This window comes from Mugil cephalus, chromosome 15 (assembly GCF_022458985.1).
Source record: "Mugil cephalus isolate CIBA_MC_2020 chromosome 15, CIBA_Mcephalus_1.1, whole genome shotgun sequence".
In the NCBI taxonomy this organism is placed as follows: Eukaryota; Metazoa; Chordata; class Actinopteri; order Mugiliformes; family Mugilidae; genus Mugil; species Mugil cephalus.
Genome location: NC_061784.1, coordinates 12,830,965 through 12,902,856, shown reverse-complemented (window position 1 = coordinate 12,902,856; position 71,892 = coordinate 12,830,965). Strand labels below are relative to the sequence as shown.

Sequence of the window (71,892 nt, the reverse complement as noted above, 5' to 3'; positions counted from 1 at the left end):
ATCAACTTGCACCGTAGCAGACTGATGGGAAGTAAAGATGTGAATGTTCTCAAATGAAAGCTGAAAGTCTGGCTGCACTTTTACAAAAATGTGTCAATGGACAATTTCATCCTTGTTTTTGAGGAGACGAACTCGCACTAGCATGTGAAGGATATAAGAGATTCTTCTAAATTCTAAATTACAGTATATCACTCAAAATATGCACCTGTGCCCTTTGCTTGCAAGAACGTGATTGGTATTAACGTGTGAAATCTAAGGAATTAATATTTGCCCTACAGTGAGAGATTGAGGTCAGACTTCTTTCTCACGAGCTGATTCTATGCTGTGCTGACAGCGTCTTCTTAGAAATTGACTGGCATGCCTGTGGTCTTAATTAGCGAATAGATCGGACACACCTGCACAGCTTGTTAGGAAATAACCTGTTCTCCTGGTCAGAGGCCAATCGACCAGTCAGCTGTGTTCATCCGTAGTCCCGCATAAATCAAAAGCCAGAACACAACTAGAGGTTGCTTTTGAACCCACATGATATTTTGGGCTTAGAACCCAGACAGACGTCCACAAGGTCGGCACATCATTTCCCATGGTTTGTGATTACACTGCAGAGGAGTTAAAAAAAAAAAAAAAAATGTGATTACACCAGTATTACAGGGCGTACATCAATACCTGAAAGACCTGACTGATCTAATTTTACAGTGTGTGAGCTTTGGATGTCTGAAGTAAGTCATATAATATGATGAAATGGCAAATGCGCACAATTCCCTGAGAGTGTGTTTAAAATCAAACGCTGACCCCGGACAAAGGCGGTGTGACTCCTGGGAGTCTTTCTAATGAGCTCCATTTGTGACGCCATTGCCCCAGAATGCCAGTTAATGACCTAGCCTGTGACAAACAAACCCTTTTACTGCTCAAATTAAAGCTTAATTAAGCTCATAAGAACCTGTTAGCCTGCGCTCTGACAATTAAAACCGGAGGGAAGTATTTTGGGGGTGTCCACTAATGATGTGTCATTACTGTTGTGCCGGAAAGCTGCCATTTGATTTCAAGTAGATGGTGTCAAATGCCCAACCCTTCACTGACACGTATTCAGGGTTTTAGCAGTGACTGAACGAGCCCCACCGGCTTCTCTCTGCTGTCCTACCTGAGGGAATCACCATCACTTTCTTACTGTGGTTTTTAAAACGATTAAATCAGACCTGGCGAATATTAAACTATTTCCCCCGTATCGTGGAATAGCAAGTGATTAACATACAGTGAAGCTAGAAGAAATAAAATATATGAAGTTTTGTCCTGATACCTGACAGTGAGCAATTCAGTCTTCATTAATGTTTAATTTTAAGGGCCTTGTCTGAAAGAAATCCATTTTAAATGAGCACAGTTATGATTTAATTAGGAATATTTAAATGTGATAGCTGACATTTTGGCCAATTGTTTTACTATTAATTCGGACTGTATAATTTGGCCCATTACTGTACTATATGTGGCATATAGTACGGTAATGAGAGAGGAATTCTCTCTTTGTTTGCTGTAACACAGATATTGATAGAATATCAAGTGGTATCGATTGGTTCAGCTATACAGTGGGTAAAATAAGTATTGAACACAACACTATTTTTCATAGTAAACATATTTCTAAAGGTGCTATTGACATGACAGGTGTTGGTACCAACCCAAGTAACCCATACATAGAAAGAAACCAAAACAAATAAGTTCAGTTATGAAGTTAATTAAGTTATGTATAATAATATAAAATAACAGAGGGAAAAAGTATTGAACACACAGATGAAGGGAGGTGGAAAAAGGCATGGAAAGCCAAGACACCAGCTGAAATCCATTTGTGATCAGAAAGCCATCCTGCTCCTTCTCAGTGCAAATGAATATCAGCTGGTTCAGTCCAAACTGAAGGCCTATAAAAAGGTGTCATTACTAAGGTGTCCCACAAGGAACATCTCATGATGAGTAAAAGCAAAGAACGCTCTCAAGACCTTTGCAACCTTATTAAAACATTCTGATGGCATTGGTTACAGAAGGATTTCTAAACTTCTGAACGTTCCAGTGAAAACCACCGTAATCCGGAAGTGGAAAGAACATCATTCGACCATAAACCGGTGACGACCGGGTGCTCCTCGCAAGATTTCTGACAGAGGAGTGAAAAATAATTATCAGAGGAGTTGTCCAAGAGCCAAGGACCACTTAGTGGAGAGCTTCAGACAGACCTGGAATTAGCAGGTACAATTGTTTCAAAGAAAACAATAAACAATGCACTCAACGGCCATGGCCTGTATGCACACTCACCATGCAAGACTCCATTTCTGAAGAAAAAGGATGTTGAAGCTCGTTTAAAGTTTGCTGCACAACATTTGGACAAGCCTGGGAGTAAAATACTGGGAGAACATAGTCTGGTCAGAAGACAGAGTTCAAAATTGAACTCTTTGGATGCCATAACACACACCATGTCTGGAGGACAAAATGAACTGCACATCACCCCCAAAACACCAGTGAACAGCATACAACAGTGAAGTTCGGAGGTGGAACATCATGGTGTGGGTTTTTCTGCATATGGTATAATTGATGGGAGGCTGAATGGAAAAATGTACCGAGACATTCTTGAGCTTGATTTGCTGCCATCTACCAGAATGATGAAGATGAAACGAGGGTGGACATTTCAGCAAGACAATGATCCCAAACACAGAGCCAAGGAAACTCTCAGCTGGCTTTAGAGAAAGAAAATAAAGCTGCTAGAGTGGCCCAGCCGCTCACCTGACTTGAATCCAATTGAAAATCTATGGAAAGAACTAAAGATCATAGAAGTTCATAGAAGAGGCCCACAGAACCTTCAAGATTAAAAGACTGTTCGTGTGGAAGAATGGGCCAAAATCACACCTGAACAATGCATCCGACTTTTACATTATTACACATAACTTAATTTCTTGAATTTATTTTATTTTTTTCTATGTATAGATTACTTGGGTTGTTACCAGTGCCTGGTGAATATTTCATGTCAATAGCACCTTTAGAAATATGTTCACTATGAAAAATTGTGACTTGACTATGATCTGAACTCAACAACTGTTGGAGTTTGATTTCAAACACAAAGTCTAAGAAAACAAGTTATTTTATTAGAGGGATTATATATGAAAACAAGATGCCTGCAAAAAGTTTTTTTTACAACAGTAATTAGTTCAAGTCATTCTTAAAAAAAGTCACCACCTGGATTTAACTAAGCAAGTAGCCTCCTGTTGAATAATTACTGCATGGGTGATTATCTTTCAGCTGACAACAAGTTATTTAACCCCAACTGATGCAATGAGTAGCTTCTCATTTCTTAAACAACCATGTGGAGAGATGTGGAAGTCGTGGAAAAATAGAAAAGATCTTAGTCTGTTTGAGAAGGGTCAAATCATTGGCAGAGAAAACATCTAAGGATATTAAAATCGGTTTAAGCACTGTCCAGTGCGTAAAAACTGCAACGATAGTGGGGAACCATCGTCTTTGAGGAAGAAATGTGGCAGGAAAATAATCCTGATTGATTGTGATCACATTGATCATTTAAACGTCCAGTGAAATCAATAGATTTAGATTTTAGAATATTTTAGAATAGAAGAAAAACAACAGTAGAATTCAGGGTTATGTTTAATAGTGAAAATAAGAGCATTTCCACACATATCAAAACAATGCCACAGAGAATGCTGCTAATCAAAGCTAAAGGCCGTCAAATGAAATATTGGAGCGTGACCTATTTTTTTTTTTTTTTTTTTTTGGGTGGTGACTTTTGTTTTGGCCACACGAGTCCCGACAGTAGACAACCCAATCAAACATGAAACAGAAACATTATCCTTTTCTATTTGTTCATCATTTGTTCAAAATGAATCATTTGGACCGTGGCCCAGTCCTCAGTCCAGAACCGTTGGTGTGTTTCTTTACATGATCTGTTTGGTTCTATTCCTTTGACCACTCTTTTGTAGACAGACTTGTGTGCTTCTGTTTGTTGTCCTCTTCCCGTCGTCGACACTTGAGTCTCATCACACTCTGAACAGATGGGCTCTAATTTGGCCTTGAAATTAACTGTAATTCTTGAGGTTTACTTACTTTTGCCTCTCTCGGGTGTGTAATATTGGCTCCTGAATAAACAAATATCTCATACCCATACACACTGCCTCATAGCTCTGTAAGCTACAGTCTGGACTGTACCACCCGGTGTAAAGGAGATTCAGGCTTCTTAATCCATTTTTCCTCTACTGAGCCATTCTTCCATTTACATTAACAGCTGCCGTCTCTCAAACAACAAACCAGTAATTAGTTCATAATTGCTGTCACCGTGTGCAGCTGATTAATGCTTTAAACCGAAGAGCTGCAGAAAGTTTGAGATGCAGAGGAATTTTCTGCTTGATGAGTTTGTGTAGGACATTAACAGCAGAAATAATAGAGAGGTGAAAGAAAACAGAAAGAGCATTAGAGTGCGTGTAATGTAATTGATTTGACTTTGGTTTCTGAACCGAAGCTGTTTCAAAGCAGGAAGATTTGATTCTCAACGTCTCCCCGCCCCGAGCTCCACTGCTCCTTCTCTTATCTCTAGACAGCAGCCGAGACACATCCAGCAATCAATAACCAGTAATCAGCAGACCAGCCTTCTCAACTTTCAGCATCCCGGCTCACTATTTATTGATTTTTTTCCCCCCTGGATGGGCAGAAAACATTACATTACTTACATTTGGTTATGTGTCGCTGTGACTTCAGTCCACAGCACCTACAGCTTTTCAATAGCAAAGAGAAATAGCGAGGAGGAAGTGTTCTTATGAAATGAATGATGGAGGTATGCTATTATTATCTATAGAGGTGATGTCCTCCTGTTCATTTCGGTCATCTCCACCAAGATGCAGACAGGTTTTGGCCTCCAGGACATTCGTATGCTGAGCAAGACGATGAGTCATCGCTTTGCATGAGGCAAGGACATTTGGCGTGTGGACTAAAAGAACTCCTAATGAATCCCTTCTCTACTCTTTTCTTTATCTTTCCTCTTCTCTTCCGCCCGCGTGCTGGGCTCAGCTTAAAGCCCCGTCCCCGCGTCCTTACAAAGTCACTCAACTGGATAAAGTCATTTACCTGGATGAAGAGGAGCGAGGGTGGAGGGCGGTGGGGTGAGGAGGGGAGGGGGAGGTGTAGGGGCGCAGAGGAAGCCTTGACAAATGCTGTGTTTGTAAGGAGAGTGTGGAAAAAAATGGGAGAACAAAGAAATGGAGCAATGACAAGTAAAGAACAGCCAGAGTGCAGAGTGGAAGCCTGAACGCTTTGACAAATTAAGTGTTTTTTGCCGACAGCAGAACGTTTTGTCGCTTCTGCCTCTTTTATTATTATATTATTATAATTTTATGTCACATTAATAAAAAGAAAGGGCTCGTGGTTGAAGAGACAAAGACAGGCCAGAGAAAATATAAAGGAGATTAAATCAAAGTTGGACAGATAAGAAGATGATTACATATCATTAGTGTTCAGTTAGTTGAACGTAAGCTGCTCAGGAGATGCCGTATTCTTTGAAAGAAGGAGAAAGATGTGATCCCATCCCAACATTTATTCTGTCAAGAACGCTCGATCAGACCAAGCTAAAACTAGACATTATGAATTATTTATCAAAAGTGAAGTGAATATCTAACATATTTCTACTATAAGCTTATCCTAAAACCTAACAGCAACACAACGGCTTTTGACACAGCAGGTTTCTCTTTATGGACTTTTATCGGTAGTTGTATATCAACTGTGTCAAACTTATAGACCTAATCCTCGGGCACAGCAGTGACGCGGCTCTTTGAATGGAAAAGGTTGGTCAGCCGGTCAGTCCATCACTTCACGCCAGACTGAAATATTGGACAGCTATTAGATGGATTACCATAAAACATTCATGGTTGTGATCCTAAGTCTTGGATATCGTGAAATAATATCTACCCTCAATGTTCCTTCAGCTTTTCCTGGCAACGCCAAGTGAGTGAAAAACGCTTTCCAGTCCTCACTTTTCTCGCCAAACACCTGCAAAAGTAATCACATATCCATCTACCTCTGTGTAAACTGGCGATGAGCAAACATCCTTACATGAACACAGCAAAAGTGTACCTCCTAAACATCATCCTGCCGGTGTGAGTGTGGTAGCATACTGCCGTTATCTCAAAGTACAGCCTTGCAAAGCTGCTTGTGTGACTGTAGACTCTTGTTACCTGGGACATGCGTATGCAGCGCACAAATGCTTTTATCCTTGAACACTGCTGTCCGGATGATTAGCTTAGCTTTAGCTCGGCCTGCATATACATGACAGTGTAGTGCATGGCAGGCTGGCATGTCAACAAGTGGCAGCGTGCCACATTTATCTATTGTTATGTAAAGGTTCCTCCTGCTCTGCTGAAATAATAAAATGAGATTTACATCGGGTCCTCTGTAGATGATGGATTACTTCTCACCTCACTGTCTTAAATCTGCTGCATATGATTTATTGGAGAGGGAAATCAGGTCTAAAAATCACACTGATTGCAGATACTTCTGTCAGCTACTTGTTTCAAAGTGTAATTTGTTCAAGCATTCGTTCTCCAGCCGCCGTTGTCAGCGGAGGTTGTAACTTGTTTATGATATAAAAGTCTGTGAACTTTTTATGCACAAAACTTAAATAAGCTCTTTCTGTCAGACACTCAGTGTCTTTTTCCGTGTTTGACCTTGCATCCGAAACCCTTGTAATCTCCATATAGACCTTTAGTTAAGGGAACTGATGAGCGGCGAGCCAGAGAGATACCGACTTCACAGGTCGATCCTCGTTCTCTGTGGTTTATTAGTCACGCCGCTGATGACATTAACACTGCTGCTGCGCCTTCCTGTCGTATCTCCCCATGCAGACCTCACACTCCCTGGGGCTTTGTAAAGAGGCAGATGAGGTGGCCTTGACCTTTTTTTTCCCCTTTGGTTCACCTTGACGGTGACGTGGCATGTTACAGTAGATCAGGGCATGAGTGGATGAACTCTACGCCCCTAAATCAAGCGGATTTCCAAACATCTCCTATAGTTAATGTACAGCACAGTTTGCATGAAGTCATCACTTCCTGACAGTGGCGATAACTCATGCTGACATGAAGAACACTGCTAGCTCGCTGTTTTTATTTGAACTTTTATTAAGGTTCTGGTTGTTTTTCTAGGTGTACTACTGTACAGTCACATGCATGGTAACAATCTGTCTCTTCCCCTGTCGCCCATTAACTGACCTGGAGTCAAGTGATGCGTATTATTTTCAGTGATTAAAGTCTATTCTCGGAGATGAGGTTGGGAACTGATGTTGAAATACAGCCGTTTACTTCAGCAGCGCTTGCTCCACGCTCCAACAGACACATCATCCCTCTTCCTCTGCCACTTTCCTGTCGATATTTGCAATATGCAGTAGATTGCGATATTACAGTAGATTAAAAGATGAATTTTGTTCTTGCTGCGTGTTCTTTGCTGAATGAAAAACCATTAAACAGTTTTCATGGACTGCACTTTCCAGCAATAACACAGATTTCCTGTCATCTTTTCAGCTTGGAGATTCTATATAAATACTGTATATTTGTCACTTGGTTAATAAGATAAATAATACTAAGTGAGTCTGACAAGCAGCGGACTGTGTAATAATATGCATGAAAGCCATTCCTGTCTAGAGGAGATACAATATGTACAATAGTGTCTTCAGTTGTACAAAATGAACACTTAATAGAGTCTTATTGTCATTTAACTGGCTTTGGCTCCCAGAGTGAGGGACTTGGCCAATTGCTGAAAATGGATGTGGTTTTAAAAGCCACAACTTTTTCTTCCGTGTCCTCTAAATATTGTGTTTCTCTGGGTCAAACGGCCACGTTGGCCAGTCTCGGATCGGAGTCCTGCTCGTATCGATAATGGTAGACCTCCATCTGGTCTCGGCACGCCTCTCTGATATTGTTCAGCCACCGCTTGATGCCTCCCCGGTTGAGGTACAGCACCATCAGGAACACCACACCGATCAGAGCCAGCACTAAACCGAGGAACACGTACGAAACCGCCTCCAGGTTCTCGTTCATACAATCCACGTCCTCCCCCCGGAGCTTCTCCACGGGGATTCCCCTCCTGGCCTCCGGCTCACGACACAGGAGACTACCTGCATCCGGGCACTGGGACGAGTTCTTCAACCAATAGTAAAACGCCTCCAGTTCACAGGTGCACCGAAACGGATTTAAAGACAAATACACGCGCATGCGCCTTTGCTGGTACAGGTTGGTTACGTTTTCCCAGCCGATGCTCTCTATTGAGTTATTTATCAGCACTAACACGTGGAGGTTATAGATATCAAATCGCGACAGGGGTATAGACTTCAGCTTGTTTCCCGCCAACTCCAGTCTATGGAGGTTACGCAAACTTTGTGCGCTGAGCGCATTGGAGAGCTGCGCCGCGGCGCAAGGTAAAACCGAGTGATTCAAGAAGAGGGAGCGCAGCTCCGGTAATCCATGGAAAGCCCTGGCCGAGATAGACTCCAACTGGTTATGGCTCAGATCCAGTAAATGCAGCCGGGGAAGTCCCAGAAAGGCGTACGGTTCAATAGCCTGAATCCCGTTAAAGGGCAGCGACAGTGTTGTCATTTCCAACTCCGTGCCGTTCGTCGTGAACGCACCGCGCTGTAAAGTTGAAATGTTTCCCCCCTTAAGTATAAAGGTGGACGTCCACTCGGGTATGTCTCCGGGTACCTCTGTGTCCTCCCCATCACCGCAGGTCACCGTCCCCGAGTCTCTGGCACAGGTGCAGGAATACGGGCACGCATCTTCCGCCCTGATCGGCGACAATAACAAACACACCACCGCTGCGTAATACAAACACCACTGATTCCAAATAGACAAAACATACTTTGAGTGGTCGGCACTGGAAAATATCCACATCTTCCCCCTCATTTGTGTCCTAAAACGGAAAAAAAAAGAAAAACTGCCGATGGCTGTTGCAAAGAAGGTGCCGAGTACAATCCTCTGACAGGCATTAAAGTCGAACCAGTCTGACGTGGCTCACTTTAAACAGTCAGAATAGGACAAAGCCTGCATCCATTGTCAGCTCGGTCTGTGTGTCTCTGTTTGGAGAAAAGACGAGTTTTCTCTGGGATATTTACGCATCGGAGCGGTGGACAACAGCCGAGTGTAGCTGAGTGGAAAGCTGCTGCTCCCTTGGTGGTATTTTTGACGCCTGTCACAGAGAGAGAGAGGGAGAGAGAGAGAGAGAGAGAGAGAGAGAGAGCGATGCATGGGACACTTGGAGTATTTCCAAGTCTTAATTTATAATTCATTGGGGAACTTGCATAAGAATGTAACATGGCTATATGAGTCATTGAAAGTCATAAGTGATTTTAGTGATAGTAAAAGTTAGAATACCATGAACTAAATAATGATGCCATTTCCAGTAGTCACATTTGTTCACAACCGTGTCCAGATCTGGATGACTAACCAGTAGTAATTATCATTACTGCGCAGCTGTACGATCATTTAACTCCAAGACAGTTTTTTTTTCTTTGCTCTTCATGTATGTTTACATCATTACAGCCTTAATTTATGCTCCGTATGTCCCTTGCAAATTACGAGCTGCAATTACACGTGGCACCTCTTTAATAGGGCCCTGCTCATCTTTGCCAAAGGAAGAAGCCGCGCTTTGGGCGATTTGGTCACGCTCTCCACGTCTACAGTTGGAGCTGGCAAACAAATCAATGAGCCTGAATAAATAAGCCGCCTCCAAATCGGGGTTTAGCTCTGGCATGCAATGCTGGACACTAATGTGAGGCTGTCATTTTGTCTCATTACTTACCCCGAAACAAGGAGATGAAACGACCGAGTTTCACATTTAAGCCCGGGACTAATGAGGGCGAAGTGAATTATGCTCTACTTAAGCAATAAGGTTCTCGAATCTTTGGTACGTGGGCGCCTCATTGCTGAACTTCCATACATCTCCTATAACGAATGGAAAAAAACAAGCAATTTAATAAACTGGAAGAACTGAAAACATCAGTTTACTTTAATATGTTTGTGGTCAGCGAGAAGGAAGGATCGCAGTGGTGTCTGGAGCCTATCCAAGCTGTCATTGAGGCAAGAGGCACGGTACACCCTGGAGAGGTTGCCAGTTTACCACAGGGCTAACACAGAGAGACACAGACAACCATTCACACTCACAGCCAATTAACCTGATGAGCAGGAAGCTGGAATACCCAGAGAGACCCGGAGTACCCGGAGAGACTATGCAAGACTCCGCACAGAGGGGGCTCAGTCAGCCAGAGGATGTGAACCCAAAACTTTGTTGCTGCCAGTGTTGGTGGTAACCGCTACCCCACTGTGCCATGTGAGACGGGGACAGTGCTTGCTCATGAGATGAGATTCAGCACCATGGACAGCTCCGCGCAGCATTAGTACCTCTAAAGGACCTTTTATTGTTCTGCGTTCAAAGGAAGAAAAGAGAGGCGCCCAAAAAGGAAAGCATCAGAAGAAGAAATAAGAAAAGAGGAAGAAGATTTAGTTTGTTTCAACTGTCAAGAAATACGGCCTGAGCTGTGGAGAAAACGAGATCTAAAGGTTGGGACAGGGAAACAGTAAGTCCAAGGGTCAGAACTGTGGATATGTCCAGATTGGCAGAGCGGTGCAGTTAAGAGTGCAGAGAGAGGGATGGAAAGAAAAGTCAGGAAAATAAATTGGAGAAGGACAAACAACACCGCAGAGTAAAGAAACAAAGGCTGCTTAACAGAATCCACACGTACCACATATGTTCCGGTTTCTAACCTTCAGAATGACCCGACTACAATGGCCTGTCAACAAATCTCCTCATTTGAAATGTTCTTCTTTTTCCGGCTTTCTCTGCGTACGTGTGTGTGCGTGCGTTTGTGTTTTCTACACACACGCCCTGAGATGAAGAGCACCAGACCGTGTTGTGTGTGTATGTCCCAACCTTGGAAAGAAAAGCGTGTATCTGCAATCTGCTTCGCATTTAAGCCTCAGCCTTTTCAGCTTTCTGCACAAACTGTGGAAAGTGGCTATAGGGATTTGTGGCATCAGCAGCACTGATGAGTTTGGGAGCTGATGTTGCCCAGTAACCTCTATAGGTCCTAAACCATCCTAAAAACACTGGATGAGGTTGCATACGAGGCTTTATCCAGGCCAGACAGGGACCTGAGTTTGTGCACTTTCCCAGAAATGTCACATTGAGATAACAGAGTGTGCTGTGACAGGGTGAGCATCTTAAACTGTAAACCATGAAAATAAAATGCATACCTGGTGCTGGTACATTATGTTAAGAAGGCGGCCGAGTACAATCCTCTGACAGGCCAAAAGAATCACAAACATTTTCTTTAAAGGACAGCAGGAACGCAGTAGACAGAATTAATGTGCACCGCTGGGTCTGGGGCTGATTGCAGTCCCGCTCAAAAGCACTCTATCAGGAACCAATGGACATATAAATGGTAGGCATGTACTGTAAATATAGACACTGGGAGAGGCAGAGAACCAGAAAGGATGAGATAGCGAGTGATGGAAAGCGGCCTTACCGCTGGTGCCCGTGATAAGCCCAAAGGGCCATATTAATGTCAGGTTGTTTTGCCTATTAGGTGTACCGCGTAGTATTTCTTCCCGCAAACAAACAAGGACATCTGCTCAGTCCTCCTCTCCTCCTCTCAGGACTCCTTTGCCCTGCTCCACGGGTGTCCGCTCTATCTGCCGGTGCAGAGAGCTGATTTAGTGGCGGCTGCCGTAATGGTGCCCTCCGCCCGGCCTTCAATTTGACACTGAACCTCGTAATTGATTTACCTAAGGCCGCCCATCCCTATCTCCTGACTACAGCGGGAGTGTTCGTGTGCGTAAACTTGAAGTTGAGTGACCGGTTTGCCAGTGACCTTGGCGGCGGAGTTTTCCTCCTCTCCTCAGGTCCGTCGTCGTTTCCAACAGATGCGGCCCGCGCGCTAAACTAGACGCTGATGAATATGCCGTGATTACATGTGATTATACGCGGGTGATTGCGTTTTGTATGCGGAGCGTGTAAAACTACACATCCACTGCTCTTTTAGTCTTCACTCACATCTAGCTTTTTTTTTTTCTTTCGTCCCTGCTGCGTCATTCGTCCTGCATTAACCTTGTTCTAGCGGCCAACCTGGTCTTTCCTTCATCCTCCCTCCAGCTGGCTCATGACTGACACATGCTGACAAAATATCCAATACAACACACGGCGTACACGCACCGCGCAAGGTTTTTTATAAATACGCCTTCCAGGCCTGAGGGGGATCAGCGTTAGCAGGTGTTAGGAGCTCAGGTCTCTTATAATGACTCAACACGGTGCATTAGATTAGGTTTGTGGTGAAAAGCGATATTTATTTTATTATTGGCAGGGGAAGTTTAGGCAGAGGGTGTTGATGGCTGTTTTTTTTTTGCACGCAGGGAAGGCAGGTAGAAAGCTGGCTCTAAATGGCAGGCTGGGAGTAAGAACTGGCACTAGAGGTGTCCTAGAACACGGAGAGAAAACATGAAACATGAAAACAAAACCTTAGACGACGGGAGCACGTAGACACAACGAACCAGTTGGACGAGAGACCAGGGTAGAAATACAGCCGGCTTGATGGATGGAAAGGCTTCGGGTCTGATGTTTGCAGAGCGGGAGCTAAATGCGCTGTTAGATGCAGAGACTGGAAAATAAGAAATCAGAACACCCTGGTCCTTCCGCGTGTTTAATCCGACACCTGCAGATGGGCTCACATGGCAGAGAGAGGCAAATGAGCAACGAACACACAGTGTGGATCTGTTTTATGCTTCTTATCTACTGGGCCTGAAAGAACACAAGAATATTTTCAAAAAAAATCCAAAAAACTCAGCAGGACCTTCAACGCCAGCATCTGTGTTTTAACTCAGATTATCAGTCTCTTGAATTGAATCCATACTCACCTTCAGTACCTCTTCCTCTCATCCAGACACAAAACTCACCCACCCAGCTGGACCACCATACACCATAAACCTTCCCCTCTGAGAGCTGTACAGCTGGTCTGTGACAAGGAAAGCCTGATCACAAAAGACCAGCATCTAAACCATGTGAATTGATTGTGTGAAAAAAAATCCTTTACAACACACTCACACACACAAAGACGAGAGACACGAGTTAGGGAGAACACCTGAAACACAAAAAAAAAAAAAAAAAAATTCTGTAAAATAATTTGTACAGTTTTCATCAATGGACTTTGGGAGAAAAGTACAAGGCTTTAGTACCCGCTGGAAGAGAGTGTCTGGTGGCAAAGTAAAGTGGACATAATATTCTAAATATATCATGCACTTAAACTGATTTTGATATATTGTATGTTTGGCTCCGGACCCCGAACACTGAAGGTCACTGGTCGTCTCCTTTGCATAAATACCTCGCATGAACCCAGCTTCAAACGAAACCCAACTGTCTCTGTCAAACGTCTTTGTCCTTGACGCAGTTTGCATTTTAATGGATTCCGCCTATATTCTTACCTTTGGCAGATTAGCAGCGCTCCTTTAAGTTTGGCATGAAAAGGACTAACTTTAATAAGTTAGAAAGTTTCTGTCATCCTCTGTAGAGATTTTATGGGAATAACTCTTTGAGCTATGAAAGTGATTCAAGGAGCTTTGTGCACTGACACACACACGCGCTCACACCGATGCTAAGGTTTGTGCCAGGGCCGCTCATGAGTAACAGCGGTTTCCTCTACAATCTTCCTTAATCTTTCTCTTTGCTCTGCGGCGTGGATGTCTGAGAGCGTCCGTCATTTTAAAGAGCAGCTGAGGTAGGAAGTTGAAGGACTCGCACACATGGAGCGGCCTTATGCGATCCGTCTGGGGCCGACATAAAACTCTACAGAAAAGAGTGTGTGTGTGTGTGTGTTTTGGCTGCAATCAGATGGGGATCATGGTTATTCCGTCTTCCATCCGGTAAAGTGGTAGCACACCCCCCTCCCCACTCGTTTTGCCCCCCCCTCCTCTCATCCCAAATGCAGGCTGCACCTCGACTTGTCTGCTCCACCTGTCTCTCAATCTGTCCATCTGTCTATCCACAGACCTGCTCCTTAAACAGTACTCCGCCGCCAAATGAATAAGCAATGAGGGGAGAGGGGGAGGAGAGGAGAGGACGGAGGGGAGGGAGATGTGAAGAAGTGCGGCGGAGTCCAATCGGAGTCCTCTGGGGATGGGGGTGGGGGGGTGTAAATGGATCTCGAGGAGCCGGTGTCACCTGTCCAGGGACCATTAATTAGTCATTTAGACTTGTAATGGAGTGAGCTGTAGCCAGACAGACACAACTGGCTAAACAAAGCCGAATCACTCAGTCACAGGAGTTAGTTGTGGCTGCTGATCACTCTGTGTGCCCAAAACTATTGTCATCACTAAGTTTGTAACCTAAGATATGATCAAACATCAGAGGGCAGGAGCACAACTACCTAATGTCTGAGGGTTATGCAGACACAGTACAACACACATGTGTGTGTGTATATGATTAACCATATAGTTTAAACCTTTAAGACCTAAACATATCTGCCCGCAGGGAAATAAACCTTGCTGTATTTGAATTATCGTCACACACCAATGGACAAAATTCAAAGTGTGGCTGAGCACTGGGAAGTTGTGCTTTCTGAACTTTGGAGCAAAACCAGGAATTTGTTGGTAAAAACAAAGTTAGTTACACCTTTGAGATGCCACGAAGGTCTCCCAGACAAAAACACAATTTCCGGGCAACAGTTTGAATTTTGTCAGTGACGCAAACCATTGTGAGTTACGGTAATTCAGAAAACACAAACTTTAACAGATCACCGAAGATCGAAGTTAAAAAAGGTAGAACGCGGCACGATTCGGAGTCTAATCATCAGTGGCGTGCCTCTGTTGTTGACGTCATGTACACGTGCACAGACAGCCGCTCAATAAAGAAAATGCCAATTCCAAATAACTCCAAAGCAGGTATTCAGGTACATCAACGATTACATGTGGATTCATTTACATAGCAAAGATGATATTTTATTTAAAAATGTGATTGCTTTTTTCATTAGTATTAGTAAAAAATTCTATACATCCAGTACAGGTCTGAAACATAAAAGCATTAGTAGTAGTAGTAGAAAAACTTATATAAAAGGAGATTAACAAACCATATCTGATGATAACATGGCAGATGTTTATATATTTATTGTCAGTTTTCTTCTTTTTTTTATGTAGCAGATCACATATATACTATAAATGTACTATAAATGTAATATCTCAGTTCAAAGTTGCAGTTGAAGGATGTTTTACCTTCATTTACCAGAGTCCTCAAACTCTTTACGATTCGTAGTATGGTTTGTGGTGAGATCTAGAAAATAATAGTTCAGGAAGTGTTGAAGATCAGGCGCAGTAACACTGATTTTGTTGATCGATGAAGATATCTGACCTTCCAAGACGCTATTAAGATTAAATTACAGTGTTTCATTTTAAATCCCCAAAAGTCTTAAAGGCTCCAAACGGTTAGTGTTACACAATAACGGCTGCTCCGGCAGGGTTTAGCTTACATCTCTTCGCGGCCCGTAATGAACGTGAAGTTTCTAACGATCGCATGACAAACGGATGACATGGATACTTGGCTCGCGCCGCCTGTATTTCGATTGAATTACAAAACGTTTGATATCTGATGTGCCGGTGACCGCTGTTTGTCCTTCCTGCTGTCACTGACCGAGGCCCCCACGGCGGATGAAACACTCCTGCTGATAGCCTCAAATGTATCGGTGACACCTTGGAAAGTGAATCAACTGTCAGGGCGCTGGACTGCAGCCAGTCCTGTTAGAAGGGGTTAATCAGACAGAGTGCGCCTTGATCCTCTATCAGACTGAGCCCGGACCAGGCTGTTGTATTTTTGTCTCCATTCGGTTTACATGTATTAGGATAAAACACAGATACACATCCTGCAACCTCATGTTTATTAATCGTCGGGTTTTTCTCTGAGATGGCACAACAAGAGTTGGACAGGTGTCCGAGGTCAGGATTAACACCGGGTCAGGGTCAGAGGCTGGTTTAAGACGCGAGTTTGAGTTTCCGGAGGTCATCAGATAACAAATGCGTTCAAACTTGGAAGACTAATCTTTCCATGTAAATACTGGAATCTCTAAAAAGAGAGAATGTACCTGAACAGTACTGTTTTCAGAATAAGTGAGTCATACACTTTCTGGTGGATCGTGACCCAGCCCGCCTGGCATCGCTCCCTCAGCCTCTCCAAGTGAACCCTCCCTCCTTCATCAGGCTGTCAAGGAAGGGGCATAGTAAGAGACAATATTTATGCTTGGCAGGTCTGGCCGAGCAGACTCATACTCATCCATCAGCAGGCAGACCGCTCATCACCTCTACCCACAGTCAGGGTGAACTTTCCACAGTAAACTGTTGCTGTTTGTCTCTGGGCGGTGGGACTCGGTGAGATGGACACGGAGAGTACGGAGTCCTCGCTTCTCATTTACTCAATAATTGATGTTGCTGTAGCTGCTGCGACGGGGCGATCTGTGCAGCAAAAGACTCCGGTCTGCAAAAGTTTGTAGACACCAAACAATGGAAATCAGTACTGTACTTACACCGATCAGGCGTAACATTATGACCCCCTTCCTCCAGAACAGTCGTGACTCATCAGAGAATGGACATGGACCTTCTGAGGGTGTCCTGTGGTGTCTGGTGACACAATGGTGACAGTGGGGGCCTTTGAGTCCTATGGGTTGAGGGGAGGGGCCTCTGTGGATCATCCCACAAGATACTTGATCAGTTTGGGATCTGGTCAATTTGGAGGCCAGGTCAACACCTTGTGATGTTTTTATTTTATTTTATTTTTTTTAATCTGAGTTGTTCCTAAACCTTTTTTGTCTGTGAATCCTGCTGGGGATGGCAGCTGACATCATGAGCATCATTGCTATGGGGTGGGGGTGCCTGGTCTGGGTCTAGGTTGGGGGTACAAGTCTAGAGCAGGGCTTTTCTGGCATTTGATCGTGATTAAAAAAAAAAAAAAAAAAACTTGTTGATGTGGGGTATTGTCAGGTTGGAGCAGTTAGTTGAGTTCGCCTACCAACGGAATTAAATTTACATCACCAGCCACCATCAGAAGTGAGGGTGGGGCTGGGCCTTGGGAAGCATGCTTGAGATCCAGCTGCAGCTTATGCTGCATTCAAGACACTTTGGGGTTGTCAAATTCGGAAATTACTGCTTCCAAAATAAAAATAAATAGCTGCTGCACATATTTTTAATGTTCAGCAGATGGTGACAGTATGCCAAACTTATTTTTTCTCCTCTGTGGTATCGGAAAGTCTGAAATTTACGATTTTATGAAGTCACTGTTGTCCAAGAGTTGGAGAGTAAATTTATGGAGCTTATAGCTTAGCTTATTTATGAAGGGTAGGCTTTGGGCCTGCTAGAGTGAGGCAAAACATAACATAACATCCAGAGGAACATGACCCAGAGCATCACACTACCTCTGCTGACTTCCATTGATCCTTGGTGCAGTTCTGATGCTCAAATGCCCATTGTAGGCACATTCAGCAGCGAGCAGTGGTCAGCACGAATACGCCGAAGCCTGAAGCAACACAGCCGCGTAAAACAAGCAAACTGTGATGCACTGTGTTCTGACAACTTTCTGTCAGAATACGCAGTCTGCTGGATCAGACCACACCGGTCGGCCTTCGCTCCCTCCGTGCATCCGTCTTGGCTGACCATGGCTCCGTCACCGCTTCACAGCTTTTCTTTTCTTGGATCACGTCTGATAGGCACCGTCTCCCTGCAGGAGATGCTGAGGCGGCGGCGTGAGCTATCTTTTAACACCCTATGTAATCAGAATAAACACATTTTTATCACTTTGAAACTTTGGGTGCATTTTTTGGCAACACTGTTGGTGTTTCAGTAAAAGATCTGAGGCCCTTCTCCATCACTGCCACCATTAATATTCATGCCGCTCTTGCAGAAATGGCCGCATGTGTACTTCTTTAAAAGACAACAGGACTCACAAACCTGAAGCAATCATCGCTGTCGGTCTTTAGTGTCAACACGAAAGGTTTATAGGAATAATTATCCCTCCCGAAGTTAAGTGCCCTTGAACTTGACACCAAATCCCTTCCTCCTCTGCAGCTGCTCCTCTCGCGTAGAGAGAAAGTGAAAAGGAAATTTCCCCGCGAGAAGCGGCAAAGGATCGCATTACATTCCAGGGAGGGGGGAGACTGATGACGGAGAAGCATGAGCAGCCATTGGGGTAAATGGATTCATCATCCGTCCACGTTCCTCCGCGGCGCTGGAAATACAGCCGCGAGGAGAAGCAGAAGAGATGGACAAGGGGGGGAGAGGAGGGCGGAGGGGGTTATTTTACATTTATTATAGCAGAGCAAATTAAAAAGGAGAGTCATTATTTTTATCTGGTGAGCAGAGAGAGAGGGGGGGGGGGCTATTCTTAGCTCTTACCCCTACGACAAGATGGATCTCCAGTGAGAAAGTTTTAAAACCCCCAGACTGACTTGTGCACACAAACCTCGTATTATCACTAGTTTGTCAGATAAATGCGGTTTCCTGGCAGTTCTTAAAAAAAAAAAGAAAGGAAAGGAAAGTTGAGGGCCCTTTATTTTTTCAGTCAACATATTTAGCACCGCAGGAGGCCGAGGGCTGTGCTGACACCGCAGAATACAAATTAAGCAAATAAATAAACTCCCCCCGCCCCAAGGCCCGGCCCTCTCCTCAATATTTTTTATTTTGTTTTTGAGCTTGGAAGTGTGTCGCCTGGGTTATTGTTCTCCGGTGCTGGATGAATAGTGTCAGCAATATTCGGCTTTCATTTCGGGGGAACGTCGTAACAGGAGAGAGAGGAGACAGCGCGCAAGCATTCCTCCGTGGAGTTAGTCAGCGTCAGCTCCTCTCATCTGAATAATGTGATGATAAAATTATGATAAATAACCCCCCCCACAAACAAACACACACACACACACACACACACACACACACACACACACACACACACACACACACTCGTGGAAATAGGAGATCACTGAGGATTTAGTTGACAACAGTCGGCTGGGAGGCGAAATTTCACTTCGCCAGACTCAAGTTCTGAGCCGACGCTTCGATCGTATCGCAATAACGGCGCTAACGTGCTGATGCCAAGGCAGCGCTGCCATCCCCAGAGTCACACCTCCTGCAGATTGAAGTGCCAATCAAAGCCTAACCTTGTGTGTCACTCGTGTGTGTGTGTGTGTGTGTGTGTGTGTGTGTGTGTGTGCCCGTGTTCCGGCAAGGTGAACGGCCTGTTTGGGAGAGTGATTGCCGATGGGTTCGTTTCCCAGCCTCAGCCTCACCTTGTCCGGCAGCACCTCTCATGCACATGTGCCAAATTTAGCCCCACTCTCCACAGGCCTCAAACACACAGATCGTGATTCTCAAATAACCCAGAAGCACCCCCCTCCCCCTCCTTTTTCTAACAATGATTTGGAAACTGTAGCCCGTAAATGCGAAACACACACACACACACACACACACACACAAAAAACTATTAGATGTTTCTATTTTCTGCTCCAACAGAAACTCTTTTAAATACATCACCGTCATCATCGTATTTAACATTCAGTCGTGATTCAGCCCATGATTTACCGTCGCCCATTTTCATAATAGTTGGTAATAACCTTGCCTGTGAGAGAGAGTGAGGGAGGGAGAGAGAGGGAGAGAGAGGGAGAGAGAGGGAGAGGGATGGGGGTTTTATTTTTACATGAGCCCAGCCACATTACCGTCGTCTGCATCATGTATCAGATTTCCTCCGCTGCGGAGAAAGAGGGGCTGAAAGATGGAAGAGCCAGGAGACTGACTGGAGGGGCTGATCTGCTTAAAGGAGGCGCGTGGGGACAATGGCGAGTTAGAGGGGGCCGGGGCTCTCGGAGGGAGGGGCTCGCGTAACCGTCAGGACGGGACGAGGGCTGCAAACGTGAGACCATCCGAAGGGGCCTCCAAAGTGCAGGCTGATGAGTGAGCGGCGAAACGTCGCGAAGCTTCGCTGCTTTTCTTTTGGCTTTAAGTTTCTGAATTTTGTCTCTCAGTTTGTTTCTTGTTTTTTTGGGTAGTGACCCGTAAGTGCGACCGCTGACTGAACGAGGCCCGTGAGCCCAACGCCACAAAACTCAGATTAGAAACACGGTGGTCATAATGTTTTGCCTGACTGATGTATACATGCATCATACGAGCCTAAAGTGAGAAAAGTTAAATGCCCTTAACATTTAGCCAATGCTTCACTCCATTAAGGTCAGTCTCAGCAAATAAAGGCAGTGGTTACAAAGTTGTGATAAGGTTTTTCTGGAGGTTTGGAGCTGCCACTGCCCCGTCCCAGAGGGAGATGTTCTCTAAAAGTGTAAAGTTTTGCTGTGCTCCTACTCTGACCTGGCAACATACAGCATAAACTGATTCTAACATGCCTGCAGTAAACTACAAATAAACCCTTCAGTTGCTACGATATTCTCCATCCACTTTGGGAAAGTCATGTTCCAGGAGGAGACTGAGGCTCTTGGTTGTGATGAAACTGGCGCTGTGTATGTTTGTCTTATTGTTGGCCAAATGCCACACGAAGACTTCCCACTCTGTCTTTTCTTCCACTTCATCATTCCATCATTGTTATGGCTACACCCGGCCGCATAAATCATGCAGGGTCGGTTGTAATATTGATAACCAGCGGCTCATGGTGAACCGGTCGAGTCACGCCAACTCGGCTGTTATCGACTCGGCCCCGGCCCCGTGTTACAGATATCGACGCGGGCCTTGTTACAGAATCCACGCATGTTTGCCATCCGGCCATTTTTTTGATTGCATTATGTATAGCGAGACATCTGATAAGAGCGAGATGGCAGACAGTGGAAATGGCCTCAAATGGCACCGGGCGGTCGAATCAGGACTCCGTGATCTGATACCGAGGCGGGGAGGGGATGTCTGGCGGCCGAGCCGTGCTGGTCGCGTTTCCCCTTCTTCCTCCCCGCCTCGCAAAATGTTTGGTTTGCTCTCGTGATTCCCGTTGAACGGCGCTCCTCCCGCCGCTCCCGACCGATATAGGAGCGCACATGGCAAACAAACAAACAGGCAAACAGAAATAACCGGGGAGACTCTGCGCAGGTTTGAGACTCGGGGAGAGTCAACACAATTACAACAGTTGGAAGCTGATGACACAGCTTGATGTGGGGAGATGAGGAACGTGACTCTATAGATAACAACTCTGTTGTCAGTAGCTGTGTGTAGGGGATGTCAAGCTGCATCAGTGTTGACCTCCTATTGTGAATCAGTCCCTTTCTATATAAGTTACGTAATCTTTGACTCTACGTCTGTGCACAGTAAGCACAAATCAGTGTTGAAACATTATGACCACTGTCCTAATAGTGTGTAGTTCTCCATTGTGCCCCCAAAACATCTGACCCCCCACCCCCCAAACAACACACACATACACACACACACACACGCACACACACACACACACACACACACACGCACACACACAAATGTTTCCCAGCAGAACTGAATGGTCACAAGACACTCAACGGTATTCACGTCACCTGTCAGTGGTTTTAATGTTGTGGCTGATCGATGTGGTAGCTCCTGACAGGACAAAATGTACCAAACTGATATCTAATTATTTCTTTCTTTACAACTTTAAATAAATGAATATGAGGTCACAGAAAGGTGAAACATTTTTGAATGATACGCTGAGCATGTAAAAGTTTCAGGCTGATCTTATGCTGCAGTAAAACTGAATATTTGAAGGTTTTTGACGGCCGGTCTGATAAAACGAGACAACATTAACGTCCCATCGGGCTCTGTTACGTTCTGTCGGACTTGTTTTTATGACCGAATATTGAGTTTTGAGCTTTTCCTAATGACTCATCGACCAAACATTTAATTAAGAAATGATGTTCAGAGCGGTACGTCTCGGCCTTCTCTGGGTGCTCTGGGTTAATGTCCCACTTGAATAACTCCTGCGATAGTGTCTATTTTTAACTCGGGGGTTGACCTCGGCTTAATTCGAGCGGCTCATTCGCTTTATTTGCTCGTCCGACGACCGCGTCGTCACGATAATCGGGAGGAATCAGGCGCGTGGGCCCCCGGGAGGTCGCGGCTCGACCGCCCTTCAGCTAATTCCACCAGCCACCTCTCGGAGAGACGGAAACGTTTCATCTTGACCTTGACTCGCACTCGCATCCGCATCTGTCTGATTGGCTGCCCTCCAGATACTGCCGGTGTTTAACTCGCAGAGGCCTCAGGACTTCCAGCTGCGATCGACGTTTTATCGTTTTCCGCGTGCGGCGCCGTTATTGAGTGATTACGAGTCAGGAGGTAAAAAAAAAAAAAAAAAAACATAAATAAAAAGCCTTAACGTGAAGCCTTAAAAAGACTTTTAAGTTGAAGGTCTTGGAGGACATGTGCGTTCTTTGGTCCAAGAGTCAAAGCTACATCTTGATTGTCAGCCACTGGAGCGTGAAATTGAATTAGTCAGTGGATAACTGCTGCCATCTAAAGGTTGGATGGTTACCTAAGTGAAGCAGCTGAGCGTGTTTGCAGATTTTATAGATTGAATAAACTTGCTACAGTATAAATCTTTTCTTTTTTCCTCTTTTCTTTTTTTTTTTTTTTCGGAAAAGTACACATTTACTTCTGTTTCATTTAGAGACGAACATCTAACCTGGAAGCACCTGGAGGATAAGTCGCCTCACACTGCGGGGCCACCGCTGAAGCATGAAATTGAAATTATTGATGGATACATTCTGACACAGAGAGGTCTGAGAGCCTCAGTGAACTGCATCCATACCTGTCGCCGTTCTGTGGGCTCGCTTCTAAAAAAAAATAAAAATAAAATAAAAATATTCAAGTAAACACACAGGGCCCGCAATCAGAACATTTTAATTAGCTTCGACGAGCACAAAAAGCTCCGACCGCTGCTGACGGCTACCCCCTTAGACAGTCCTCCATGGCCTCCAGCTCCTGTAGCTCGTGGCAGCCAGGGCCGCAGTGGAGGCGGAGGAGCCGTCTGACCTTGGGGAGGACGGCGAGGGCCGCGCCTCTGGCACCGCTGGGGAGAAGAAAAAAGATAAATAAAAGACGGAGAGCAGTTAATTCTGACGACGTCGGTCAAAATGATAAAACGGCCGAAAGTTACGAGACTGTAAAGGTTCGGGCTCGGACGTGACTTTTCATCTCACTGAGACGCGGTGCCCCCCCCCCCGAGGTTTACGTGGTTATTTCCTAATAAATACACTCGCCTCGCGTCCCCGCAGCCTACCCACCCGTTGAAATGTAGCTGAGTTAATTTGAAGAGCTGCCGGCCCAGCTCGATGCTGTCTTCGCCGTACTGGGAGCCGACGGCCGCGGCGCTGCGCTCCAGGTGGGACGCCGCGTTTGTCCAGTCACCTAGAACAAGGGGGTGCAAACTCTCGTTATGTGCGGAGCTGAGGCTCGTTAGGATGCATCCGTCTCCCTGGGGTGTCTGAGAACTCTTGTATTATTGGTTTCGGCTTTAGCTACAGATCTATTACCACAACAACAAGCAGGTGATCATGAGTTCTATTGAAGTAGCAGCTTTTGGTTGTTATATGTATTTATCTACAATAACATATAAGAAAATTGCCATTATTTTGAATGTTTTAATGTATACTGATCAGTTTTTGTTCATTTTTATTTGAAGAAAATGTGTAATATTAAGATGTCTTGTGCGTATATGGGTAAATATGCATTTCTATTCTCACCCATTGTAGCATATGCTCTGGCCGTGGCATCGGCCAGTTCCCCCTGTAGTGGGTGCGTCTCCGTTAGAATGAGTCTAGACTGACACTGAGTCCTTTGCAGCAGGTTCAGAGCCTCATCTGAGGGAGTCAGAGTAGAAGAATAACACAAAGATGATGATATATACTGTATGTAAGAGCTGGTAACTCTTAACAGTTCAGACTCTACTTACTACTTAATGTAACCAGCCTCTGCAAATACTTGCAATATTTCGATTTTATGCATAACATTTTTTAAAAAATATATTTTCATATTTTTGCTTTATTCCTTTTTTATTTCACCATCCTTGCATCTGTCGCTTCACGGGAGCAACTGCATCTGCAACAATATCCTTGAAGGATTTATTGCGCGTTCTCATCCCGGCCGATGATTTATACATTTGTTTACTGTATCAGCATTTTGATGCAGCTTTCATGAAGCACCTGGCCTTCCTCTCTCCATGAGCTCCACCGCCGTCTCCAGGTCGACCCTGATCTCCTGCAGCCTGCGGCTCAGCTCGGATGAAGACGTCCGGCGGCCGCAGGGTGGACATACGAATCCCGTCTCCCCGTTCTCGCTGCTTTTCTGAGAAATCACGCAGAATGTCTCGATTTATTTGCATTGAAATCTCAAAAGAGGAGCTCACGATTAAACAGGTCAGTTAATGACTATGAAACAATGACGGTCGCATACCTCCAGGGGTCCTTTGCACTGGCAACACCTCAGTCTAGTATCACCGGGGCCCGGCTGCCGCTCTGTGCCCTCTCCCTCTCCCTTCACCTCGTCCTGCTGATGAACGCACGCCTCGCACTGACAGAGGAAATAGTATTGTTCATGCAGGAGACGCTGGCGCTCTTGGGTCGCCATCCTGCTGCTGTGAGGACCTGTGGGGACGGTGCAAATGTTTGGCGAAAGCAGAGAAAGTTATATGTAAATCAAGTTTTCTCCCCTCCCCTCCCTCCTTTCCTCCCTGTGCACAACCCCCCTGGGTTGTGCTCAAGGTTTCTCCCTGTTAAAAGTTTTTTTTTTTTTCCTCACCACTGTTTCGTAACGAGCTGATTTTTAACGACCCCATATGAATAAAATTTAACTGGATTGAACCGAAGAGAGCCGCACTCTGAATAAAACTATTTTGTTTTACAACGATACACCAGAAACTCAAATATATAGTCAATAATAGCTTCAGGTAGCTGTTAGCTTTAAGCTCAATTAAGTTATATTTATAAAACATTGATGAATAATATTTGGTCTAGTCTTTATATTTAGTGTTTCGTTTTCGTCCTGCATTCTGCACCTTTGCCGTCCATTTCTGCTCCGCACAAATGTTCACAACGCTCGTCTAATATCCTACCGTAGCAGTGCAGGATCTCCTGCCCAGGACCGATAACTCTGGCTGCTCGGACTGTTACGGTGACTCCAGGGGCCCCGTGTTTGCGCTCAGCTTCACGCTCACTGAGCCCTGCGGACGGATCCGAGGGACGAGGCTCGGTGTGAGCGCCGGTGCTGAACGCCAGGCTGGTGTTGGGGCGGCAGGAGTGATTGAGGAGGCTGAGAGTTGGGAATATCGCCGTGGCGATCCGAACTTCCCTGCTGGACTGCACTGGTGAGTTTGCTGCGCCTGTAAGATGCAGAAAGAAAAGAAAATATGCAAACATCAAGTGCAATAATTAAAGTGGGAGAAATGAAAATACTTATTTAGTTGTTGACCTCAGTTACAGAAGTAAATACCTCTTTTATCTTCATACTCACTCATTCTACAAGCACATGTTTCGTTCTATAATTATGGTCTTATGATTTAGTAAACACATATTTTCAAGACTGACTGAGATGCAAACAGGGAACAACCAAGTCTGAGACGTGGCGACAATCACCTGCATCCTGCAGCGTGACGATTGCCTGGGCGTTACACCTGAGCTGCAGCATGTGCCTCAGAACCGCACTTCCCAGCAGCCACAGCTCTGAGCTCCAGTCTGCGCCATCTCCCTCCTCCTCGTTTGGTCCGTCCTGCGATTGGCCCGTCGCTGCTGAGGGCCTGCTCATGCTCCAAGATGCAGGTGGAGGTCCAGCCTCGCTGAGCCTTAGGTAGAGTGTTGCTACGGTAACGGCGCACAGGAAACGCAGAGCGAGGCTTTGGCGATTTATGTGGTGCAGCAAGTGAAACACGCTCAGGTAAGAGTCACCGTAGTACGAGGTCGAGGGGAGATTCGAGTGACGTGGATGGGAATCACTGGAGTCACAGCTTGGCTCTGGCTTCCTGTGTTTGTCTCCGATTGGCTCCTTTGCCATCTGGACGTTCCTTAACCCCGCCTTCAGTGTCACCCTCAGAGCGAGCTGGGACATGACACCCATCACCGTCAGATCTGCCCCCAGCGGACACTCCCAGCGGTGATGATCTTCCCAGGCCTCCCGCCGACAGCCGTTGGAGCAGTATCGGCCGTAGCTGCAGCCGTCACACGGCACAGCGCGCAACGTTTCAGCCAAACACCAGTGACAGCGCCTGCGCTCCGTTCCAAATTCTTCTTCCTCCTTGTCCCGCCTTCTTCCTTTCACTCTCACCTCCTCAACCCCTGGTATGAGGACACAGCTGTACGGCCTGTCGGTGAGGATCACGTCCCCGGCTGCTATCCTCTCCGCGGCCACCAGGTGTCGACCTTTCTCCACACTAGAGCCAACAGCAGCTTGAGGACAAATCCCAAACATGAAAGGTCCAACAGATGGAGCCTTTACTCTTCCTCGACCTTTCTGATCCTGTGAGGCAGGACCATGATCCTCCTCTTGTTCCTTTTCCTTTACAAAGACGTGCTTGAGGCACAGTGCGCGGCGATCCTGTAGTTTGTGTGAAAGATGAGAGGGATAACCACTCTTCAAGGCGCTGTCGATATCATCAAGGCACTCCTGAGGAAAACAAGGAAACCGGAGCGTGAACTAAAGAAAAATACAAGATTGCGAACAAATCTCTGTTTTAGCTATTTGTTTCGTAGTGACAGATGACCTTGCAGTATTTTGTAATGTAACTTTGTGCGAGGGAATCGTATTTAAAGTCCTGGACTGAGGAGAAGTTGTGGTCAATTTTTTAATCTGCGTTCTCGGCAGATCGATGCCAAACCCTAATCATTCAGGCTTCTCATGTCTTCGGTAACAAAGTAAGAAGAACTGTTACTCAGGACTCTGAGAAACCAAAATCCATGCCTGAATTTAAGACACAAGTGAAGAAGAAGATGCTTAATCACGGCTCTATTTAAACTTCCGAGGGGCCACTCGATAACTGATTATCCAGCAGGTTCAATCCGTACAGCCATTGTGCCCGGCTCACATGGCACAAAAAGCACAGAAAATTAACTAAACTTGGCGGAGTCAGTTAGGCAGTCGTAATAAAAAAACACACAATATTCAGGTAAATGGTCAATTACAGAAGAAGAGCCCCTGGTAATCTACAGTAATCTCTAAATGGTACTTCATCGGTTTCTGGAAATGTTCCTGAGGTGGAAACGGACTAATCGGGAGGAGTGCGATCACATGACTCCAGACAGACTGAAGTGAGAGCTAAATGTCCTGAATTAAGAATGCTCTCTAGGGAATAAATGTTCATGAGAGGGCTTTAGTGCAAACCACATATTAAGCATGCGAGGGTGCTGGTCACAGGCCTGTTCATCACACAGCTACAGACCCAGGTTCAATCATCAACTAAAAAATGTGTTCAAAACAGGTGTTTCATCAAGTGCATTATTTAGCTGATTTAAGTGGAAGTGGCCCAGTCTCACCTGGTAACGCTGCAGATGGTAGAGCGCAGCTGACCGGTTGGCGAAGCACAGAGAGAGCTGCTCTGAACTTTGTGGAGCGAAGCAAACGCCCTGTCAGGACGGGAGACAGAGAAGCTGGATGTTGATGTACGTTGATTAGATGTGAGAAGCACACGGTTATGAAACCAAAACATAACTGTTCTTCAGGTATAACTGATTCACATTTACAGTTCATCTGGTTGTGAACCATTATAACAACTTACTAACCTTTGTGTTGCATCATAAACTAATTTTCCAGATCTTTAGGTCCACTTGTGAGAACACAAATCTGTTTAAGAGTCTACCGTTGAACTGTATTGCAATTAAATTCATTATAGTTTGACAGCGTCCTCCAGACTGCGTTCAGCCATCCTGGTGAACTTTTACCACTGCGCGACTGAGAGCAACCTAACCAACTGTGTCGCAGTCTGTCGCAGAGCACAAAGGAGAGGACGCCCGGAAGAAGAGGCGTTGTCCCTCTTGCCCTCAAGGCAGGTGCTTCAGAAACCTCTGGACAAGGACCAGCAGACTGAGGAACAGCTTTTCCCCCAGAGCTGTGGCCTTACTGAACCCGTCCCCCCACTGACCACTACACACCCCCCACTGACCAAAGGACACTGGACACTTTAAACAATCTGTTTGCACAGAACTGTAACAAATATAGCACTAGTTAAGTTACACCATATTATTTAAGCATTGTTTCATTTCTATTTCCTCTAGTGCAAATTATGTTAGAGTTCCTGGTTATAGTCTAGTTACACTTAACTCATAAATCTATCTGTATAATATGTTCATAGTGCCCCAATCATTCATCATATTCTGCTCACTCACCTGTAAATATTGTCTGTAAGCTTATATACCACACTATTTATGCTACATGAACTTACTGCTTATTGCACTTCTGGTTAGATGACAATAAAGTTGAATCTAATATAATAAAACCTAATGAACTGGCAAGTGCGAATATTAAAGAACACAATATAGATTATATAGAATACAATATTATTATTACTCTTCACCTGTGAATAATGCAGAGCAGCTGCAGTGTAGTTCCTAGTCTTGAAGCTGGAGTTGCCCCTCTCCCTGCACCTGGCTGCTTCCTCCGTGTCCTTCTGGACTGAGTGTCCTGCAGAGACCGACTCCACGAAGTCCACATCGTCCTGACTGGAAACACAAGAAACACTTCGACTGTGATCCAAAACTAAACCACAGCCTTGTCTCTACTGCCTCGTTTTAGCTGGCTACTCACGTTGTCAGACTCAAAGCACATTTAAACACATCATCTATTTCGAGCAGGGATGAGAATTTGTCTTTGAGCTCCGGGTCAAGAGCGGCCCATTTCTGTGCAACGTGGTCTTGCCACTGGACGCAGGGGAAATCCATCATGAGCTAAAAAGTTAACCGCATGGCTTTTCCTGAAATCGTCCGGAACAACAGCGGTGGGTTTGTTTTGAAACAACTCGCAGCAGAAATGCGCCACTTTCAAGCTGCCCAAGAAAAACACGAACGTTTCCGGAAATAACTGTTTAAAAGTCAAAAGTACTTACACTGAACAGCCCCTATCCGAGCTACTGTATATTATTATTTTTGCACTTTTCTTGTTTTTAATTATAACAAACCTTTATTGTGCTACGTGTTGTAGCTTGTAGATATGCAACCAAGTGTAATTTCTCCATATGCTCTCTACTCTAATTATTAATAATGTGCCATATTTTACAAATTCGCCCTTCAACATGCAGAAAGGTACCTAAGTACAGTAACAGTGATTAAGTTGTGTAATGCAAAGTACCTAAAAAAATCTCTAATAATCTTCCTAACTGCAGCGAAATTTTTATTATTAGTTATTTTAGCTGAAGTACGGCTCGTTTATTTTGTAGGAACAAACGAGCCACTTCCGACAATAGCTCGCGTTGCCTTGTTGCAGCTTTTCTCATTCATTCCGAAAGTATCGTTTATCTCGCTTCTCTCGCGATAACTCGCCTCCGGTCCCTTTACCAGGAACGAGAGAAAAGCCAGTCTGCTAAATTTCCGACAACGTAACACGGGAAACATGAGTCTAACTCTCACAAAGGGGGCAGTTGGTGTAAGCATAAATATCAGCATGACTAATATACATGTTTTATCTTTGACCAAGTGTCTCTCAGGTTGTTATTTAGCTGTGTAGTGCTAACTTGATCGTAAACTGCTAGCACTTTGAGCTATTGAGCTTCATAGTGTTACAGCTGTAAACAGTAGCATTAACTAAAGCAGTTGTTAAACTTTGCCAGTGTGTGAACTGTTAAAAATAAACACAGGCTTTGTTCACTACGGACGCAGAACAAAATATTTATGAGGTCAGAGTAATGTCTAACACACTGGTATTACAAAACAGCAGGTCTGGTGTAGTCATATAACTTACCTGCAGGAGCTCTGCAAAAACGCCACTTCATTCATTTACAGTTCACGTTAGACTGTAACTTTGTATCAGCAGCGTGGTAATGTGATGGGACAGGATGGTGTCATGCCTTATTACAGTGCTAACAAATCCATGTGTGTTATTTTTAGGACCTGTACAAAGGCTTACCGGTGAACTGTCCCGTGCTCCAGCTGCTGGTGAGTAACCAATGTGAGATGTCACCATGAAACGTGTACAACATGATGAATGGGGTCTACTACAGCTTTTCCACCTTCATATTGGGTTGTGCCCTAATCCCATTAATATTTATCTATAGATTTTAGCTGAGATACTGGTTATGGATGAACTAAAGAGATGTGAATTTATCTTTGTGGTCCTTGTGCCTTTATTGTAAATACAAAACAATGGTAGATAAATATTCTCACTGCTCAGTTTATGTTATTTAAAAATAATATTTTGTCAAATGGTAATCCCACATTGGGTAAAGTAGTTTTGACTAGAGAATGCATGGCGTATCTCCCCCCAAAAAACAGAGCAAAAACCCTAAACAAACCAAACTTGACACCACAGACACAAACAAATTTGTTAACCAAGCTAACCTTAATGGACGAGTCCCCATTCCTCACGACCACAACAACAGGGAGAGACACAACACCCCATAAAATGTGACACCAGGGGACACCACACAGGATATCCAAAGTAACAAATAATATGTAATTGATCTTCTCTGCCTTCTTTATCTCCACTGCCACTTTGAAGTTAATAAAAGGCAAATTGGCAAAGGAAGAAGCGTATTATTTGTCTCAGAATTTAAATAAATGTGTCTGGTCTGTACACGGAGGAATTGAATTCATGACACTGGTGCGTCTTGCATCGAGTAGGATGATCTGTTTGCTTATGAAATCCTTCCTTCCCTCTGTGTTTGTCAGAACATCCGTCAGATCAGTAATGCCTCGGGCCCTCCCAGGTTCCGGCTCATGATGAGCGATGGTCAGCACTCGTTGTCTTGTGAGTATCACACGGTAGCAAAACAAAAACTTTCTGACAGTGGGTGCACTTTGTAAAATCACTGAGGCTGTACTAGATAATGTTTCCTGCAGACCTCACAATAATTATATGTACCATAAATTATAATGTGTAATTTTAAGAGAATTACCAGCTTAAAAGATAGATAATTAAATGAATATATGTATTTGTGTATGCAGCGTTCCTGCTGGCCACGCAGTTAAACAACCTGCCAGAAGATAACCTCCTGGTACCGAACTGTGTGTGTGTGCTGAAGAAGACCATCACCAACACATTGTCGGACGGCAGGTATGTGTTCCTACCTTCTTTTTTTCTGTGTTTGCTTCTTGTAGTCTCTTCAGACATTGCTCTTCTTGTGCTCCAGGCACGTGGTGATTGTGATGGACTTAGACATATTGCAGTCAGCTGAGGAAACCGGAGGGAAGATTGGAAACCCCATTCCATATAACGCAGATGGTACGGTTCTTTAAAAAATGTGCATAGATGGAGACAGTAAACGTTAACAACCAGCTTCTGCAGGTGCCTTACTTAGTTTGTTGACCTTGCAGGTAAGACTTTGTCTCCACAGAAGACGTCATCGGGCGCCTCTGAACCGGCGTCGCCTCCGTCTCCTCCAGCGCCTGGGCCGTCTTATAAGAGCAGCAGCGGTGAGTGTCACGTCACGGGCTTCGTACACAAGGTTCTGATGCTTCTATAGACACTTATGCTTTGTCACGTAATTGCTGGACAGCGGCAGACGGAGAGAAGGTCTAAAAGTGATGCAATAAAGATGCTTTGGTTTAGTTTTTGTTGACAGGGACAGATCAAGCAAATCTCCTGAAATATTGTAGATTTTTCTTTTGAGCCATTCTCGCACATTTTCATTTCTTTGCATGTTGTTGACAACAGCATACGAGCCTTTAGTGTCAGTGGATTTCCCAGTTTCTTTGAAGTTTGCCTACATGAGTGTTACCTGCTCCAGTTGGTTTGGAGAAGCAGACAGGAGTACCGACATGGAAGTCAAGTAAACATCATATTTAGAATATCATTACAGTTTATTTTTCCCCTTACATGACACTGTTCCCAAACTGAGAAATGAAACATTTGTGTCTTTCTGCTCAAAACCGTCAGACTCCAATGACAAAAAAAAGGCCATTTTATCTCGCAAGACACAGGAGCTGCTGGTCTAACACTGAGTTTTTTAACTCATTAATTCTGACCCAAATTCCTGACACAATAACACAAAGCCTGAAGAAGTATTCAACATTCAAAGGTGCTTTTTAAAAACGCTTCATACTGCATTAAATTGCAGTTCAGTTGTTCTAAATTTCAGATTATTTAAACTATTATTTATTATTTATTATTATATTATTTTTATATATGGCCTTGACGTTCTTTCAAATCATTTGGTTAAAGAAAATAAATAATTCTCCGTCTCAAATATATATTTCAGCACTTTCCACTGCCTTCAAGTCAAAGGTGCTCTAATTTTCAAACATAACAAAACAATTCACTCTCTGCTCATGGATATTACCTCTCGTCTTGATTACTTCAACTTATTTGCTCGGCAGACTACAGTAATTAAATACTTAATATAATTAATATATAAAAAAAAACTCCTTAAATAGCAATTACATGTTGGCTGATCACGAGGTCTTAACTCAGCCTGAATTCTTTGTTGTTGAATGGAAATCACACAACCTGTAAACAAGTACAATCAGTCAGAAGGAATGAAATGTACATGACTTCAGTCACAATGTCAGTGGAGCAAGTGAAGAGTTGTTGTGTCCTCAGCTGTCCTGGTAAAAAAAAAAAAAAAAGTGATCACAGGGACTTTGATGAGTCTTGATTATTCTTACACTCCCCCACCTCACCAATAGAGGGAGCCATGTACTCTTTGAGCGAAGAGTGCTGACAAATGACCTGCTGGTCCTGTCTCAGCGCTTTCACTAATGTTTCACTATGTTGTTCTGGGGCCATAATTTGGTACCAGCAGAGACGCTGGTTGTTCCTCTCTCAGTCTCATTTGCGACACCACTCTTCAACAGTCACTATGTAACAAAAAGTAAATCCGTGTTTTCATTCCTCTGATACTCAAAGCACTTTTGTGTTCGGCTGCTGTAGTCTGAGCGTGGGTTAAGAACTCAGTGGAGCAGGATCACTGCGTGAAATGCTGAATGAATGGGGGACTGCAGTTCCGTCGGCTCAACTACCTTTTTTTCATAACACTTAGATTGTATTTACAGCTCAGCTAACGGCGCGGGAAAACTTCACGTTGCCCGCTGGCCACAGCAGGAGTCCATTACTCTCCCCTTCCACTATTTCACCACCAGACGGTCCTTTTATTTATTTATTTTTTTTAAGAGAACAGGACTTCCAAATGTTGGTTGGTATCGCACTGGCTGCTGCCGTATATCATGCCCAAAGTAGCCTGTGTTTTATTGGATCTTCTTTTATTAGCTTAGCCTTTGTTTCACTCACTCGTTTTATACCACCAACAGCTCTCAGCATCGACATTGATTTTGTTATATGGCAGGAACATACCCGATAGTCCTCCTCAGTGGAGGATGTAGGCATGTGGGTGGGTAATGAGTGCTTGGTATACTGTGTGTTTGTGGGTGTGTAGGTGTGTGTCTGTGTGTGTTGTGACTGAGGGAGCTTGTGTGGGCCGATGGCTCCTCCAGTTCATGGCTTTATGAATATTGTGTTGTGGACTGAATCCCCTAGAAGCGATGCACAGATGGAGGCAGCCAGCGAAAGTCAACTAATTTGACTCAGCAAAGAGGAGGCTGAGCATTAAGCAGTTCATCAGACTCTTTCCTCGTTACGTCCTCTGATCCATTTTCCCTCAGAGATCCCACCAGATATAGAAAACCTGCTGCTCTGTTGAATTGTTCGGTTGATGAAACGGTCCCGCATTCCTCCTTTGAACCAAAAACAAGCCTCGCACATGAAATGTTTTCTCGCTCCGAATGCAGCTTAGTGTGTGATTGCTTTCCAATATTTTTGCAAATTGCATTTTCGGTAAGTCAATACATTTGTGTTCTTTAACAAGATTGCTAAATGCCACACATTTTACTGAGCTGTGGGCGATGTGACTACGGGAGGCAGCGATTTTATTTCAGGGTCTGGGTTCAAGCCTCTGCGAAGACTTCACAGTCCTGGAGCGTCTCGGCGAGTCCCCGGCTGCTTCCGTTTCGCCAACTTGGCCCGTTTCTGTCTGTTTCTCGTAGCTCAGCTCCTCCCAGCGAACACATAAACATCCGTCAACACATACCGTAGCTCGTCCCCTGACGCCACTTTATAGATCTATTAATACACGGGAGCCTGACACAATCAATAAACGAATAGATTTGTTTATTACTGGAATAATATAACAGACAAGAGGAAGCAATAAAATGAAAGTGCTGCAGGCGGCAGGTGCACAGACACTAACCCGCTATAACATGACTGCCTGTCAATTTTGGAAATCCAGACTCATCGTTGCATCTACTGCTCAAGACCTCTTAATGTGTGCTCGGGTATCGGCACCAAGACGGAAGCACTTCAAGATACTTCAAGTCTTCCAAATTGTGAGATGAAGTTGCCATGAATTAGACCAAAGATCTTCAACAAAATCATTGGCTGATTAGAGATTTTATAAATATATTTTTTTAACGCACGCTGCAGAAGAGAAGCTAACAGTGCAGCTCGCTCCCATCAGCCAACTCAGACCAAAATGTTTTGGTGATTCACCGTCTCTGCTACATTTACAGTAGCTACGTCTAAAGGTAAAGTTATGTGTGTTTATGGCAGTTGCACGGCCACCCTACTGTTGCACACGTTTGAAATTTGAACGTGTGTTATTTAAATGGCTTAACATTGAATGCAAAATAATTTGCATGGGGGGCGGGTCCTTGGTCTGAAAAAGGTTGAAGGCCCCTGGATTAGACTTGTTTGTTCAGCACATCCTGCAGATGCTTTATTGGTATTTCACTCTGGAGACTTCAGAGGCCTAGTCAACAACTTGAATATGTTTTTGCGTTCATCGAAACATTCCTGAACCTGAACCATCAGAGAATATCATGCCACAGAAAGGAGGCAGTTTTGGAGATGTTTTAGTCAACATTATTTGGTCCTTCATATAGTTGCTCAGAGCCTGCGTCTGTTCACTTTCTGGTCATTATATTTTACCTATTGACGACGTTGTTCGCATGTCAGTGGCTGTAATGTTATTATGTGGGTTTGTCCTCTGCAGGTCAGGATGAATATTATAGACCGAATAATAACCGTGTTGTCCAGCAGGTTCCTTCTGGACATTTTCCCTGAATGAGTCCAGATAAACTGAAAGGAAATACACACGCGTGTATTTAGCGGTTGGAACATCCTTGACGATGGCAAAACCAGTAAAAAATCGGTTTCAATATCACAGGTCAGAAGAGAGCGCAGCGTACTTTAATTAGCTGAATGGAAAGCACCCTCATCGGCTGTAGGCACAGAGAAAACCCTGACCTCTGATATGGAGTGGGAGGATGCGGTCAGAAGCGTTTTCCTTTTTTTTTTTAACAAATTCTTACAAATGTTTTGAGCTTTGAAAGCCGTTGAAGCCCGTCCTCTGAACTCCGTCAGTCACAGGTGGGAAAAATGTGGGAATATACGAGCCACAGCATTAACATGCCGAAAGGTCTTCAGGAAAGAAAAACCCGTCTTTCGGCAGTAGGTGCAAAGTCAGAGGTCATGACACGGACTGTTCTGTGTTCCCATTTAAATATTCATCAGCAGCCATCACTTGAAATAGACTTCCTTCAAACTGCTCCGCACACAATATTTAAATTCCTGAAAGAGATCCGCAGTTGCTGAAGTGCGGTTAAAAAAAAAAAATATTCATTATTCATCACTAACTATTCTCTGCAGGTTTCCTTTGTCCTCACAAGTCTCTCTTCTCCCACAAAAAACACACACACTTACCCTCTTTACCATTCACTTCCTCTGTTTATTGCTTCCTTTCTGTCTATATATTTCCATCGTCCTTCAGGACCCAGTGACAGGAGCCGCTCAGTACATTATTGGCATAGATATTAGAAGCTGATCTTAATCACAAAAAATGAGGACTGGACCTGGATGGGGCTCTGCGTCCCTCTCTTGGCTCTGCTCTTCATCCCCCTAACCTCATATCATCTCCCCCAACTCTCCCACCACCGGCTCCCTCCCTTTAACGCTGCATCCGGATCGCGTCGGTATGAATATTGATGTTAATTACCCCTCGCCTCAAAATAGCGGTTCAATCTGTGATTTCCCCACGGAGTTTGCTCATGACACACACACACACACACAAGTACACACCCACAAAGCGGGGTATCATGGAGGTGAGTATTTGTTCTGCTCTGGAACAGGAGCTTAAATCAGGAGAGCGGTCTCTGTGGGACTCATTCGTTTTATCCCTAAAAATTCCTCCCTCCCAAAGTTCTGTTGCACAATATGGTGAATATTTCATGCCAAGCCGTTGCATAAAAGCTATTTTGACAACAGCTAGCTTTTTATCCTGAATCATACTGATGGGGCTGATGCGACTTTACTGTGGGAGGTGAGATTGCACCTCATGAGTCTGTGGGCTGATCCAAACTGGCCGCGTTGTCTGGTATTGTCATTTGTTAAATAAGAGCAGTAAAGCCGAACAGGTGTTTGAGAGATGTCTTAACTTTTTTTTTTTTTTTTTGCTGATTTTGAAATATTTAAATTAGGCCTCGACTAAAGTACGTAACATTTAAAATGATGTTAACAGTTTAGGCCTTCTACGGACGGCATCTTTAATTTAACAGTGGAAATACATGTGTTTCTTTTTCTGTTTTACAATTAAATATGTTAATAATTGACTATTAGGAACCTTCAGTCATTCACATTACTTTATACTGTTCTGCCTGTTTAATTTAACGGTCATGCTGCATGGATGTAATTAAAACTACTATGTTTGGTGCCTTGGCCACAAGACGGATATTCTGATTACTAATCCTAATTATTCTTCTTGCCTACAACTAAAAAGCACAAGTAGAGTAATTATGAAATTAATAATTAATTGGCAGACTCGCCCGAAGAAGAAGAAAAACTGTTTTTATATTTGGCACAAACTGATGTTAACAGGGGAACGAGTAGCTCAACGGAGAGACTCGGACTGAGAGTTTTAACTTTCTCAGGCAGTTTATCATTGTTCATGTGATCAGATAATAGCAGTGTGACGGATATTTTACCACTGCTGAAATATTTTGTTGGAGTGTTTAAGATTGGGTTTAATCATGGCTAACTGATAGGGAAAGGCACTGACACTCAGTATTATCGTTATCAAGTAATCTGTTTTTAATAGAATTGTTTTAAACGGTTCCTCTTGAAAATTACCTTATTTCCTGATGCCTGAGGCTTGTTTTGCTCCATCATCGGCCCAAAACCCAAAGAGAATCCATTTACAATACAATAAAACCAAGAAAATCAAGGATTTTTTCAGTTATCAAAATTGTTGTTGATTGCACTCAATGAATTAGTAAATGTGCTAATCTTCCAAAACTAGTAAATTGCAACCTTATCATTCCTTCACGTATCTCGCTTTGTCTCCCAGCAGCCGTTTCTTCTCCCAGAGGCCGCGGAAGAGGGTTTGTACCACCCACAACAGCGTCGCCCATGAGGGCTTCACCCTCAACGTTTTCACCCAACAAATTTTCACCCATGAAGGCTTCACCCTCAACATCTTCACCGAGCAAATATTCGCCCATGAAGGCCTCACCCTCAACGTCTTCACCATCAAAATATTCGCCCATGAAGGCCTCACCGTCAACGTCTTCACCGAACAAATTTTCACCCATGAAGGCTTCACCCTCAACGTCTTCACCGAGCAAATATTCGCCAATGAAGACTTCACCATCAAAATTCTCGCCCATGAAGGCCGCGGGTGCTTCTCCAGGTTCTTCAACGAAAGTGATGCCTATTGCTCTCCTCAACCCCTACCAAAGCAAGTACGTTAATGTGTGTGTGACGTCCACGCACACGTTTAAGATTCGGTTAAATGAATCGCGCTCTGGCTCTGCTTCCTGGTTTGCCGCTCCTGTTTTTTTGGGTAGCTCTTTGGGGCATGTTTGAAAATCTGTGTTGGTGCAGCCTTGTGCGAGAATTATTATTTTTTATTTTTTTCCTGCGCGAATGTGTGCGACTCGGTGAATTTGAGTGTGTGCTTGTCAGTCAGCCCGATTTGCATGGAAATGAAATGACCGATCTCGCCTCGGTAACTGACACTTTTGCAGCAGCCACTGCTGGGTCTTTATGGTCTGCTGCTGAGGTTTTGATTCTGTTATTTGGCCCTTTGGGAATTTGTCCAAACTCGTTTTTACCTTCCCTCCTTTCCTCTTACAATTTCTCCTTCAGGGTTTCATTTTACTCATGTTTCCACCCCCCCTCCCTCTCATTTCTTATCGTTGCGTTAAGCTTAAGTTTCTGTCTCTGACCTTAAAGCTGGCTACAAAAAGACAAGCGCACGTTATGGCAAGATGTAGGTGTCCAGATTGGAGTAAAGGTACCTTATCAAAACTCTCCGTGTTTTAGGTCTGATAACGTAGCCCCCTTTTTGAAATTGTAAGCTGTAAAGATAACTGTGCCTCTAGGTGTTGTAACAAACTGATGACTGTTCTAACTTTGAAGTTGGGGGAGTGTCGACCCTGAGTAAAACAGATGACTTCAGCAGCTATGCCTCCTCTACGAGCATTTGAGTGAAATGAAAAACGTAGGTGTGTGTCCGCGTGTGACACAAAGTGTTACATGCAGTCATATTTAAAGGGATCCCGCGTATGTGCACAAGGTCTTTAATGGCCGTTTGCATGGCTTTCTCGCTCCATTCTGCCAGTGTTAAGTAAAAGCATCTAGAGCAGACTATAATTGGCTTTTGACTGCAATAAACCTCGGTGTAGCAGTCTTATCCATACTGAGCAGGAAATGGGGTTCACTGAGGGCCAGCAGCTGCTCTCATGATAGGGGATTTAATTGCAGGCAAAGTTATGGTATGAATATCCTCCACTGCACAATTATCAACGCAGTCAAAAGGCTCACTGCTGCATAAAGTGCCGAGCTTGGCTGGCTGTTGTTAAAAACAGAACAAGAAGCAGATTTAAATGTGCCCAGACGTTGGCAGATGTACAACACCTAGTTCATTCTTTGAAAAGAAAGTTGCTGGATTTTTTTTTTCTTTTTTTTTTTTTTCTTTCATGAAACTTTCCAAAGCCTGAAAAGACACTCGTACAATTTCCCTGGGAATTGTTCCGTTTGCGCAGTTTGTTTTTCCATTGGCAGCTGATGTGAGCTGAGTTTGGATGCTCATTAACAAAGAGGATTCTTTCACTGTTTGTGTTGACCTTTTGACTGCGCCTTTAGTTTCACTGTGTTGGTCAAAGAAAAGTTAAGGTAATTATTCCTATGAATGCGCACATCCTGTCTCCATTCACGTGTTGAAGTAGGTTGAGGGTGATGAATGAAAGCGCGGTGGAAGGCATTCATGTATTTGCGAAGCTTTGATTTCATTCAGTTTGGATGTTTTCTGCATCAGCGGTTTAGTTTTTTAACAGGTCTGTTTTAATTAAGGTCTTATAAGCATTGGGATATTTATTTTCAACTAAAAGCTAGTTTTATCCGCACATACATAATAATAGTCTGTTATATTCCCAGGTGGACTGTCAGAGCCAGAGTCACCAACAAGTCCAGTATCCGCACCTGGAGTAACTCCAGAGGAGAGGGAAAGCTCTTCTCCTTCGAGATATTAGATGACAGCGTGAGTACAGAGTTCTCGATGTCTGTTTTTTGCACGTCAGCGTATGTCACACACGTCGGCAAACTGTTGCACGTAAATACAAATTTTCTGGTCAACAGGGAGAAATCAAGATCACCGCCTTCAACAAGGAAGCGGACAAGTTTTTCTCTCTAGTGGAGCAAGGCAAGGTGAGCAGATCCCCCTCAGCCGCATCCTTCCACATTGGAAGTGACAAGAGCTTCATGATTAGTTTTGTAGGTTTTGCACCCTGCTCAGGAAGGTTAAATATTTTCACATTCTGATGGTACACAGAGGCTTTCAAAATACTCTTAACTACTTGCAAACCAAACTTAAGGCTAGGTATCTGTTTGGTATGCACACGGCTCCTCAAACATAGGTATTATTGGTAAAATAGTAACAAAAATCCTCCTGCGAGATCCTCCTGTGCCTGCAGGACGCCGAGCTAATGAATGAGCCGGGGGCAAGTATTAGAAGATTCTGTCAGAGAAATTTATTAAGCCATTTTTTTTTTCCACTAAAATCTAAATGTCTGAGGCGTATTAAATATTTGGTGGACATATGAGGCTGACTGAAGTTAAAGAAAACTTTTAAAAGCGTGACATTGTTATACTGAACAGTGCTAGACTCGCTTTGTAATTTCTCTATTTTTTAATAATTAAGTAGGTTGTACAGTACTGTAAGTTATAAGGGAACGATTTTATTTCTCTGTCTTTCAGAGAAACTTCAGCTGTTTCTGTTTCTACGAAACTTAAGTTCCCATGTGTATATTCAGAGTTATTAGTCGCTCTAATCGTTTTTTTGCTAATCAATTTTTCTAAACCCTCTACAGAACCCAGAGCTAGAAACCTGCAGAGCAAAAATTTAATTCAGATAAATTCCTACGTCTGAGTGAAGCGTACATGCAGCATATAAAGGAATAAAAGGAGATGCAGGGAGCCAGCGTTCAAAGTGTTTGCAGAGTAAATGTTAAAGGAGCACTGAGCCTCAAGACTGTGTCAGTGGTGACAGTTGTTACATTACAGGTACGCAGGCTGCTATACTGTATGAACGTATGAGGTATCATAGGCAGATGGGAGAATTATGCACATCATTGCATAATTCTCTGCTACTGGCAGTGAATGCTGGGTAGGCTAGTGGGGGCCAAGGCAACAGATGAGAAACACGCAGCTCCGAGTAAGAGACCTGCACAGAAAGGTAAGGGGGACGGAGATGCAGAGAGACTCAGAGTTAATGGCAGGATAAATACGCCGGCCTCCTCTAAGCGGGTCCTGTTGTCGAGAGATTATACTGCAAGAAGTAGGAGGCACAAAGCCTGCAGTCTTTGCTCTGTGCAAAAAGGATTTTGTTTAGACAAAGCTAATGTGAGACTTCAGCTGTATTAGTTTGTCTAATTAACTCGGTATCTTTGTTTGGTTATTGCACGGTGCATAATTGTTAGTTTTGTTTCCTCAAGAGTGGAGTTCTTATATTATAAGTAGTGCTGGGCCTTATGACCAAAATGTATTTCTCAGTATTTTTGCAAAATCCTGACGCTGTAACGTTATATCACTGCATTTTTGTTTATTTATTTATTTATTTTCATGCACAATCAGGTGTGCACAACATCTTCTACTGGTTGAGAGAGGAATTAATGGATTCATTCATTAATTATTTACTTACTGATGACGCATAAATATTGTAGAATAACTTTTTTATTGGTCGTCGTCTCTTTTTTTTTTAAAATCAACAACTGACACATCCCAAGTTCTTCCGTGTCTTCATGGTCTTCTCATTCTGCCTCTTAATTTTCGGACCTTTCCACCTTCACCACACCTCACAGTGACGCAGTCGCACCACGCGTGTTAGGAAGCCCTACAAAGAAAATGGTCCGGTTTGAAACGGTGCCTCATGGCACAGCATACTGAACGCTTTTTAATCCCTTTTTAATCAAATACACCACCCAGTGTACCACCCAGCCCTAATTATCAGAATTTGTTTCCATAAAGACTAAAAGTTTGGAGGATACCCTCTATTTTGGGTACTTATACTGAAGTCTTGTATTAACTTTGGCTGAACTTCAGAATGTATTTTGCTCAGAACAAGGACGAAATGCTGCTTCCAGGCTTTTTGTCTGTATGTCGTAGAGCAGATAACACATAGAGAGAACAGACAGACGGAGTGAAACTCCTCCTCACAACCAAAATGTGTCTTAATTTAGCAAAACACTGTGGTAATCAATTAGATTTATAGAAGCTGCTTTGTCTTAATTTCAGTTTCATTCCAGGTCTTAAAGATAAATTGCTGGAAGAAAGCAATTTCCTTTCATCTCCTGGCTCTGTTTGCCCGTGTCTAGTCTTTTCTCTTGTATGTCCATGCTTGTAAAAAGCTGATCAAACGATGGAGTTAGAAATAAAGTCTGCCACTATGGCGAATGTTGTTGCACAACAAGTTTAAAGAAGGGCAATGATTACAGTGACCTGACACCCTGTGAACTCGCATATGGGCATGTACCTACTAGAATTCAAGGCAAGCACTAATACTTGGTCTTAAACTGGTTGGGCTTAAAAAAAAAAAAAAAAAAAAAAAAAAAAAAAAATCCTGAAAGCAGGATTATCTTTAACCACGGGGCGCTGGTTCAAGACCTTGTGTCAGCAAACATCTGCTTTAGTAAGAAATTTAATGCCTTCCAGCTTCAGCTCATGTTACATAACAGACACTGGCCCCTGAACTTACCACAGGGCTGCAAATAAAACTTAATTTTATGCAACAGTTTAAAAACATATACTAGTAGTCTTACAAAAATGGTAAATAACAGACTTTGTATTTAAGAATCCCCTATTAATGTTATAATATACTACCCTCAGATGGAGCCGGTGTGTTCTACACTGACTACTCTTTTTATTTTGTGTTTAATAATAAAAACAACAAGTAACAGACACACAGAATCCCCATGACCTTCCATTTGCATGTTCCTGGTTTGTTATCAGTGTGACTAAAGACAGGTAGAACATGTTAAACCTACTTAACATAGTCCGGCCCTCACAGCTTAATAACTCAATTAACCCTGACTGTCATTTTGCCAGTCACACACACAGACTCTGGTATCAGCCACTGGCAGTGACTCCCAACACGGGCCCAGATCCAATTTGTGCCCTCTGCCCTCCAAAGAAAACTAAAGGAATGAATCCGTCTTCCCTTCGTGATCTGAGTATTGACAGAACGGTGTGTCGGGGGGGTGGGTGGGGTGGGAGGGACGGGGGGGTGACTGCCTCTGAGCAGCCAGAATGCTTATCACATTAGTTTCATGGTCAAATCTGTGTGGGGCAAATCAGACGGGGAGGAAAGCAGGAGAGGAAAGGAAGTCACCGTGGCAGAGAGGGAGAGTGAGCGTGGGGTGGGGGGAGGTGTTGGATGCTTGGGAGAGTAAATGAAGAAGTGTGTCTTGCAGATTGAGTTTAAATTATGCTGTTTAACAGACTCGCTCTCAGCTGCTTCTTATTTTCTGGTGAATTAGACGAGTGATGGGGCTGATATGACACCACGTCTTACTTGGTCCTGGAGGTCTCTCCAATTCTTCCTAAGAGGTTTTGGTTTAACGGGCACTGTATTAATGATAATAATTTCCTGTGCAGGATCAATAAAGTGGTCTCCAATTCACTGAGTCATAGCTGCTTTAAAATTCACATGAAAGAAGAAGTTGGATGAGGTCTCGTTCTGTAACGGCTTTTGTTCACCCGTTCTCTGCAGGTGTACTACATCTCCAAGGCTACTCTGAAGGTGGCCAACAAGCAGTACACAACGCTGAAGAACGACTACGAGATGACCCTCCACGCTCACTCATCCATTGTGCCGTGCGATGACAGCCTCGGCATCCCCGCGGTGCACTGTGACTTCGTGCCCATCGGCGAGTTGGAAAACAGAGACAAAGACGCGATAGTTGGTAAGACGCAGCAATAAGACTTTATTTGTACTAACGAACTCATAAAAGAACAACTCAACAGTGAGTGAGCAGGTAAGTGCCAGGGACAGCTGGGGAACAGGCACGAGATGTGACTGCTCACACACTTTTTTTTTAACCTCACACACCAAAACCACATCTGTCAAGCTCTGAAACACTGATAATGAACTCATCCAGATGGGTGCACATGTGTCAGACCGATCAGTAATGTGTTTAGTGCGTTCTGATGATGGCATGAGTCACTGCCTCGCTAAACTTGGTGGAAAAAAAAGGTGTTAAAGACTGAACAATGAAGCGCTATTTGGCAACTGTGTGGCACTTTTGTTTGTGTAAGAACATTGCCAGTCAAAAGTTTTAGAACATTCACAGAAATGTGTCCAGTTTAATGTCTCATTTAACTCTGAAATGAAAACACAGACCAAATAAACAACTAAAGTAAAAAAAAAAATAAAAATCATGGAATCGATACAACATATTGATTTTGACTCATCAAAGTAACCATCTTTGGCTGATTTGACATGTGAACACATTTTGTTGCAGAAGTTCCCAGAAATGTGTGTCACTTGTAACATGCTTTGCTCTCACTCTTCTGTCCAGTTCATCACAGACCAGCTCCATTAAAGTTAAAGACTAGAGACTGGGCCATGGTCCACTCTGTGTTTTGAAGCTTTTAAGCTGTGGAGTGAGTCAGGCCATCAGTGCATGACTCATACGGCTGAAACTCCAATTAATTTCTCATTTTCAGGACATAAAAATTGGTGAAAGTCATAAATTTAACTTCCTCATACGTGTTACTTAAGAACAAATGCGTTTGTACCATTGGATCCTGAAGGAGGCCCATTGAGTAAGTGGACTGTGACTGTGAGTGTTTGAACACGTGTGTCATCATCTCTGTAACTGCTGAGTCAAACTCATATTCTGGTTGTATTGTCAGCTAATTTAGACACTTTAGAGTCAGTTGTGAACAGAGGGTGAGAGTAGATTAGACGGGGACAGAATGAGGGTTGATTCAGGCGTCAGATTCAGGTGCAAAGTGTCACCACAGTGAGGGAACAATGAGTGGCTTTCATGGAATTTTCTGGTTTAAATCTGCGAGTTGATATTCACAAAAGTACTTATTCTTAGCAATTGTTTTGCATTTGTTTTCACAAATTCAAATCTTTTCTACAGATGCACAAATTGGATTTTCTATTGCACATTTTTCTGGCTTACAAAGGTAGATTTACCATCTATTTGTGAACAAAATCCTTCACTCTACTTTGAACCCCTACATCCCTCTGGTATTTAGTGAAGGTTAGTTGTAGTGCCTGCTCACTGCACCTGAGAGGAAAGTTCTGTCTCTGTGACAGCTAAATGGGGATGGTTCAGATTGTGGTTGAAATTAGTTAATTATCTTGGCAGTTAGGGGTGGGTATTGGCAAGGACTTCACGATACGATACGTATCACGATACTTAAGCCACGATACGATACATTATTGCGATATTATAACATATTTACTTCAATCTTCTACATAGAGAATTTTTAAATGCAGCTTAAAATACACATTATATATATGTACATCAGATGACAGAGATAATTCATTGGACAAATGGAGTTGAAAAACAATATCATTCCAAACAATCCACTTCCAATTTATTGCACAGAAAAAGTGGTGGTGGAGGTACGGAAGTCGTTCACAATTGATCCAAAACGTGACTCTTTCTTTTTCTTTTAAAATAGATATTACAACATTCAAAATCGATATTGTATTGGAAGAAAAAATATTGCAATATATTGCCATATCGATTCTTTTCCCACCCTATTGGCAGTGATTGTATAGTATCTGCTCAAAACAAGTTTGTTTGAATAAGTAGCTAAAAAAATAAACACAAAAAGTGCCACAAACTGCTCACCCTCACTTTAAAATCAAAGCTTAGGTGGCGTTTGCCAAGATGTCGACAGCCAGTGGCACCCAAAGTTCAAAACCGCTCTTCAGGAAACCAGAAGGCAACGCTGTGGAGAGTTAGCTCATCTTTCAATATGGAAAAGTTTTGGACACACCATAATAAATAAGAAATGAATGATCTGAAAGCAATTAAAACAATATAACGTACCCTACTGAGTGAACATCCATGTCGCTAATCTTGCATGATGGCCGTATTGTAGACTGGGAGCAGTGTAAGCCAGCCTGGCACCACACTACAGAGTTTAGAGACGCCCTGAGCAGTTTAGCTGGAGGATTGTGTTTGTGTTGGTCACAGAGGGGCAGTCTTACATGTCCTGTGTTCGTTCTCTTCCTCCACTCCTTCTCATTCCGCCCCTTTGTTAAACAAGGGATTATAACATGGTAATGAGTACTGTCAGCCTGTTCCTGTGGTGATAATGGAGTTCAGAGGTGGGTGACATCGTCTCAATCATAATGGAATTAAGGAGGACTGAGAGAGCACTGGCACAGAGTGAGGGGGGAAGAAAAGAGTTCAGGAAAAGGTTAGCGGAGGAAGCAGGCGGGAGGATGAAGTTGAGAGAATGACGGTTTGTGAAATCAGCGATGGGATCCTGTTCAGTCATTCTGTTTAATGAATGTGAGCTGTGAGGCGACAGAAACGCTAGCCACTGTTTTTGGTCTGTGTCATGCACAAACACACATCAGCAGGTATATATCTCCGGTTTTATGAGGAAGAAAACTGTCGTAGACAGAAAGACTCCAGAGCTCTTTGAGTTATGAAAAAAAAATGTTGCTTACAACTGTTAAAATGGTTGTTATATCGGAAAATCTTAAGTTGTTTATCACATGATGCCCATTTTTCACATTTTCTGCATTGTGTAAGTTGATTTAATCCTTTATAGGGCACTCACTGAAATACTTGGACATCGTAAATTTCAAACCTAGAGTGTCATCATAGGACATCAGAAGACTGTTTTACTTTTGTGGATTTTTTTTTTTTTAATGAAGATAAATTAATTTAACATATATGTTTCCTTGCCCTTGAGTGATAAACATGTGAACATGTATTTAGACAATTAGAACTTGGTCAACATACACATTATCACATTAGGCCACTTCTACGTGTTACCTAATAAATCAGTTATGCTCAGTTATAGAGGTTGACCACATTTGACTCTGATTTAAACTGAGATCATCTCCTTGATCTTCTCTGATTCACAGGGATGCATGCTACCGTATATGGTTCTTAGCCCCGTAAAGGGTTGACTCAAATATACCTGTCATAGCTTTAAGATGCATTGTTCCGTCTTTGATATCAGTGACCTCGTGACATCCCTGTTTGTTGTAGAATTAGCGCCTCATAAATGAAATTGCCTTGCGCTGATTTCGCTTTTTAATATTAGTCATGGTAGGCCCGGGCTCTCCACCTTCTTTGAGCTCAGCAGTGGCTGCTCTTCACTGCTGTAATCCTAAATGAAGTGTTTAGGCCTTGAACATGACAAAAAACATGAATGAGGGATGAGTGTGTTTGTTGTGATTTGGAATGTGGTCTTGGGTGTTAGCCAGCCTGTTATGACATTTATGTCAGTCTGCTGTGATTTGGCAGTATCAGAGGGGTGTCAGCTCTCCGCTGTGTTGGATCTTTACTGCTTTTGAAGTGATAACACTTCACATTAGTGGAATACATCCAAGGGGCATTTTTACACTTTACACCATGCAGAGACATTTCTACACATAATGTTATTTTTCTCACCGAATTGTTAAAGTGTTTGTCTGCTTGTTTTCGTCAGCCAGCTTCTAGGTGAAGATGTTAAAGGACTGTCTTTTTTTTTTTTATCTTAGATGTGATTGGAGTATGCAAGAGCGCAGAGGATGTATCCCGTATCACCACTAAGAACAGCAGAGAAGTCTCCAAGAGGGCCCTTAACCTAATAGACGCAACTGGCAAAGTGGTGACTGTCACTCTGTGGGGAGAGGAGGTAATAACTATAATCTCTCTCTCTCTGTATCCATGAGTGGATTTGCAGTTTAACATAAAATGTGTTGAGCAGACTGTAATTAATCGTGTGTTTACGAAGGTGCCCATGCGTGTACGTCCATGCACACATAACGTATCTCTGTGGCTGCTCTTGCATACACAACACTTTGATTGGGTTTTCTGGGGCTGTTAAATCTGGATCAGTCAAATCATTCCTTTGACCTTCAGGACTGTTTTGGACCAGAGTCTCTGATCTGAGACAGAAGGCTAAATAAATCTCGGATGTGCATGAAATGACACCATTCTTCTCTAAGCTCATTCGATCTGCGAGAGCTAATCCTTCCTCTTTGCCATAATCCCCCCCCAAAAAATGACTTTCAAATTAACTTGTAGGTTGTCCATTTATAAAAGAAAACCATATACACTATATTGCCAAAAGTATTCGCTCGCCCATCCATACAGGTGCTGGCCAGTAAATTAGAATATCATCAAAAAGTTGAATTATTTCAGTAATTCCATTCAAAAGGTGAAACTTGTATACTGTATACTTTCCTTCCACACATAGTGATATATTTCAAGTGTTTATTCATTTTCATTTTTATTATTACAACTGACAGCTAATGAAAACACCAAATTCAGTATCTCAGAAAATTAGAATATTCTGAAAAGGCCAATGAAAAAAATGTTTTTTTTAGAAATGTTGGCCAACTGAAAAGAATGAACATGAAAAGCATGCGCATGTATAGCACTCAATACTAAGTCGGGGCTCCTTTTGCCTCAATCACTGCATTAATGCGGCGTGGCATGGACTCGATCAGTCTGTGGCACTGCTCAGGTGTTATGAGAGCCCAGGTTGCTCTGATAGTCGTCTTCAGCTCCTCTGCATTGTTGGGTCTAGCGCATTGCATCTTCCGCTTCACAATACCCCATAGATTTTCTATGGGGTTAAGGTCAGGCGAGTTTGCTGGCCAATCAAGGACAGGGATACCATGGTCCTTGAACCAGGTACTGGTGGTTTTGGCACTGTGTGCAGGTGCCAAGTCCTGTTGAAAAGTGAAATCTGCATCTCCATAAAGTTGGTCAGCAGCAGGAAGCATGAAGTGCTCTAAAACTTCCTGGTAGACAGCTGCATTGACCTTGGACCTCAGGAAACAGAGTGGGCCAACACCGGCAGATGACATGGCACCCCACACCATCACTGACGGTGGAAACTTTACACTGGACCTCATGCAACGTGGATTCTGTGCTTCTCCGCTCTTCCTCCAGACTCTGGGTCCTTGATTTCCAAAGGAAATGCAAAATTTGCTTTCATCAGAAAACATAACTTTGGACCACTCAGCAGCAGTCCAGTCCTTGGCCCAGGCGAGACGCTTCTTACGCTGTTTCTTGTTCAAGAGTGGCTTGACACACGGAATGCGACAGCTGAATCCCATGTCTTTCATGCGTCTCTTCGTGGTGGTTCTTGAAGCGCTGACTCCAGCTGCAGTCCACTCTTTGTGGATCTCCCCCACATTTTTGAATGGGTTTGTCGTCACAATTCTCTGCAGGGTGCAGTTATCCCTAGAGCTTGTACACTTTTTTCTACCACATTTTTTCCGTCCCTTCGCCTGTCTGTTAATGTGCTTGGACACAGAGCTCTGCGAACAGCCAGCTTCTTTAGCAATCAACTTTTGTGTCTTGCCCTCCTTGTACAAGGTGTCAATGGTCGTCTTTTGGACAACTGTTAAGTCAGAAGTCTTCCCATGATTGTGGAGCCTTCAGAACAAGACTGAGGAACCTTTTAAAGGCCTTTGCAGGCGTTTTGAGTTAATCAGCTGATTAGTGTGGCACCAGGTGTCTTCTATATTGAGCCTTTTCAGAATATTCTAATTTTCTGAGATACTGAATTTGGTGTTTTCATTAGCTGTCAGTTGTAATAATAAAAATGAAAATGAATAAACACTTGAAATATATCACTATGTGTGGAAGGAAAGTATACAGTATACAAGTTTCACCTTTTGAATGGAATTACTGAAATAATTCAACTTTTTGATGATATTCTAATTTACTGGCCAGCACCTGTATAACTGAATTCAGGTGTTCCAATCACTTCCACGGACACAGGTGTGTTAAATAAAGCACCTAGACATGCAGATTGCTTCTACAAACATATGTTAAAGAATGCTTCGCTCTCAGGAGCTCAGTGAATTCCAGCGTGGTACCACCTGTGCTGCAAGTCCAGTTGTGAAATTTCCTCACTACTAAATATTCCACAGCCAACTGTCTGTTGAAGTGGTTTTATAACAAAGTGGGAGCGATTGAAGTGTCAGGCCACGTAAAATGACAGAGCGGGGTCAGCAGATGCTGAGGCTCATAGTGCACAGAGGTCACCAACTTTCTGCAGAGTCAGTCATTACAGACTTCCAAATTTCATGTGGCCTTCAGATTAGTACAAGAAAAGCTAGTAGAGAGCTTCATGGAACAGGTTTCTGTGGCCAAGCAGCTGCATCCAAGCCAAAAATCACCAAGTGCATTGCAAAGCGTCAGATGCAGTGGTGTAAAGCACCACCACTGGACTCTAGAGTAGAGGAGATGTTCTCTGGAGGGACAAATCACTCTTCTCCATCACGCAATCTGATGGACCAATCTGGGTTTGTTGGTTTCCAGGAGAACGGTGCTAGTCTGACTAAATTGGGCCAAGGTTAAACTCTGGTGGAGGGGAGATTTTGGTGTGGTGTTGTTTTACAAGAGCTGGGCTTGTCCCCTTAGTTCCAGTGAAAGGAACTCTGAATGCTTCAGCATAACAAGAGATTTTGGACAATTCCATGCTCTCAACTTTGTGGGAACAGTTTGGGGATGAACCCTTCCTGCTCCAACATGACTGTGCACCAGTGCACAAAGCAAGGTCCATGGATGAGACAGTTTGGTGTGGAAGAACTTGACTGGACTGCACAGAATCCAGACCTCAACCTGATCGAACACCTTTGAGTTGAATTAGAGCGAAGACTGTGAGCCAGACCTTCTTGTCCAACATCATTATCTGACCTCACAAATGTGCTTCTGGAAGAAAGGTCAAAAGTTCCCATAAATACACTCCTAAACCTTGTGGAAAGTCAGAAGAGTTGAAGCTGTTATAGCTGCAAAGGGTGAAGCGACCTCATATTTAACCTTATGCGTTGTCACTTAAGTTCATATGTGTGTAAAGACAGGTGAGAAAATACTTTTGGCAATATAGTGTATAACTTTCTGGCGTCTCCGAGTTGCAGACACGAACTACATTTATGAGGAACAATAACACAAATGCTTTGTCCGTCACACATTCCATCTCCTCAATTACTGTCTTTGACTGTGTTTTGTCTTTCTGCAGGCGGAGAAGTTTGACGGCTCTATGCAGCCCGTGGTTGCCATCAAAGGAGCTCGCTTGTCTGATTTTGGGGGCAGATCTCTCTCTGCTTTGTTCAGCTCTACAGTCATGGTCAACCCAGACATACCGGAGGCTTTTGCAGTGAGGGCCTGGTGAGTCACACTGGTGCGCAGGCACACACCGGCAATCACACGCTCGCATTGATAATCACATACAGGGTTGTCCACACACAGTGGTCATGCTGCCACGCAAACAACAGAGAGTATTGTTGCTGGGTGGCTTATATGCTTGAAATAAACTGTGATAAATACATAACGCAGAGAATGGGTGCAGAGGCGCAGGCACATACATAGATGAAAAAAACATGAATTCCCCTGATGATCACATGTCAGGAGACTGGTGGCATGTGTCCCCTCACTCCCAGCGGGACTCTAGACAGGGTGCAGACAGCATTGGACGGAGGGACTAACAGAAAAGCACAACATGGATATTTCTGGAATCCAGCCCTGAAGTGCTACTGTACGTCGTGCTCAGAGAGACGGGGGCACGGTGAGCCGCATCAAACTGGATTCCCATTAGTGGTTCCTATGGAGGGGTTTTGAATCATGACTCATTCACTCATTAAGGCTGTTCCCTAAGTCTGGCCACCGCTGAAATATAAACGCAGTTTTCTTTTCTTTTTCTTTTTTTTTGTATATGTGCATGGCAATTCTTTGGTGTGGATACAATTATGTGTTCAAATCTATTCTCAGGCAGGAAATTGAGTGAAGCAGCTCAACCAACAGCTTCAAAGCGTGAATACAGTAAATTAAAGGCTTTGTTACCTGTGGCTGTTGTTCTTACAGCACTTAATGTCTGGTTTTGTACGTTTTGCTAATTGCTCCGTGAAGCCCCTGTCATTTTTCTGGCTCTGTTGTATTGGTTATAGTGGTTCTTTGTGTTTGTTGGAGGAAGAGGGCAGGCTCCATCGCTTGAGCTTTAATCTTAGTCTTATTAGTCTCTGGTCAATTCACCATCTCATCCTGACAGTCAAAGGGCTAAATAACTAAGAAACGGCACCCTCCGTCCTTTCATCTTTCCTTCCATTCTTCTCTAATCCTTGGCTTTCCCCCCTGATCTCTGCTGCTGTTTGGTCCTCTCTCTCTAGTTTACAAGCCAACAGCAGCGACCGAATGACAATGAAGTTATCCAAGGAGCAGACTCTTACATATATATATATATATATATATATATGTGTATATATATATGTGTATATATATATATATATATAGACACACACACACACACACACACACACATATATAACAGAGACAGAGCGTGTCGGTCTGGCTGTAGTTCCCGTGGCAGTGCGGTGCTATGTGGGTTTGCTTGGACCAGGCTTGTTTGCATAATTCAAGGAAACTGATGAATTTGGATGATGCCTTGATTAGATTGGCCCTGCTCAGCCAGAATACAGAGCAGGAGTCACACTGATGCATTAAGATTTTAGAGTGAATATTAAAAAGACGCCTGAATATTTGAGATGGACAGACAAAAGGAGAGAAGGTTTTCATATCTAGGTATTTATCAAGATAGCAAGATTTATCTATGAATGCATTTCACGGTTGTATGTTACATGAAATATGTTGCAGGATACAGATGCAATGACTGTAAATCAGTTCAGGGATTAAGGGAATAATTTAGTTGTGGCTGAAGGTAGATTTTTAAGATAATAATAATTGATGCAGTGCAGTCTCTTAACACCTGCACTTGCTTTTGTGACTTCTTTTTGTTGTATTGTACTCTACTGTAGTAAACTATATGTGTTCTATATTAAACTCAGCCTAGTGCTATTTATAAATACACATTAGTATCATTTTGCATTCAATATTAAGCTATTCAAATATATATCTGTGTGGGAAAATTGTGTGGAAAAATAAAAAAAAAAAATATGAAAAATATCTAATCAACCAATTGCACCCTGCTACTCATGACCCTTAGGCCAGACCCCTTGAAGACTCACTCGTAATGATACATGGCTAATATCTCTTGTGTTCGCTCGTGTTTGTTTTGGTGTATGAACGAGGTTGCAGATACTTTTGTTTCTTCACGTGTTGCTTTCCATCTTAATGTCCGCTCTGCAGGTATGACCACGGAGGCTTTGCACAAGACAGCCAATCTCTTACACAGACGTGGTCAGCAGGAGGAGGATCAAGGGTGAATTGGAAAACGCTGAGCGACGTTAAGGATGAAGCCATGGGACACGGAGAGAAGGTGCAGTGCTCTCATAAATACACATGTCAGGTCATTGGTTTAAAAAAAAAAAGTCAGCATTAAATATACAGGCATTTAAAAGAGAGGAAGAAAGCAACGTTTTAAAGGGTAAGTTCACCTCAATGAAAAAGAAAATCACCAGAGACTGAAATCGAAAGAAAAGGGTAGGCGAGCCTAAAATCATTTCCATAATAAGACGCCAATACAGAAAGAAATAAAATTCGGTTTTTATGTTTTATCGACTTTGGTTGCGGATTGATTGCAGCCTGAGTGCAACAATCAATTGTGATGCTAATTACATTCGCTTTATAATAGATTTTTGAGTTCTAGATTGGCTTATTTATTTACATTTGTGTCACACAACAGGGGATCTACACACTAGATCAGATGGAAATGAAGCTAGTAAAATCTAAATGTTATTCTTATGTTGCAGTTTGAGTTCAGTGTCTGAGCTTCTTCTTGGTTGTAAAGAGATTGATATGTGAGCCAGAAAATCCTTCTCTCGCTCGGGCAGCTGGCTACTGTTTGAGGAGGAATGAAAGAAACGTGGTGCAGATGATGTAACATCAGCATAGCTACAGTACAGCAGAGTTTGATAGCAGACAATCTTCCCGGTGTTGCAAGACAAGCTCAGTAAACAGCAGGTTTTGGTGTCAGTTCCAGAGAATCAAGGAGCTGGAGCTTCACAGTTTTGTAGCGATGTTTGCAGCCACACAGGGACACATCCATCATGTTGACGCACTTTAACGTCAGGACTGTAATGCTTTCTGTCTTGCTTCACTGCCACATCTTCTCCTTCTAGCTACACATACAGTTTGACCTAGAGCCGCATTCAGCTTACCTTTTACAAGGTAGATCAAAACAGCAAGGGAGCGTAGGGCTGAGTATGAGCGACTGATTCAATTTGAACAGTTACCAAAGAGATTTTCACAAAACTTGATGTTACAACAATATTTTACCTCTAGTTGACACACGTTGCATGTGAATTTGCTTTTGTACACGTCTTCTCTGCTGTGATATGTTAAAAATTCAAGTGATCCGATCTTGTTGCTGTTAATCCAAGGGTCTTGCAAATGAAGATTTTTTTAATCTTAATACTAGTCATTATTATCATTATTATTATTATTAATTATTATTTTAAGGTATTGTCAAATCAAATCAAACTTTATTTATATTGCACTTTTCCTACAAAAAATGCAACCAAAAGTGCTACAACAACAAACAAAATCAAGAACCCCCACCCACCCCGTATATACACATTCAGACACATATAAACACACTCGCACATACATGTGCATACACACACACTACATATACACAGGCACACACACCAATATACACACTAAAATTTGTTAACAGAACATGGCAGGACACTGAGGCTTCACATGTCCATGCCATCTGTCCACCTCAGTCTTCTGGAAAATCTCACACCTTATATGAATCTCTTCACATTTTCATTTCCACTTGGACTCAAGGATAATGCGATTATCCAAAAGGCTTCTAAAGAGGCAACTGGACTTGTGGAGCTTTGAGAAGACGCTTCACCGCTCACGTTTTCTGATGTGTCTACACCCACAGAGTTTTCCTATTTAAACCTCAAACTTCCCACCAGTCCCTTTGAACTGAAGAAGCTACTCGGGTGAGTGGAGAAACATCTTCTCGAAACTCCACCACTGGCAACCTTCACAGAGATAATGTAATTAGATTTTGGTCGTCTAAGATCACTGTAACATCAAGAAAACATGTTTTGGCTTCTACTCAATAATCATACTCTTAATTCTGACTAACTTTCACACACGTCTAATTGGATAAAATGGTGAATTTTGTACATTTGTAGTCTGGACAAACATGAAAAAGAACTACAACCTGACAAGGCAGTAATTCAGTTCAATTCAGTAACAATTGTGCTGCATGTCTTTTAAATTCATATCAGAATTCATGCACAGCTTTAGGGTGCTATAACACTATAATGTCTGAATGTAGTCATGCCAATAAAGCCGTTTGAATTGCACCAAGGCACACATAAAAAACAACCCCTGTTACTAAACGTTACAGGGTCACAATGTGTTTGTCACGCAGCGAGAGAGATTGAAGGCCTCTTATTAAATACTATCAAAGGAGATTTTCTGTAAACAGACACGGATTTAGTGATGTTCAAACCTGACTGCTACTTAGTGTCATTTGGACAAGCGTTTAGACAACCACAAATCCAGAGTCAGTCTTCCATTCTCTGTAAACAGAGCCGCTCTAGGCTGTGCCTTCTACGGCTTCATGGATTAGAGTCATGCCTCTCTTGTTTTAGCTGCGGCGGGGAGATAGCGCCGCTCACATTTTAGCAGTGCTGCCGGACGCAGCGTGAGGAGCATGTGAGAACCTTCAAACTGAACCGTGCGCCATTACAGGAAGTGTCATTACATAAAATGACCCAAACGTATAGTGCAAGTGAGTGGTATGTGCCACTACTAAACTTTCCTTATAATTAATTAGGTTTATCTCATGCTAGTCTCCTCCTTGAAGATCAGTGTAGTTTCTAATAAGAGCTGAAAAAGCCACACGGAGCCACTTAAAGTTCATGTCAGTAACCGAACCCCCGCGCTCAAGGATGGGAAATAAAAGTGGGAAGAAAAAAAAAAGGAGCGAAAAAGTGCGATGACTAAGAGACAGAGGTGACTTGGGTTATGCTGAGGGAAATGATACAGATGGGAAGAGTTAACTGGCAGATGAGAGGAAAAAGCGTAGAGAGGTGAGAAAATCGTCTCTTCAGTTTTTTTTCCCACCTTCTCTCTGCTCTGTCTTGTCCTTTTTTTTTTCTTCCTCTCATCCTCTCTCTCCGTGCTCCACATACCCCCAACTGTTTCTGTAATTGAAAGGCTTTAAGAGCGTTGTCTGTGACTTACTCCGAGGCCGCAGCTTTGGTTATAATAATGGAATCCAAATAATTAGTTTATAGTTTAAAGGAATCTAATTTCACATTCTTACCTGTTTGTCTCCATGCATGTGTGCGACTCTGTCTGTGCATCTGCGTGTGTGGGTGTGTGGATCTAAGTGCGCGGGCTCTTTCTAATTAATGTAGCAATGTGTGAGTTGGGGGACAAGCATTAAAGTTGGCATGTGCAGCCCCGTCAATTATGTGAAGTAGATTTTCACTTGGTCGCCCTTCCACATACAAATTTTAATTGCATTTAGGTGCCAGAAGGTGACACGGGGATTTGGTGTGATAAGAATGAAAACTATTTTCAGACTGTTGAGAGAGTGTGTGTGCGTGAGTGAGAGTGAATCTTTATTTGTGTGTGTCTGTTTGTGAATGCAGCGTTTGCCGTGCTGCTCTTCTACGTTCTCCAAAGTGTGGTTAAGGTTAAGACTTTGCCTCAAGGCTTCTGTGTGCACACTGGAATACAGAGAGATAGATGGGAAAAAAAAAAAAAAAACAGATCGAGAAGAGAAAGGTTGATGACAAACACGGTGGGATTTATTTCGGTTTAGTTTTGATGGAATCATCCTCCTGACTTCTATCCTCACATTGTCTCATCGGTAGCCCTCAACAAGCGCCCCCAAACAAAGCGTCCTGTCCTTTCCTTCCTTCCTTCCTTCCTTCCTTCCTTCCTTCCTTCCTTCCCTCTACGTCCACCCTCCTGCCACCTTCCCCACCCATCGCCTTCCCACCTCTTCAGCCTTCCAGCGCTCCAATCTGCCCAATTCTGCAGAATGTGATGAGGCAGGCACGCGGCCGGAAACATGGGAGTGTTGAGGAGGAGAGGGCTGTTGCTAACGGGAGAAATGCTCCTAATTAAAAAAAAAAAAAAAAAAAAAAACCTTCCTACTAAGTGTTTCAGAAGGGTTCTTGCTGTGTGGCATGGGTGCTGGGGTGGATGGATGCGTGGACAGATTATGAGGCTGTGAGTCAGTGTTAGCCAGCGGGGGGGAAAGTGTCAGAGAGCTCTAAGTCTGACTGACAGTATCCGCAGAGGTCATGGGGACACAGGACAACATCATCCCTCGCACAAGGGACGCAAGGAACACAATGGCCTTTTCACATTCGATGCTCTTACCAAACACTTTGCAGAAAGTGTGGGTTGTGTAACCAAGGAGCTGCGTTTCTCCGTGAGTGTGTGTGTGTGTGTGTGGATTTGGCCCCCGTCCTAGAAGGAGTCTTTGATAGACTCATTTAGGACAACGTTAGTAATGAGTCTGGCCCAGCTCGGGCTTGTAGTTGTTGCTTAGAATGCATTTTAAAGCATTGCATTTTGAATTCTGGCTTCAATTCCAACGTCTTGTTTAAGGCCTGGTAAATACCTTGTGGTGAATGTAGGAGAAAAAAAAAAAAAAAGGAATTTTCTGCTATTTCCTTGCATGTGCACGCATCACATATCACACTTTGGCATGCACCGCGCACACGTGTGTGCTTCCTTCCAAAGGCAGCTCAGTTCGTCTGCCACGTGCATTCTTTATATTTATATTTATGGAAATCGAATGCTTTGCTCCTCCACATTATGAGAGAATAGCCGTTTCCCCCCAGAATTAGCATTCCTTTCCTTTTTAGCTGTTGATTTTACCAGTGTGAGTTCTGCCGCCTAAGGTGGTAATATCTGTTTAAATTACAGCAACATCGCTGCATTTTAATTTGAATCTGTTTGACTGTGTACTCTTTCATTTAAATTCGCAGCACGAGGAAGTTTAGTTCGTCGTACGCCTATTGCACACTGTGCAAGTTTAGGTCCTTGCGCATGACCTTGCATGGCAGACATATCTATATGTCAGCGTGCTCGTGCTCGCGCGTGTGTGTGTGTGTACATTAGCACGGTTTTTGTATTAAAAGGCGAGAGCGCGAGATTCATCTCGTCTCACGTCTATTATGCAAAGAATTCTCAAACTCCCTCTGCTGTCTTTTAAAACTGTTCCAAGATTGTTGGGAAGTCAAATGAAGATGTGTAAACAGCGTACATCTACCAGCTGGACACGCTCGTTTGCACATGATGCCAATTTTGATCCGAGAATGTTTTTTGTTTTCAAGTAGATTATTTTTAAAAATCACCCGCACTAGAAGTAGCACTTCTGCTCCTCTTGGTCTCACTTTCTTTTTTCCCACTTTTGTCTCATGACATTTATTAGTTATGATTTAAAAATGCTAATGAAGATAACACAAGAAAATGCCAAAAGAATCATATCATTATGTCGAGAACAAAGAATCCACACGGCGTTATTCATCCGAAGCACTGAAGAGGGTTTTTTCTTTTAATGTCGCTGTATGTTGGCTAACTAATTCCATCATTTGGAGTTATTGGATGTGGTCATGAATAAATGAACGTTGCTCGTGCGGTTGTTAGTTGTTGCCATGGATCCAGAGCAGAAAGAAGGGCGCCGCTTTGAAGCAGCAGCTTAAACAGACTGTTGTGAAGTTGCCCATCGTGCCCCAGCACTGTTTTATGATTTTTACTCTTGTTCTGTGGACTGCTGATTACTCATTGTGCTCTTACAGCCTGTGCCACCTGCCATCTTTTTCATCCGCCAAGATGTTGCCTCCTACACAACAAACACTTTGATGAGATGTCTCGGTCCTGTCCATTCACTGTACACCTTTAAGACTGCTGCTGCTGCTTGTGAAAAGTTTCCAACGGGCTTCGCAAAGCTCAAACTTCATCAAACGAAGTCTTTTAAATTGCACCTGTTTTTGTATCCTCTTACGGTTGTGTACACATGGAAGGAGTAGACACATTAACCATCCCACCCTAATGATACTGTAATGTAAACAGTGAATGGTCCGTGTCTTTATGCAGAGGTTTTCAACGTTTTTCAGGCCAAGAACCCCCAAATTAATGAGGAGATTAAGTAGGGACCCCCTACCTATTATTAATGTGTGTTTTAAAAAAAATCTAATTTATGGAGGAAAAATAAAAAAAAGACGATATAAAAATGTCTGATCAACCAAAGATTTTGCGACCTCCCTGCAGTACCTCCACAGAACCCCTAGGGGTCGCGGACCCCCTATGTCTTTATGAATATACCAAGTCTAAGCTAAGAAGTCCTCAGTTATCTGTTGTTGCAAACATTTGAGGACCCTTAAGGCAAATTGAATATCTGGTTGATTTTATTATTTTTAAGTACATCGGCCCCACCACAGCTAAATTAAAAACTGAGCTTTTATTCAGATGTTAATACTTATGCACTGATTTTTGTTTTTACGAATTTAAAAATCAGAAATAATTGTTGCCCCGTCTTTGGAGTCGGCCTCTTTCCTGATTGACTGCATGACATTTGCATGTAGGATTTGGTGATGTCTGCGGTGCGTATGTAGTCTCATCTGTCTGTGCCACTGGCTGCCACTGATCCCCAGAGCTGAACATTTCAACACTTTTCATTCCAAACATCAGGTGTAAAGGTTAGTGTTGAGGGTGGTGGTAGGGTCTCCTACTTATGACTCTTCTATCTATACCCTGTTTCTCTTCTTTTACCTTTATTTGTTCAGGGAGGGCCAATTAAGGGCGAACTCTCTTTTCCAATGACACCCTGATTACAGACAATCCATCAGTACAATATACAATACATACAATGTAAACATAAAGCAAGGCCAATCATAGATGGGAAGACAAAAGTACATGAACGCTCAGAGTGCATGGATTCCATGATAATATGTTTGAACTGATTAAAATTTGTAATGTTCTGACAAAAATTATTCCTTTTGATTGGTGCACAACACTCAAAGGCAACCTTTCATACCTCAGTGCTAACATTTGGAGTATTAAGAGCCAATGGATTGTGAGTGGAGTAACTGAATAGCTTAAAAGTAAGTAAGTTTGTTAGATAAGCAGGTAGTTTGTGCAGCAAGGCTTTTATAAATAAACAGTAAACAATGTTGTTCTTTTATTTATCAGCGCTGCTCAGTGGAAGTGTGCATGTGGTTCCTTGGCAGTCGTAGTTTGCTTTGTGTTTCGTTATCCATACTTCCATATGTCCCGAGTGTTTCTGCAGCATTTAAAGAGTCAGTGAACGTATTCGTCTCTGGAACCAGACCAGTCCTAACGACACATTTTTACACGTAACAATCACTGCTGTTCTTTTATTTTAAGCTTAAGAAACAACATCTTCAGAAGATTAATATATAAAGAAAATCTATCTATTTTAATTCCTTTCAACTGCTGTATTTACGCTATATACATGCGAACATAAATGACACGTTCCTCCTGAAACAAGAAGCCTTCTTATGTCTGTTTTATGGATTAAGCTTGAATTCACCGTGCATTTTGTGTCTCATGCTGAAAACGCGGCGCAGTGTTATTCTCATCTCTGGCTCCAAAAAAGAAATCTGATGGATATGCCTTGAAAATTTTATGAAAGAACACAACTAAAAGCCTGGACATCTACAGTCATCTTCATGTTTTAACATCGGCCAGCGCTCCAAGCAGAGAAGCAGAGAGCTGCCAGTTCTAAATCCATAACACTGCTGCTCTCTCATGGCCTCCCTCCTCCTGCAGCACATGCCCCGTATTATCAGTTTACCACATTTTCTAATGACTCGGTTGATGCCTCCGAGGGCCAGCGTTAACCTTTAAATTAATAATCTAGCGAATCAGTTCATTTATTTAGTTTTACCACCCAGCTCCAGAAATAATAGTTTCACTCTTGCACTCATGTTTGCCAAGTTAAACATTTCATGTGATGTTTTTTGAAACATTCGGTCACGTTCTCTTTGCAGAAAAAACAATTAAAATAACATTTAAAAAAAAATGTTTAACTTAATTAAATGACATGGTTTATTTGGAAAGACTCTTCCAGTGCTTCACTTCGTTTTCAGGTTAGATTAACCCTCCGTACAATAATGCATAAGGGGGCAGCACCTGCAAATTAACTTCAGCCCCCGCGACGCAGTTTGATGTGATTTGGTAGATTTTATTGATCTGTCACTGTTATCGGACTTCAATTTGTCGTCTCCGTTTTCAGGCGGACTACTTCAGCTGCATCGCGACTGTGCTGTACACCCGTAAGGAGAACTGTCTGTACCAGGCCTGTCCGTCCGCAGACTGCAACAAGAAGGTCGTGGACCAGCGCAACGGACTGTACCGCTGCGAGAAGTGCAACAGAGAATTCCCCAACTTCAAATACAGACTCCTGCTTTCTGTAAGTGCGGCACGCGTACGGTACAGTGCACATCGCTAATGCTTGTCACATGCAGCGATGACTACCGCGGCCTCCGTCATCACAAATACGCACAGAAATAATCACTCATCCCTTCATCATCTCTGTCTCTGTGACCCACAGGCCAACTTGGCAGACTTCGGGGATAACCAGTGGGTGACATGCTTCCAGGAGACAGCTGAGGCCCTGCTAGGTCACAGTGCAGAAACGCTGGGACAGCTCAGAGACACAGTGAGACACACATACGGATTTGTGCTACGCATACGCAACACTCCTTAAACTAGTTTTTTTTTTTATTTTTATTTTTTTCCACATCTGACAGGAAAATTGCTTTGGCAATTTTGCCGGACTACTTCCTGTAAACCGCTTGGCCCTGACTTTGTTTACACCTTGTTTTCTTTGTCCTAAAGGATGAAGCTGCTTTCGATGAAGTCTTCCAGAAAGTCAACTTCACGACTCACGTCTTCAAAAACAGAGTCAAGCTGGAGACGTATAATGTAAGTAGCTATAACCGGGAGCACAGTGGAATTTCATGCAATGCGACGCAGTTTAGTTCCCCAGGAATGAAAGAGCAGGGTTTAATGACACACGACGGCGCGCATGATTGTCCTGCGCGCATTTTTACTGTGATGTTGACTAATGTGTGTCAGTCACAAACAGTTGTCTTATCGCTGTTCTGAACAAATACACCAGCGGGCATTTTATTTCTCCCATACACTGGTAATGGTTCTGGAAAAATAGGCTTTCAAAAATAAACAGGCTTGCAAATAAGTTTTATAAGCAGTAAATGTCCTCATTTTGGGTCAATTTCACATTCAAACATAAAAGCGCTGGCTGCTCTGTGTGTCTTTGTGTGTGTGTAAACCGTTTATTTCATATACAGACACATTTCAATTCTGGAATTGTAATTGCAAATTGCAACATTTAGTATTTGTCTACATCTTTTTATGGATTTGCGTAGCGCTCGCTCACTCTGCCTTGTTTCCCCAGAGCCACGTAAAGTAATTTCGGCGAAACTCGGGTATCCGACAAGTAGAGACGTGAGGTGCACTCTCCAAATTGTTAGTAACCTAAAAGTGTCCTGCTCCATTAAACAAAATATTCTTTCACAAAGATAAAGTGAACATTCCCTGTTCTATTTTGGGCGTCACTTTTGTGTTGGTTGCATGATACACTGCGGTGTGTCGGCTTAATTAACACTCTACATGCCGTCCAGGACACTTGTAAAGCCAGGCCCACAGTCGCTTGTTATCTTTTGCAGCCACAAAACAAGAGGCGCAACTGCAGCGTAATCACAACACACTGTCAGTCACACAACATGAATCCGAAATCATTTCAATTAGTATCAGGGTGACGGGGGAGTTGTTATATAGCCAATGCACTTTGGATAACAGAAAACAAATACAGCTGTGGATTCATTTCTCTTAATTAGGCACTAATTAGCATTTAGCTATTGTCTGTCTAAACCCAATTAGCTTAATTATTGAGAGGCTAATTTGCTACATGGGGCACATACCGAGAGTCTGAGTGGAATGATTGAGATGTAGGATGAGCTCTGAACGGTCTGTGTCCTGACCCCAGGAAAATCCTATAAGGACTGAGAGTTCATGAGTCTTTACTCACCGTCTGGAAAATAACGTGAAGGCCTGTCAGGGAAGACTCACGAGAAGTCGGGGGAGAGTCCTGCCATTCCGCCTCTATACACAAGAATGCACATATCCTGGAGCAGCTGTCTCAATAAACACTCAAAGATTTTTTATATCCGTGAAGTCGAATCTTCACATGCGAAGTGAAGTGACTGCTTACAGTAAATGTCAACATGCCGTCGCTACTTACCGTCCTGGAAGAAAAGGCCCGGAGCCCCATTAGCGGCAGCATAATGCTGAAGGCTGCAATTTTCATTACAATGCACAGCTCAGGAGAGTTTGTCATAGCGAACAACAAACTGATGATATGGCTTTTATTACAGCCAGTGGTGGAGCTTAAGATAAAGTCATGAAGCTGAGTTATAGGACGACTCGTGCTCGCTCAAAACAAATAATTCATAACCTTTGGAGCATGAATGTTACCCGTAAATCGTCTTCTCTGCGCCATGAGTGTCCACAGAAAATGTCATGGCAGAGAAATTGTGACACAGAGTCTGGCTTCAAATGGGGTCGTGTTTGTCATGCTCTTGAGAGAGGTCCAGATGAACGCCCCCCCCTCCCCGTTGAGATATTTATGATGAAGTGAAAAATTTCATCGAGGGCCGTGAGTTGTGACGTGTTTGCTAATGTTTTCAGAAATGTAGGTTAGTGCACTGTAATGTATAGAGTTTAAAATATGTGTAAATCATGTCTGAGGAAAATGCCTCATCTTTTCAGTATACACCGATCAGCCACATCATTAAAACCACCGACGGGTGGTAGCACTCCTTGATGAAGGCAGTTATCCCCAGCAGGATTCACATAGACACAAACACAAAAACGGTTTAGGAACAACTCTAAAAAAAACAAAACAAAAAAAAAAACATGAAGAACAGCACAAGGTGTTGACCTACCTCCCCTCAGCCCCCCCCCCCCCCCCCCCCCCCCCCCCCTCAACCCATAGGACCCAAAGACCCCCACTAATCACAGTCATAATGTTATGCTTGATCATGTGTACGACTTCCTGCATTATGTTACTGTTGCAAAAGTTGACTTCCCACATTGTAACCACAAACCAACAAGTTCCAATTGAAGTTGGCAAGATGAACCGACAGTTGAACACAAGGAAATACAAAACATATCACCAGTGGTAAAGATACAGTTCCAACAACTGGGGCACTTTACCACATTCAGAAGAGTGTTCAGTTTGCTCTGCTCTTTATCAGATCAGTTTGAAATGAATAAAATGGTTGCTGTTGAAGCCTGTATTTTGCAATGCATGCTTATATTTAAAGCAGAAGTTTACTTTATTATATTATATTATATTATATTATATTATATTATATTATATTATATTATATTATATTATATTATATTATATTAAGTTATTTTGTATTATATTATAAGCCCAAATAAGAACATTTTAGAGATAATGAGTTCAGTACACACGAGGCTCATCACTGTACTCAGGTCCTATTTTCAGAAGGTGTGAGTCAGAGTTTACGGGTTTGTTTGTTTTTCAAAAGTCGTGATTCGGAAAGACGCAAAACGCAGACAGAGAACGAGAGTTCATGATTCACTTGTTCCTTTCAGCCTTTGTTCCCCGGTTCCGTCCCGTAGACTTTCTGAGTGTGACGCGAGATAAAAAAGATCAGACGTCTACCGTGACGTTTTCACAAAAATAGAGCAGTGTGATGAAATGTCGGAGCTTAACGAGATTAGTGAAGTCACCAAATGTGTGCGTTACAATTACACACAAGGTTGTACGCTTAGGATCATATTTTAAACTTTTCTTGCATAGACACTCAAGTTTGTCTAGATATGGGGCCCCATACATAATAACATCTACCACTTTTGCACCCGTTCATAACAGATATATTACATGTTTTTTCCCTACTTGTTGATATTGAGACTTCATAGCAACAGAAGAAAATTTAAGAAGTTACAGGATATTCACACTGATAAAACAGCAGATGAATCTTCATTATCTAGAGACGTCTATGTCTTGGATATATCACTGCTCCAGTGATGAGTGGCTGATGCTTTGAGTTGGACGACTCATTAACAGAGAGCTTGTAGTCCAACGCTCATCAGTGCACGGGAGCGATGAAGAAATCCCCCCCCCCCACGCCCCCCGTCTGGTCTGAGCTAAAGGCCGTGACACACCGAGCCCACGGTCGGCTGATGACCAGTGTCCAGCCATTAGTGAGCATCTGTGGAAGAGGGATTACTGTGGCAAAGGTGCCTCCTCATTGGAGGAATGTGTCAGAGTGTCAAACGGCAGTAATTGTTTTAAGTGTTGAGACAGTCTCTCCTGAAGGATTTGCAATGATGTCTTCTTGTACCAGATGAAAAGAGGCAAATAGTTGAGTAATGATGAAAGTAGATGAAACTTTCCACTCACTTTTCTAACCTCTACCCAGCGAGCCAGTCTTTATATAAAGAACAATGTTGATGGTGTGTCAGATGTTTAAGTCTGTGAGGACTTTTGGAGCCTTTTAAAAATCAAAATGGTTCAGTAGAGTATGTTCACAATGGTGTTAGGCTCAAACAGACCTGTATGTGTAATGCTAAATGAGATATGTTAATATTTTATTTTTTGGGACGTGTCGACGTTGGGAAACCATTAGGTTTAGACAAACATTTAATTATGAGGCCAAGAAATGCAGGAGAGATGATCAACACAGGTCAGGAAGGTTCATAACGTGAGAAAGGTTTGACTCAGATATAGATATGACTCTTCTTGGACCAGCCTCAGTTTTTCTGTATTATCCTGTAAATGACCGTGAATCTACTGAGTCATCTCAGAATCTGATTGGACTTTGTGTGTGTGTGCTTCACCTCAGTTTGCTTCCCCCCCCAAAGGCTTTCTTTGAAGCAATAATCCTCCACACGGGAGATGATTGTTTTGTATATTTCAGCTGAGTACGTAAGGTGGAGTGATAGCTTCGCTAAAGTGATCTCCATAAGTGCAGAGTGGGAATGACTGGAAATGTAGGCAGAATAATAGAACAGTCATGGTATATATTGATAGTTTATGATGTCAGCGCGGACGACAGCTATTTATTATGTGTTTTATATGTAACACCTGCCGACGAAAACAGATAAAAATATAAGTACTGAATTTAATACAGTTCCATCTAAACTGTCACATATCGTTGAGGTGGGGCCTCTCTAAGGCAACAGCATTTTGCAGTGAATCAGAAACCTGAGCTACAGACTCATATCCGTCTGCTCCAAGTGCTGGTAACAGAATTCAGATGGCGGTGAATTAGATTTACTGAGCGCAGATGAGTGCACTTTTGATATAAGCATCTAATTTGCATTTCTTACAAACACTATCCGGGAGTATTGATGCACTTAGCATCTGGAGGAGTGTATCGGGTTTCTTACCATTAGGTGGATGCAATAACTGAGTTACCAGTCCTGGTCAGGTCTTTGAATATATTCCCGGCTGCTTGTTCATCTTAGAGGTAGAAAAACAGATGTGCACCTGCAGTGGAGCCTTTAACTGCGTGCGCGCATACGCCCGTGCTCAGGCGAGAGCACGAGCGCATTTGTCTAAAGTGAATGGATTGATTTTACCTCATTGAATGCATTAGTGTCAGAGGGGACCGGCTTTTCTTCCGCTACTTACGTTGACGGACAGGCCATCAAGAGCCGAGTACACACTTAACACAATCACTTTACATCAGCTACAAACCCGTACTCTGCGGCTGTCCGTCAGGTTGTGTGGCACGATGCTGTGATCTTTGCTTCCTGCCACGTAGAGCCTTATCAACTCCACCGTTTAAGTAATCACTGCATAGTGTATGTTCACATTCGATTCTTAAGTATTTTTTGTCACTTATTTCTTTATTATGTTTCTGGCAATGACTGCATTTATAGACGCTACACAATAACACAGTCAGGATAAAAATGCCTCGTGTAAAAGCCACTGTTGGAGCAGCAGTCTGACCTAATCAGAAGGAATTCTTCATTCATGGGGCTGGAGTTAACCAGTGACAATGTGTTCATTAGGAACATTTTAGAGACCAATGTATACACTTAACCTGTTAAATATTATTTGTTTTTTCAATTTTAACATTTTAAAATGTACATAAGAAATTAGAGAAGGAGCAAGAAAATAGTACAAACAAACATCAAAATAAAAATACAGCAAATTAAATAGAATCAGTCCCTGGTTACAGTTCATCGTTTGTAAATGCTATGTAAACATGTCAAACCCACTGTTATATCGTAGTGTCAGAGATCCATACTCTCCAGAAAACATCCCCCTCATGCTTTAGGGCACCTGTTATATATTATTTGTTGTAAACCAACACAACTGACAGGGTTCACATGACGTGTATGACTTTATCACTGTTACTTCTCTGTCCGTCACCACATGAAGTCCATCCCAAACAATTTGATTGTCGTGGCACATCCATATGTCAGTATCTTTAAGGGCATCAGTCAGGATCAAATAGGGAATTTCCACACATTCCTGTCCCACGGCCACATCACTACCTCAGCTAAAAAGCTAAACATTCCCCTTTATCCCAGTTTTATTTACAGCTTTGTTATTTCTTCCACAGGCATCTTCAGTTTTATGTCATTTTATTGTTGGGTACAGCACAGCGTGCTCATTAATTCTCTTTATGGCGTCAGCGAGAGGGGTGGGTTGCGTCCGCGGAGCTGTGTGTCCGCTGTTTGTCTTCGGTGAGGAAGCCGTGTTGTTTATTTCCTCAGGGAAGAACCCTGACTTCACCCCACCGTCTGAAAGTGAATTAGACAAGTGGGGTGAATGTTCGGCCACTGAGTAATTGTTTTCTCCAGATGTGATTGGACCGTTATCCGACGCACATTAAACAAACAGGCCCCCTTCCTCACAGTAACATGCCACATTTGGAAGACCATTATTTTTAAATAAGTTGTCACCTGAAGTGGAACCTCCGTCTCGATGGCCCCCTGTATCACCTAATATGGCCCCAATCCTCAGGTAGATACAACGTTAACATACTAATGGAGGTGTGGAGTCACATGCAGCATGATAATGGACGAATGTTAAATCCCTGACGCTGGTTACGCTGTTTGAATTACTAATTGATTAATGAACTGTCATGGGATTAATCCTTCTAATAAAGGCTGTGATTATAATGGAAATGAGCTTTTGGCTTTACGTCATCATGAGGAACCACTTCATCATTTGATGGTGCTCTGATCAGGCATAACATTATGACCACCTTCCTCTTATATTGTGTAGGTCCCCCTTGTGGTTCTAAAACAGGCCTTCTGAGGGTGTCTGACAACAGGATGTTGTTAGAGCTTTAGGTCCTATGGGTTGAGGGAGGGTCCTCTGTGGATCATCCCACATTAATTATTACACAGGATAAGATGTTACAATCCCGAGGCAGAACACATTTAGAAATCCAGTCAAACTGACAAACCGACCAGCAGGCTAGCAGTCAGCTACCAACTAGCACCCGACAAGAAGACACCAGCTAACTAGCATAGCCTAGCCTAGCCTAGACACCAGCTAACTAGCAACAGCTGCATGCGGCACATCATTGGGGTTTGGGATCTTGTGAATTTGGAGACCAGTTCAACACCCTGTGCTGTCTATCATGTTTGTTTGTTTGTTTTAGTTGTTCCTAGAGCGCTTTTGTGTGTGTGTGTGTGCCATCAAGGAGCGTCATTGCTATGGGGTGTGGGGTGTCTGGTCTGGTCTAGGTGGGTGGTCCATGTCTAAGTAACACTTACACCAATGCCTGGTCCAAAAGTTTCCAAGCAGAACATTGAATTATCACAAATTGTTCACGTTATGTGATTCACTTCTCCTGTCAGGGGTTTTAAAAAAAATTAAATTGATTTTAATTGTTCCTGCTACTCTGTGGTTAGCATCCACCAAAACAAGCTCTAAAGAAGGACAGCCAGGAAAGACTAGTCCTACAGAGGAACTGTTGTAGGACACATTGTTGAAAACTTCAAACACATTTACGCTGCACATCTCTACTACACAACTCAGTAACAAAGAGCACAACAGCTGTACCTTTGTCCAAGTTCAGGAAAACGTCCCTCGTTCTGCCTCACTTTAAAGGTCAAACACACCAATTACTCCCACGTCTTTTCTCTTTTTGTGTGTTGCAGTGATTTCGGTAAAACTAACAATTCAACATTTATTAGCCCCAACTCCAACCGGTCCCCTCGGTTCCAGTTGCCATTTATTAAAGTGTGTGAAGAAACTCAACTCAACACAGTAAGAAAGAAATCCCTCCACCACGAGTGTTTTAGAGGTTGTAATTACAGGACAATACTGACATAGCAGCTCTGTAGGAGCATTAGCCAGGCTGCTGTTAATGACTTGGTTCTCGATACCACAGGCCACCTCCAGAGCTAATGCGGAGTCCATTACTTCACGAGTCAGAGCTGATTTGTTGGCATGAGGCAGACCTGCACGATTCAAGACAGGTGGTTTAAAATGTTGTGGCTGAGCGGCGTATATGTCAGTGGAGGTGGCCGTTACTACAGATTGCCGAGACTCACTGTGACACAGAGCTGTGTGGGGATTCGGTCTGCTTATAACTGCATTTATTATTATTCATTTCCATGTGGCGTTGTGTTTGTTCTTTTTATCCTCAAATTATCAACGGCCGTGTGTAATAATTTGAAGTTTGTCGCCGTTTATCTCGTTCACTGAAGAGAAAAACACTTGTTCACTTGTGGAAATGGAAGGGAAATGTCGCCTTTCATGCTCCGGTCGCCCCCCCCAAATTGTTTTTATCGTAGAGATACTCACAGTTACAGAGTTGGAGACTAGTTTGAGGCCAATTGGGTTACTTCCAAATTATGTTCAGTCAATTCAGGGCCACATTTTTTAATGCTGATGCTCCAATTTGAGTTTTGCTAAACACTCTGATGGTTGTCGAAGAGAAATCCTTAAATTTTTTCACATTCACGTACAGAGGTCTGCACTGTGGTGCAGCTTCTAGTAACATTTGTTTCACGCCATTAAAAAAGCAACGACACATGTCCTCACTACATTGACTGTATGATACAGAACAACAACTAATCAATGCAAATCAACATATTAAATACTCCGTTAATTATGTGGTTCTGCTCGAGCTAACAACATGACGGCTCACTCTGCCAAGAGAACGGAAATTAGATTGTTCATTAAAATCCACTTGGCTTTACACAGATTTTGGCAAAAGGGAGTTTTTGGGACATAGTTGCTGATATAATTGAAAAGCAGTGCAAGGACCTGCCTGGCGTTTGCTCTCACTTATGAAGGTGTGCCATAATAAAGGTTCTGGGACCATTGATGCTGCAGAAAAGCATCTCAGCTGGCAACAAAACACCAGCTATTAGCAAACTGAAAGCGCTGTCCTCTACAAAAGACACCATCAAAAGACAATTGATACATTTACTGTTAAGATTTTTCTCTTTATCAAATGCTGCTGCTGCATTTAACTACAGATTGTTCTTCCCTCCTCAGGATGAGAGTCGTGTGAAGGTAACGGTTTTGGAAGTCCAACCCGTCGACCACAGGGAATACTGCAGGAGACTCCTCAGTAACATTCACAAATTGTCGAGCTGAACTTGGTCCCAGTGATCCAGATGGCTGCATGGTAATTAAACGCGTCTTCGACTGGACCGTGACTGGTGTCCGACTCTTTCCACCTGCGAGATAGCAGCATATCTGACTAAGGCAGCAGAGGGGCGTCCACTGATTCATCCCAACAAATGGTAGCCAAACTAAAGTCTGATATTTGGTTTTTCACTGTCATGTAAATGACTCTTACCTTTAATTAAACGCTTTTTACTTCGGTTTGGTTACAGAACAGCTTTTTAGACCTGCTTATATTTTTATGTCTTAACATATACCAACGAAGATCAGTGTTTTCTCTTTAAGTGTGTCATCTCCTTGTTTTAAAATTTCTGACATAGAAGAGTTCATTTATTATTGTTTTATTGTGTTATTTTAATGAGAGTGATATTGTCAGACATGTTTGAACTGTACTGCTGAGTGAGAAATATGAAGGTTTGTTTTCTTCGCTGTCAAAAAAATAAATGAGAGAATTGTCTTTGTCTCTGCACCTCATCTTTTCCCATGACGTCTGTAGGTCCAGAAATATCTTAGAAAGAGAATTTGGTTTCCACAGAAACTTAATATCTTAGACGGTATTAAAGAGTAGTCTGGCACTAATGCAGACTGCTGGCTACATTATACACGTGTAAGCTGCTATCACCGGTAATAAAGTGTTACTGCTTATTTCACTGGGCCGTCACTTCCAGCGCGCAGCTCTGCCGTTTATTAATCCGTACGCACTCATTTTCACTTTTTCTGACACCGTGGAAGGCTCCAGCAAGGTAATTATCTTCTTGGTTTTCCACTCCATCACACCTGTAGCAATGTTTAGGATTACAAAGTTCATCTACACCATCATTTTCTGCAGCTTATCCCATCACGAGAAAATATTCATTTGTACTAATGGAAAGGACCAAGTGCTCTAATAGTCTTATATAATGAGTCATTTTAGGCTGTATTACCCATCCTGTTTTTATTTGAATGTGGCATCTCACTGCTGCTCTGCATTACACCTGAATGTGTCTATCAACTTTGCAGGCAACTTCTTGTTCGCTGTGAGTGCGCATTCAGACACTGGAGCACGGAGCCAGCGTTTCGGTGGCCTGTCTCCACTAAGGTGTGGCTCAAGGGCACGACGCTGATTTATGTTGGCAGCGAGACGCCTGCTCCATCGGCGCCGTCCCCTGCCTGCTGCCTGCCACGCTGCGTTTGGAGGTTTGCATACACTGATCTTTTTATCCCAGCGGCCTTTCCCCCTGCTTGTTCCGTTATCAGTCTCTCTTTTGTTTTCTTTTGTTCGCAGCGTTCTGAGGTTGTAGTCTCTAATCATCGCTTTAAAGAGCGACAACAGCATCTGACCTAACGCGCTAAAAGCAGCGGCCTAACATTTACCAGCGCTGAAAACATTTTAAATCCAAAGTATGAAAGGAATCGG

At 43.1% G+C, this 71,892-nt stretch overlaps 3 protein-coding genes across 4 annotated transcripts; 1 reads left to right on the top strand and 2 right to left on the bottom strand.

Moving 5' to 3' along the window:
* Positions 1-5,661: 5,661 nt before the first annotated feature.
* Positions 5,662-9,202, bottom strand: waif2 (Wnt-activated inhibitory factor 2). The gene has a single exon (XM_047607253.1). It carries the CDS (start codon positions 8,916-8,918, stop codon positions 7,845-7,847), a length of 1,074 nt encoding a protein of 357 aa, XP_047463209.1. The 5' UTR covers positions 8,919-9,202; the 3' UTR covers positions 5,662-7,844.
* Positions 9,203-21,450: 12,248 nt separating this feature from the next.
* Positions 21,451-28,994, bottom strand: smyd4 (SET and MYND domain containing 4). Its single transcript, XM_047606218.1, has 10 exons — positions 28,767-28,994; positions 28,537-28,681; positions 27,500-27,589; positions 25,610-26,633; positions 25,090-25,356; positions 24,432-24,622; positions 24,182-24,323; positions 23,723-23,839; positions 23,264-23,387; positions 21,451-23,049 (listed from the first exon to the last, which is right to left on the bottom strand). The coding sequence occupies exons 1-10, from the start codon at positions 28,901-28,903 to the stop codon at positions 22,926-22,928; spliced, it is 2,361 nt and encodes a 786-aa protein (XP_047462174.1). The 5' UTR covers positions 28,904-28,994; the 3' UTR covers positions 21,451-22,925.
* Positions 28,995-29,464: 470 nt separating this feature from the next.
* Positions 29,465-70,953, top strand: LOC125021760 (replication protein A 70 kDa DNA-binding subunit-like). Of its 2 annotated transcripts, none has more exons than XM_047607931.1 (17): positions 29,465-29,600; positions 30,062-30,109; positions 30,842-30,920; positions 31,118-31,226; positions 31,303-31,394; positions 31,487-31,585; positions 37,507-37,897; positions 39,594-39,696; positions 39,795-39,863; positions 43,423-43,615; positions 47,401-47,537; positions 50,883-51,031; positions 53,003-53,132; positions 61,068-61,244; positions 61,386-61,493; positions 61,673-61,759; positions 70,365-70,953. In XM_047607931.1, the coding sequence occupies exons 1-17, from the start codon at positions 29,568-29,570 to the stop codon at positions 70,464-70,466; spliced, it is 2,106 nt and encodes a 701-aa protein (XP_047463887.1). In that variant the 5' UTR covers positions 29,465-29,567; the 3' UTR covers positions 70,467-70,953. The 2 variants fall into 2 exon arrangements, with proteins under 2 accessions (XP_047463887.1, XP_047463886.1); XM_047607930.1 differs by having other exon boundaries at positions 37,504-37,897.
* Positions 70,954-71,892: the final 939 nt, after the last annotated feature.

Bases quoted from the DNA above. Each gene is read 5' to 3' on its own strand.
- waif2 (XM_047607253.1), bottom strand. From the start codon at position 8,918: ATGAGGGGGAAGATGTGGATATTTTCCAGTGCCGACCACTCAAAGTAT.
- LOC125021760 (XM_047607930.1), top strand. From the start codon at position 29,568: ATGAGTCTAACTCTCACAAAGGGGGCAGTTGGT. The intron at 53,133-61,067 runs GTGCAGTGCTCT...CTCCGTTTTCAG, and splicing joins CCATGGGACACGGAGAGAAG to GCGGACTACTTCAGCTGCAT. The intron at 61,760-70,364 runs GTAAGTAGCTAT...TTCCCTCCTCAG, and splicing joins TCAAGCTGGAGACGTATAAT to GATGAGAGTCGTGTGAAGGT.
- smyd4 (XM_047606218.1), bottom strand. From the start codon at position 28,903: ATGATGGATTTCCCCTGCGTCCAGTGGCAAGACCACGTTGCACAGAAA. The intron at 24,324-24,431 runs GTATGCGACCGT...GTGATTTCTCAG, and splicing joins AGTGCAAAGGACCCCTGGAG to AAAAGCAGCGAGAACGGGGA. The intron at 23,050-23,263 runs GTGGGTAGGCTG...TCTTCTCCCCAG, and splicing joins ACTCAGCTACATTTCAACGG to CGGTGCCAGAGGCGCGGCCC.